The sequence below is a fragment of the Diadema antillarum genome, unplaced genomic scaffold (assembly GCF_040938485.1).
Source record: "Diadema antillarum isolate AM-2024a unplaced genomic scaffold, OU_Dant_1.0 seq00001794_RagTag, whole genome shotgun sequence".
NCBI classification, from domain to species: Eukaryota; Metazoa; Echinodermata; class Echinoidea; order Diadematoida; family Diadematidae; genus Diadema; species Diadema antillarum.
Window position 1 is genome coordinate 691,004 of NW_027272472.1, and position 51,659 is coordinate 742,662.

A 51,659-nucleotide genomic window follows, 5' to 3' on the forward strand; every position below is an offset into this window, starting at 1 on the left:
AATTTCTTCTGTTCGGTATAATCTCTATCCCCCCCCCCCCCCCGAACGCTCTTTAGTTGCCTTGTTTAGTATTATCCCCCTCCCCTCCCCTCATCCTCCCTCCTCCTCCTCAGTGCTTAAAATTGACCTCGACTCTGTGACATGCTTACGACTCCCCAAGTACTGTATCACCCCTCCCTTACCCCTATACACCTTGCCTCGTCCTAAGCTTACCCCCACCCTTACCCGGCCCGTACCCCCTCAAAGTAGCCACGGAATATTTCAACCTGTGGATTCTTCTCATCAGAATATAAAGAAAGAGCACACATATTGCTTTATTTCCCTTGTGGCTCATATATATGTAGGTCCTCTTCATATGTTCTTCAGTGTGTGGCTTCAATTTTCGTGTGCATTCCAGCAAAATAGGAGCGAGGGAGTCCACTGATTCTGCTTCTTATCTGTCTACAATTACAAGACGTTGGCGTGTTCACTTTGGGTTTGCCAGCCGCGGCCGTACCCACGCATCACAGCCTGCGCTGGTGCATGCACTACACTATCAATGCTGTGCATTTGGCATTCATAAACCGGGAATCCGTGAACGGCGATTTAGTACACATCGCACGAGTAGTCTACTTCCTGATTGAGCGTTGTCTTGTGTGCTGTGACGGTGGTTGAGCTACCTGGTAAGGGCGATAAGACCAGGGAAGTAGGGATATATTTCAGGAATATCCCAGTATTTTGTTCGCTGATGATCTATTCCAGCTTGTATTCTTTTCTCAGCTGTTCGTGGAGAGACTCCCCACATTAGTTTGCAATTTAATTGCAGAAGTCAGACCCGTTAACTGTTCGAAACAAGTGTCGGGGAGCGTCAAAATTTTTCAGCATGGCAACAGACGAGTTGGCACAGAAGTTAGCCCGCCGGGCGGACATCAACGAGGGGGAGGAAGTACCGAATGCCCACCGTGTTCAAGTTTTCAATCCATACACCGAATTCAAGGAATTCACGAGAAAACAGATCAAAGAATACGAGAAGAAATTCAAAACGTAAGTCATGCTCGAAGTGAGGAAAGGTTTTCATTTGAGTAAATGTTGTTTTTCAATTAAATGATCATCATTAGTCTCGAAGATGCAAGCTGCAGACTTGTGGTAAAATTTATTTCACGTAAGTTAATACACTTTCAGTCAAGTCACACACAGATAAAGTCACTTCTCAGTTGAGATCCTACCCTAGAAATTAATTACATGCATTGTTGTATGGAGTGGACGTGGCACAGGTTGGCCTGTTGTAGTATCAGTGTTGCAGATGGATTTGCTTGACTTCTTCTAACATCTAGAGGAAATCATTGACGAATGACCTGTGTGGTTTGAACCATCGTATGTCAGTTATTTTGAAATTTTTACATTCTTTCTCTTCCATATCTCCAGGCGTACCTTCTCCAAACTTTCCATGATATGCCCCCATTCATACATTTTTGTATGCTACAACACTTGTTAGAATTTCATGAGGACATTTCTTACTGAAATTTTTTATTGTAATGTAAACGAAAGAAAAAGTATAGCAACAGCTTGGATAAGCTACAGTAGTTTCGTACTGGTTTTGTTTTCATCATTATGCACCCGCCGTATAAAAGTTTCATTTAAAGTAATCAGGGATGCCAAGTTCAAAAAAAATTTATAAGTGAGATTTTCATGACCTTGGCATCTCGGCATGCGAATGTGTGCGCGAGGGAGGGTTTTTTCCCCCCTGTGGCCTCCCACGGTAGGGAGCTTTTTCAATTTTTAGCTCTTAATGGTGCGATCAGGTGCATACTTAAGTGACTATTTTTAACTTATTTTGAAAGACAAAAGGGAAATATACCTCCAATTGCAAGTATCACTTTAATCTTTTGAGCTATGCTCATTATTATAGGCCCAAGTTGCAGACTTCGCCCGATGCGTGAGGAAAATGGGTGTCATGCGTGAGATCGTGAGATGGCCCCTAAATGCTTGAGTCTCACGCAGAATGCGTGAGACTTGGTTGCTCTGAGTAATGCAAAATAAAAGATGATTGTCCTGCTATACAATCACAAAGATCCCAACTGTTAGGTTTTTCAATGTTTTGTACTTTTTTTTTCATAAAAATGCTACAGGTTTCATTGAAAATTTTGTTTTTCTACCAAAAATACACCTTTTTAATCCTCAGAATAATGCAGTGCTGTTTAAAACAAGAGTGATGTTATCCCTGCAAACACCCTCTTGCAGAAATAGAAACTCTGTGGGACATGCATTATTGAGACTGTGTATGATTTCATTGATCATAGTTTTACTGTCGCACAGGTCTGTACAATTTATCGCAGTGTTTTGCTTCTCAGCCCACACAGTCGTACTCGATGTGAACAGAGTCATTTTACTTCAAGGAAAGATAACCAGCAAAAATATGATACAGCAAGAGAGACTGTATCTTCTCGTACCAGCATAGATTTGCTTGCCGGATTTAGTAAACAAGATACGACTATACAGAGTACATGTAGTTCTAAGCAGTGAAAGAGAGAGAGACACACACATACTCACAGACGAACAGACAGACAGACAGACAGACAGAGTGAGAGAGGAAGTATTATGTTTGTTACACCACTTGAAAAGGCATAGAAAACTACCAAGAGGACAACATCCTTTTAAAAAGGCTAGAAGTAGAAATCTCTCAGGCAGCTATTTTACCATTAGGCCAAGAAAAACAGGAACTTGTAGAGCGACATTGTTTGTTTGAGTGGGTGGCTTTTGCAGGGTACGCTTCTGATTACAGCTTTGACTTTTGATGGTTATTTAGTTGATTGTTTCCAATGGTTGCCAGAGGTCTTAAATTGGCCTCGTGACCAAGATGCCTAGTATTTCAGACAAACTCCAGGGTACCAAAGTATCAGTTACCTTGTGGACCAGGGTAACAAAAAGGGAGTACCAAACTGTAACAAAAATTACAATGTAGTACTGTAAAGATTTTTGCAGCATGAAATTTTTGCAAATTGCACTAGCATTCGGTGTTGATGAGAACTTTTGGGTGCATTTTAGTTTCACGAATCTTTGCTGTCACGCAATTTGTGAAATTAAAATGCACATGACCACTTCTGGTTCTGCATATTTGTTTTATTCATACAGCTGTACTGGTAATATTTTAGATTTGCCCAATTAGTATAATAAACATTTTACTCATGTATGAAATCCAAAGATTGTTAATTACAAATTACATGTTATCACTTTCGACAAGCTATAGTTGTAGCTAGACTAGGATGTCTAAAGTTTCAAATTTTTTCCATGCTACCACAGAATGATAAAATGATGATCAGTACTAATCATTCTGTGGGGCAGCCATAGCATGGAATGTCATCAGTTTTTAATGGGGTACAGCTGTATCTCATTTCTATACCCTGTGAGAGATGTCTTTAGAAAAAACAATGCAGTTGTATTAGACTATGGATCTGTCTGAAAATGAAAACTATATTGACTCTTCTTGGGAGGAGGGGATAAGATATTGTTCCTATTACGAAGTGTGTTTATTCATTTGATTGCTAGATTTGAGGTTATTACGTTCTGTACATGATTAGGTATATTTGCTGTGCTCCATGAAAAGAGTACAAACAAAACAGTAATCAAATAGATTCAGTGCTCCAGTGACAAAAGGAATGTGTTTATACTGGCAATATTTAAACAAATAAAACTTCCATTTTTCCCCTTCTGAGTTGAATAAATTTACAATTTTAGAGTTGAAAAAAAAATTGACTAGTACATGCTATTTAGATTAGATGGACTAAATTCATTATGCTGTGCACTTTTGGAAAAGACATGCACCGTAGCAGTACAATTTCGATGAAAAGGTAGCATGAAGCAATAATAGTGCACATTGAATGGTCCAGGGAAAATCCCTGTCTCGTCACGCATGATTGCTTGGTACATACAGTGTAGACACGTTACCCTGACTATTACATTGTAGCTCAGTCACCATTGAAAGTGAAGAGTTCAGTACACTCAGATTGTTTGCTAAGTTTGTGTAAACCTAACCTGCTTCTCGTCGTCTGATGGGGAAATAAAGCGAAATATTTCCAACATGTTATTGTTTCTGTATGTGTGTGTGTGTGTGTGAGAGAGAGAGAGAGGGAGGGGGGGGGGGGGGGGGGAGAGGATGGTAGTTTCCCTAGCCTAAAATATGTTTGCTTCATGATTTTGTGAATGTTCATTTTATACTCCTTGTTTACTCAGTACTGGCTACTAGATTTTTTTTTTTAATCATTGCATTTTTATACATAGCTTGTACATACTGTGTACCACTGTGTACCGTTGTATGCCTTTATTTTCTGTCTAGCCTAGGCATTGTGCAGATGAGAGAGAAAAAAAGATCTATGTTAATGATGTGTATAGCACTCTAAGCAAATACTGTATTTTAGTCAAACCATAAACATCGCAGACCTTAGTATTGAACAACCTTAGGTCAGTATCATAAATTGTGTCTATTCTTTTTTTTTCCCCCAAATATATTCAGTTGGTTCTAGGAGAGTTGACTGACAAAATCCATGCACATATAGTGCAGCTCGTATCACCAGCCAAGTAGGATCTTATCAGTGTGCGGACAAGACTTTGCTCACATAACCAATGTCATGAACCAGAAATTTTACAAAGCTTGTCTGGCCTTTCCAATAGCAATGCATTGATCCATGCAGTTCATTACATGGAAGTTGCTATTTTACAGACTACACAAACCGAGATTTAGCAGTCCAGTTTTACCATTTGATGACACAATATTGCCAGAGCTGTTTTGAGACAGATATAGGCCTATTGTTTTCATTTTGTCCATGAATCACATGCCAAAATGAACTTAAATTATATGACTGCTGTTTAATAGCAAATGTGAATTTTTTTATTCAAGTCTGATGTAATGCATTTATATGCTGGTACATATGACTACATGTATCTGACAATTAAGGAAAATACCGTTTTTTAGTTTTAAACAAACATCACATATTTGCAATAAACCCTTTGTAGTGTGGTTTTTTTCTCAATTTACTGAGTGCAATGTGCAGTTCATGTAGACCTACATATTAGGCATACAACATTGCTCGACTGCATTTGTACAGTGTGTAAATTCTCATGTGTCTTTTAATGATATACTCTGGTATGGTTATTGTAATGGGGGGGGGGGGGGGGTGAGATTTTCACCCGGAAAACTGGTAGGGCTACCATTGTTGCTACTGTAATCTTTGGGGCCAAAAGCTGTTAAATTCAAGGAGAATGACTATACACTGTAGCTGATTAGGAAAGAGAACTCAATGCACAATGGAAGTTAGGTGAAGGCCTTCCTGGTTATTTTTTACCGTGCTCTTTTCCTTTTTTAACCCGTTGAGGACGGACAGATTTTGCTGTAACACGCATTTCCCATAGACACCTGCCCGAGTATGCTCGGGACTCGTCTTCAATGGGTTAAAAACAAGGTAGTGACTGGATTGATAATCTGCGTTTTCTTACTGCATCGAACAATGATATTCATACTACCCAAATATAGCCTACACTTACATGTATAATGAGTGGGCATTCTATTGTTGATGCTAGAAGAATGTGTAATCACCAAATTTTGTGAATTCATTAGCTGTATATTTCTGTAGTCAGTCATGAAGCATGTATCCTCTACATGTACATTGTATAGGCCTAGCCTATATAGTCAGGGTTCGAAATTGGCGATGGTCCGCTGGCCATTGGCCACCCAAAATCATGTCGGACTAGCTAAAAATCATAAAATTCTGAAGTAACTAGTCCGTCTGGCTAGCCAAAATATTGCTTCAATGTCAAAATTGATTCTAAGTAGTCCGCCTGGCTAGTTAAAAAAAAAAGTTAAGTGCGACCCCTGATAGTAAACATGACCATCTCTCTACTTTTTCATCAACTGCTCTAATTTGCCACATTTTAGAATAGTAAAGAGTAGGATTGCCCACTCCAGTATTAAAGGTGTCTGCACAGTGTTTTCCCAGGGTCTTAATAAATGATATTGCACATACTGTACGTACGCCATATACTATAATCGGGAGTCCAATTTATCAGGAATTGGGACTCTCAAAAAATATTGCGTGTGGTTAAATACCTGGATGGCAAGATATACACATCAATATGCACAACAGTTTGCATTCATGTCAGGATACTTTCATACGGTGATCCACTTATTTTAAAATGTGGAAATAGTTGACTTGCAAAATTTGTGAAGAACCCTGCGAAGTAGCATCCCAACAATAGGCAGCTAGTTACTGTAGCTCTAGGTGCAATCTAGAAAAAAGAAAAGAAAAGAAAATCCAGATGGACAACTTATAACTCAGACAACATTGTGTGTGCCTCACTGGTCCACAATAGGTAATTTCACAGATTTGCAAAGCTACATGTACATTTTACTTGAATGCTATGGAGGAAGTACACATACCTGACAAGGCTTTAAAGATGTATGCAATGCTGACACATCGTCCATCATATCAGTGAATAAACAGATGAAATCTTTCAAGTCATGTTTCAAGTAACAAGGAAGTTAGAAACATTTGGCTACATGGTATCAAGTGTGGATACTATTGTGGTCACTTATAATGAAAGTCTGAAGTCATGTAATCTGAACACTGTGTTCTGAAGGGCCTTCCTGCTGCACTTCATCTTTTGTAACCTAAAAGTTCTCTTTTCACAATGTGAGAGGAAGTGACTTGAAACTTTTGAGGCATTTTAAAACCAACATTTCCTCCCACTGTCCCCACAAAAAAAAAAAAATAAATAGATGAAATAAAATATAAAGAGAAAAAAAAAGAATGTGGGCACAATGTATCTTTGGATTCCCATCCTACAAAATTTGTAGCTAGGTTTAAATTGTCCTGGCTACGATGTAGACAGTCTGGTGCTGAGATTGAAATATATTATCGATGCAGTCACTTTATATAGTACTATCAATTTTCCTATCAGGGAATGCATTAACTCGTTGCTACCGAGATTACTTGAATTCCCATTGCTACAAAACAGGGGGCACCCGGTTCCCATAGACAACGGGTTAAAATATTATTGGGCAAGTCCAAGATAACACGCGCATTACGTATGGGACATTCAGAGACTTTTATGACCTGAAAAATTGTGTTAATGGCTTTTGATCATATTAAACTTTATCATGGTGATTGATATCTAGGAGAAGTATAATCATGCAAAAAATGGAGAAAAATTACCTTCACAATTATATTCTAGAAGAGAAAATATGTGCCGTTACGTATGGGACCAGAAAAATATTGTTTTTTTGAACATTTTTTTCAACCTCAAAACTCTCTGAAAGTATTTCATTCTACAACTTGTAACTCACTGTGATGAAAGTCACAACACTCAAGATTATCACAGGTAAGTTTCGTGTCATTAGGCAAAAAGCTCTAATTACAGGTTCTAATTAAAGACAGACATGACGTGTTACGTATGGGACAGTTACGTATGGGACAGTTTGTCCCCCATTCATTTAGTGTGTGAAGAACCATGTTTATGGGTATTTTGCATAATTATTGAAGTAAAATCAGTTGAAACTACTCAAATACTGATCCAGATTGTCAAGGAAACAATATTCCCCAAATATTCACCATCCTAATCATATTCAATCATATTTTTATATTTCTATGACCAACCTGAGTATGCATGCCCTTTGTCCCCCATTCGTTTAGTGTGTGGAGAGACATGTTTATGGGTATTTAGCAAAATAATTTTGCAAAATACCCATAAACAAATTTTTGCATAATTATTGAAATGGAATCAGTTGAAATTACTCAAGTACTGATCCAGATTGACAAGGGAACAATATTCCCCAAATATTTACCATCATAATCATATTTAATCATATTCTATATTTTTATGACCAACTTGAGTATGTATGCCCTATTTTTATCAGGATAGTTACTACTGAAAAATTGAATAGTTTAGAGTGTTTACTTCCATTGATGAAGGGCAGTTTGCCATTTCGTTTCAATAAAAAAACAACTTGACACAAGAAATATTAATTTTCATAAATAAGCAATACCTGCTGCTTGGAACCCCTGTGATCGAGTAGATATATGATGTCTGTCTAGCAATCAGGTCATTGATTCGAGTCACACCTCAGTATGTATACCCATGAATTTTGTCGTGGCTATTATTGAAACCTGAATATTAAAGGACAATTTGTGTATCACTTGCAATGAAAAAAAAAAATCATTTTACTTTATATTCTTTTTTAATATTTATATCACAACCATTTCAAATTGGATCTCCATCACTAAACTTTGAATTCCTCTAGTCTTAGGATTGTATGCTCTTTAGTAATTCATATAATTGGTTTCCAATCATCTCATTAAATGTTGAAAACTGAATCCCCATTTCTACAAAAAACTATACCATCCCTTTAATGCTGATTTTTCATTGTGTATTTTGCCATTTTCCCCTCCCCCCTTTCTGAAAATTGTTCAGTCAAATACATGTATTGTTTAAAGTGTCTATAACTCAAAAAGTAGCTACAATGTTGGGATGCTTTCTTCAGGATGATTTACCATTTGTGTACTGAGAGACCTTCACAGCTAGCTACATGCATTCACATGCATTATGTATGAGGATGTCCCATACGTAACGCATTTGTCCCATACGTAACATTATTTCAATGCCTAATAAAAAATATTCCTTTTACTGTTTTTTCTTTTTTCTATGGTAGTTAATTTCTCTAAACGATAAATTAGAACTTTCCAAAAGGGCATTAATATAACCTTAGCAATTTCAGAAAAAACCTAAAAAAATGACCTCAATTTGTTACGTATGGGACATCTCATGATAGGACACAAGCTAATTTGCATAATCATTTGCATAATCCCTAAATTTTCATACCAAGTTAAACTATTTGATGAACTTCTTTTGTCCACATATTAATCAAATATCATTTGCTTTCCTTTGAATTGATATGAATTTTTATAAATGTCCCATACGTAACGCTGTGTTTCACATTTATGCAAATGAAGCCCTTGAAATTTGCATAAATTTACATAATATAATTTTTTCCTCCATGGAAATCAAAACTTCAACTCCTAAGCTTCAAAATGATACCAAACATGTCAATATTGAGCAAAGATGAAATTTTGCCTTCTGGGGGGACCTTATCTTGGACTTGCCCTATTGTGTTGGTGAGCACTACGTCGACTGTCACACATGCTGTAGTATGCGCAATTGTATTAAACACAAAAACACCAAAAAATGCATTCTGTACAAAGGCTTTTCAAATCCCATTTCTCAAGTTGTTGCGTTTATCATATTTATCACGAGTCAAGAGGGAGGTCTTTTCAAAGCGCAGCTCCATTACGCAGTTTGACCCGACGAGCAAAGATTTGTAGTAGTTGGCAGTGGTTGGCGTGGGCAGGCCCAAGCTAAAAATGCATTTCAAAATAAGTTGCAAATAATCTCCACAGAAATGCATTTCTGGCTCATATTCATAGATCTGCTTTATGACAAACAACCAGCATGCAATTTTGCGGGTGATGTTTTTGGTGGGTTTGTACACGTTGTAGGCCTACACCTAGCACCCTGGATTCATGCATACCCCTGTAACTCTCATTAGAGGGTAAAGTCACCTTTATGAAATCTGAAATTTCTCGTAAAATTGAAATCACATTTTGCAAATTGCTCAAAATTATACTTCGATTTCTAGGTGTCTTGACTCCAGCAGCCTGTGATACCTAGCTGGAATTATTCTACAGTCTCTCTCTCGAAAAAAAAGGAAGAAAAAAAAAGAAAGAAAAAGAAGTGAGTGCAACATGTCTATTAAAGACATTAATGCCTGGAGAATTTCAGAAGGTCCCTTGTCTAAGAAGTTTTGGAGCCTGTACGCAGAGATTCCCTCTTCTGACTTCAGCTTGACATTTTTTTTTTTTAATCTTTGGGGAAACTCCCTAAATTTTCTGGATTTCAGGAGGGGACATTCAACCAATCTGTCCTTATTCTGAAAGTTTGACCAATTCCTGTAGTAGGAACACACTGTTACTGTGAGTGATATCCTGTGCTTGGAAGGAATTGATAATGCTGTCTTATCTTTCTGTACAAACACTGGTTGCATTTAATTGAGCAGAAATCAGAAAGAGGAAGTTGACAGGGCATAAATATTGAAAGCCCTTTTCCACAGTGAGGCTTTTTCTTTTGAAAGCTTTCTTCACCTCAGCAATGTACACACAGTGTACTTTCAACTCCAAACATGTAAAGTGGAATTATATCACAGATTCTGTGACCAGTGGTATTGTAGTTGTACACCCATTGTTGAGAGAAGTTGCTCCCATATGCCTGATTATCTTCTACATGTACTTCTTTTTCTTCTTCTGAGAGTCTTGTTGCTGAGAGTCAACCAACAGTTGTAAGCGTAGTGTTGGTGTACTCTTGGACTGTTGTCAGGCCGATCTCTGATATTCTTCAAATTCGAATAGCTTTCTGATGTGTTTATAGTCTGTTATCAGAGGCACTTTCCAATCAAAACTTCAATTCCTCTTCAGTCTATGTTATCTTTCCTCGCAACATTGTGATAAGGATATAGAAGAACTTTGGGAAAAAAACAGGAAACATGGCATCTAAATTCATCTGACTTTCCATGTCAATTTAGATTCAATTCTCCCTTCCAAAAGAACAAACTTAACTAACCAAAATGATGGTGCTTGATACTTTCGTTAAGCCCTCCAGTGCAAAACTCTGAAGTTCTGTGTCCAGTACCAAAATGATTTTCTACACAATAGTATTTAATTTGTATGACATCTACTTTTTTCCCTGCTCAGATGTGTTAAGAGAGGAAGTTTGCGAAGCTTTATATAAATTGCTGGTGCCCCGCTGAACGAAATTCAAACATCTACCAGCAAACAGCTGTAGTAAGATAAAAGAACTTTATGCCTTGTGGACCATGTTGTTATCTGACTATTCCTACCACATCATTTCCTTCTCCACCATGATCCGTCTTCCTCTTTACCTCAAATTACTTTTGACTTCTGGTATGACCAGATTATCCTCAGGGACAGAAAGTATCAATTTCTCTGTAGAGATTTGATAAGAGCAGGGAGGTGGAAAGAAAGATCTTTCTTTCCACCTCCATGATAAGAGTCACTTTTATGTCTGCACCCCTGTAGTGAGGTTTTGAATCTATTATTCTTCCTCATTCACTTTTCAGAGCTAAAGATAAAATAAAAATTACTATCTTAATTTTGTTTTGAATTGTTGGAAAAAAGATGCACAGAGCATTTTCTTCTTTTATCTATTTTTGGAGTTATGTACTTTCTTGATTTGTCTGTTGTTAGTAGGATAGGGAAATGAGGCTTATCTTTACAATTCCAGAAGGTCTATTTTCGTTTGTTTGTTGTCTTTCTTTTGAAATTCATCTGCATCTCTGTCAATTCTATTACTAGCATGACCTATGTAGATGAACATGAGGTAGATGGTTGAAGCAGGCAGGCTGTTGTGGAGAGAGATGTCTCTATCCCAGATGTTTTCCTCTCCCCCTCATCATCCAACCAGCCATCCGTACTCCCCCTCTCTCCTCTCTCTCCTTTCTCCTCCCCCCCCCCCCCCCCACTGACACACACTCCACACACACGCTCCATCCGATCAATTTTCTCCATCTAATTTTGTTTTTCTGTTCATCTCTTCCCCTCATCAACACACATCCAGGATATCTGCACATCTTTCATCTCTATTCCAACTGCTAATCGTTCCAGAGCCTCATTTTGTCTAGCCTGTGAAGCAGCAGCTGTGGGAGTGAGAATAGTATGGCAGTGTGGCGTGAGGACAGTGTATAGTAGGATACAGCCTTGTGGAAGGAGGACAAATGGGGATTGACACATTTGGTGTGAAAAGTCTGTTAGAATGTCAATAGATGTCTGTTTGTTATTGAACCCTTGTCACATCAATATTTTTAGAACTTGTCCCATTACTCTTATTTCTATCTCTCCAGTACATAAAGAAAAAGAAAAAATATTTTATTCTCCTGGACATACTGTAGGGTGTAATTTTGCAACAAGACATTGTAATGAGAAATTGATCTACAAGTGTAATGACATCGCAAGCTACACTGTATAATGTAAATATGAAAGATTATACTCAGTATGATATGGATAGTGATGTAGGTCATATGAGGTCAAAGTTCAGTGAACCTGACAGCATGGGGGCACAGCAGGTGTAGTCAGCCCCACCCTTCAGGGACCAGTGTGTTAGTATCTGGTGTGGGTGTGAGGGGCTGATGTTTGCCATAGGCTGACAGCTCTCAACAGTGGACATGAGAATAATATGGGGTGATCCAGTCTTGATGTGCTGGCTTACATTGTTTAAAGGCAAATTTTGAGAGGCATACATGTACTTGTGCATGATGTGTTATGGGAATATGTAGGCTATTATATCGTAATGGCATCCGCCTGCTTTCTATGAGGTGACATATGAAAGGAATTAAAGGACAAGTTCACCTTCATAAACATAAGGATTGAGAGAATGCAGCAATATTAGTGGAACACATCAGTGAAAGTTTGAGGAAAATTGGACAATCGATGCAAAAGTTATGAATTTTTCAAATTTTTGTGTTGGAACCGCTGGATGAGGAGACTACTATAGCTTATGAGTCATATGCGTACAACAGTATAAAGAAAATGTAAAGAAAATGTAACATATTTTCACTTTTTTCGCATAACAAAAGAACACTTGACTTGCCTCTTTCTAAGGGCAGGGGGAATAATATTACCCATAACATATGTCGGTAACGAGTCAAGGGAATGTGTACTTTTTTCAAAAGATGAAATTTTGTGAAAATCTCTTTATATTTTCCTTATATTGTTGTACGCATGTGACATCTAAGTTATTCATACACTGTAGTAGTCTTCTCATCCAGCGGTTACTGCACAAAAACTTTAAAAATTCATAAATTTGAACGGATTGTCCGATTTTCCTCAAACTTTCAATGATGTGTTCTACTAATATTGCTACATTCTCTCAATCCTTATGTTTATGAAGGTGGACTTGTCCTTTAACACATAAAATCATATCCACACATGTAATTTGTACAATGTACATCGCGTAGTAGTTTTGCCCCATCTATTAGACAGTGGTTTCACTTAAAAATATTATTCACAGAGATGCGCGCAAGTAGTAACTACATCTTATGAATCATTTGTCAATTTATCTGAGAACCAGATTTTGGTTTTACCAACTAAGATTGAAATTGATTGAGATTAATTAGGCTTTAATAGAAAGATTCTTGACAAAAAGCTAAAGATTATATTCATATTACAGTCGAGGAAATCACAAAATATGTGCTACAGTATTAAATACATGTATACATCAAAAAGAAAATTACAGATCATGAGCATCATTTGGCATATCAGCACAGAGTAGAGGTTGTTCTACAATTGTAATATATTCACTGGTGCCAACTGATAGATTTAACTGTCTATAAATAGTTGTGATTTATTCGAGTCCAATCATTTCCTGCACTTGCCAGTAACAGAGAAGAAAACCTGTTTTTAAAGCATCGTCTTTCATCTGCAAACTTTCAATGAGGGTTTTGGACTGAAGACTAATACTCTACATCCACCAGTGAGAATTCAATATTTGATACATCTCAATGGCTTTATAATGTGGAGAAAATGTAAATTTGGAATTCCATCTTAGGATAACATGTTTATACAGTGTAAGCATCTCTTACCTCATGGTATGCACAGTAGATAAAACTGTAGTGTTTGCCTTCCCACAGGTTCACTTTAAGATGTATCCATATTCCAAAAGAGTTAAACCTCAAAGCTATTGTAGGCCTACCTCTTTTGTATTTCTGCTTTTTATTTCTGATTGTCCGTATTGTTTTTCGTATATTTCATCAGTTTTTTCTATATCTTATTTCTTTCTTCATTTTGCAAATTTGTTTTGTTTGGCATGCATGTTCTTCTTTTGCATTCACCAAAATGTCAGTCAGATATCACTGACATCAAAGAATCGATTCATTTCATTGATTTTGAATCATCAGTGCCGATGACTCCAGCCTGATTTACTGGGACAACTACATAATCTTTTTATGATGGACAGTTTCAATCAATCGAGGCTCATAAACATTGTGTGCATTGTATTAAAGACAAGTATATGTTGTTTGCATTAAACTCACATTGAAACTGAATCTCCTTCATTTAAAAGCTAAAACATAGTTCTCAGAAGGGCTCAAAATTCATCTTCCACCATCTGGAATTTGCTTGCAATATATCGGAATGCTCTACCAAGAAACTTGTCTGGCTGACGCAATTCGCCAGGATAGCGAGTTGTGTTTGTCCATTTTGAGATCAAAAGTGTGATATGATAAAGGTCGGTATATCCAAGCGCCCTCCCCATTCAAAAGTGGGAAGGTACAAAGAATGTTACTAGTGATGATCAAATGTGCCCTTGCTGTACTTTTAAATCACATACAATTGTACAGGTATAAAAAAAACAAGCTGTGAGTGAGATTCACTCTCATGAGATGGATACTGCTATGGCCTGATACATGTATGTTGTAATCTACAGTATGTACATGTGTACAATGTAATAGATTATAAAACAGCCTGTACTACTGTAGCAACCACGATCGGGAATGCTCTTAGATTGTAATACTTCCAGTATACCTTTTTAGGCAATATTTCGCAGTCTCATCCTTATCCAGTTGAAATTGTGTTGTAATATAGAGATACAGTATTTCACATATTTCTTCGGAAATGCATGTTTGTTTTCATTTTAGAGTAAATATTGACAGTTTCTGCACCCATCATACATTTTACCTTCAATGCACAGTCAAGTTAATTCAATGATGCTACATGTATTTCTACTCCATCATTCTCTCTTCAGAAAGAATGTGAGAATAGATTGCTATCTTTCTGAAGTCTCCTGGTTCACCATCAGAGGTCATCCCATCAATCAGCTTTCTTTCAAACACACTCATTCCAGTCACACATTTCTCCATAGCTTGTCACTGGCCACCGGTGAACTTCCTTCATTCTGTCTGCCATCTCCTCCTCCTCCTCCTCTTTCTTCCTAGCCTTTTTACAAGGCCCTCTTGCTGTATGATGGCTATAATGGGTGAGAGAAGTGACCCCAGTCGAAGACCTTTTGAGATAGATATTCTTTGCAAATTATTATTCATAACTGCAGAAACTACTGACTAATCATATGGGTTCCAGTCGACCAGTGGAACTGCATGCCACCCACATCCTCCATCTTGGCATTGTCCAGCATGCCGATTGGTCAATAATTGTTACCAAACTTTGGTAGAAAAATTGGTAATTCAAAGGGCTATTCATAAGAATGTGAAGTAGACCTCAAAAGACCCTAGCGCTATAGCCCCTTGGCTGGGGCTCTCTTTGCTCGCCCTCATTTACTCGCCATCATACAATGGGAGGGTCTTGTCAAAAGACTATTTCCCTCCCTTTTCCCCTCCTTGGTCCCTTCTTGCAGTCGGTCTGATGAAATAACAGGGGTATTCACACACATGGAAAAACATGAGATTTGAAAATTAAATTTTTGCATCTCAATGGAAATTTCAATATTTTTCTGCTTGTGTGGACAGAAAATTTTCAAGAACTCTCGCGATCCAATTTGCAGTTCTTCTTGTGATTTTTCAGAACTGTCACGATAATATGCCGAGCGTTGCATGTGTGAATCTGTCGTGAATTGAAAATCAGTGGTGTCTATCCCACAATGCACCGTGCATAATGTAAATATCCAGTATTCGCTCTGTCAGCTGTTCGGGGTCCGAGGTTGGGGTCAATTTCCGTGTCATTCAGCGGGCATGCGCAGTGTCCTGCTTCATTCTCTGCAGGGGTGATTTTATTTCAGCGCACGTGGTATCTTTCGTGTGTATGAACGCTCACAAAAAAGATCAATTTTTGAATCGTGATCCACTTTTGAACAAATTCTCTTTTTGATCGTGTGTGTGAATGCCCCTATCACCTCAGTCTGGTCAGGACTGTACCCCCTTTCAGACCAGAAGTAAATTTCTTTGGTCTATAGAGTCTCTGTTATTTAGCGGTACCTCTTAAACTTTTGCAAAGACTAAATGAAACACTCATAAAGATTTCAGCAGGAGTCCCCTTCCTTTGCCTCGGCATAATTCTCAATTTTATAGATGCTTTGCTGCAGCCAGAAATGATCTTTGGATCCCATTAGAAAAAAATATCTAGGAATTAATTAGAGACCTGTCTTCATTTATGCCTGTGTTGAGTTATTGTGGCAGTGCGTGTGTTTACATGTGGTGAGCAGTTTGTGCAGTCTCAAACAGCTTTTATGGGGATGCCTGTAAAATTTGTTTATGACCATTGACAAAAAATGAAATCATAATTGTGTTGGTTCTCCCTAGTGAGTGAATGTTCACATGTCGAATTTGAAGGGATCTGGGAGTATTTTCACAGGGTTTACTGAATAACCTCCCTTTTGTCCCTCAACGGGTGTATTTTACAAAATTTCTGTACTGATTTTGTAAAGAAATTTGTATATCTTGTATACAACTTTGATAGATGAAAATGATCATTGTAGGGGAGAGCAACTATCCATACTAATCAAAAAGTGTTGTCATAAGGAATACATAAGAAATTTCCATTTCATGTTTACAGCAGTCTTTAATGAATGTAGCCCCACAGCTGTCATTCTGTGTAGGTATTTATTTTGTTGGTGTCTGATGTAAACAAGTACATGACAGCTATAAACAGCACCAAACCATTGAAGTTTCTTGTGATCTAGAGAGTGAGACAGATGATCAATAGAGATGTGTGAATGTGAAATATGTCAGGCAGGCAGTAGGGATGTTGGCTGGCAAAGTCATTGTAGTTCCCAGCCAGTCTGAACAGCTCTGAATCACTAGAAAATGTCGCTTTTTAGCGACCTGTGATACAGTTTTATGTGTGATAAGGAGCATACTTGTACCTTGACCAGTTCAGATCAATGAAATGTTGAGCTGGAATAGATATCTAGTTGTGATTCCTTTTCTGTTTTTAAAATGTTTAAATGCTTTTGAAAATATCTTTGGTCATGAAAGATATGGCATAACCTATACATAGTAATAATAACATTGACTATGATTTCATAAACTAGTTCATGGACCATTTGGGTGACGAAATCAAGGTTTGGATTGTGACTATTAATCGACCTCCTTCAAAATACAAGCTACCGAAAATTGTCTGAACATAGCCAGAATGGTGGTAGGGTAGTGAGGTATGAAGAGAAGACTTAATTAGGTTGATCCCTGTGTTTGATTGACAGCTGGGAATCATTATGCGACAGAGCAGCATCGTTGCATGTTATTCACACTTGAGGTATTGCACTTTATTAAAGCACCAGCAGTTTCATCATCTGTGCCTTGTATGATACAGTATTTTCAGACTTCTGGCTCGAAGTGTGCTTAGAGCCGTATGCTGTGGAGTTGCCCATTTTACCATCCAGCCATCTAGAAGTTCATTTTGCAAATTAAAGAACAACAAGATTTAATTTTTCTGGTGATGTTTCATGTGGCTTTTGGCGCACTTTTTGTAGCAACGCTGACTGTAATGTCATAAAATGGGTAAATATGTGACTTCTCTTTGTATACTATTGAATGACCCTATTGTCAAACCTGATTGGGGATGGTTAGGAGATTAGGCTCTTTTCTAGTACACTAGAATGAACAGGTTGAGAACATCTACTGTAAAAGTGGTTTCTTTCGCGGTGGTTTTATTTTCGCGCTTTTCGCGCTTTGAGGTTGAACCGCGAATCGCGAATTTAACATCACGCGAAAATGTTTTGAACTTGTCGCTTGTTACAACGCTATCATTACCGACCGCAAATTTAAACACACGCGAAAAAGTCGGGACCAATGGAAACCCCGAAAGTTTCTGTACGCGAAAGAAACCACTTTTACAGTAATGAGACAGTTACCCTAGGGATCACTACCAGTAGAGGGGGGAGTTTGATACGTTTTGCTAAATGCATCTTTGCCTATACTGTACAGCATATCACTGAGTCGATTGTACAGGTTAGTATATCAAGGATTCCTACAAACGTTACATGCTCAGATCTCATCCAGGCAGTTTGTTGCCATGGTTACACTGTGTACAGTAGCAACAAGCTGTTGGCCACTTATCCCAGACTAAGATTAGAGCAGTCTGCTAAAAAAAAAAAAAATTGTCAGCTTCGGGATAAATTTCCTCTCGCCCCTGGTTAACCTTGTCCGTCCTGAAAGAGGTGTTGATGAACCTCTTTGCCGACAAGTACTCATTGAATCGCCGAAAACAAGTGCGCTTTAATACTGTGTGAATCGTCAAGTTCTTGAGAGTTTTACGGGTAGCGTATAGAAGGACTATGTTTTGCACCAATGGAAGTCCTCTTATCGTATGATGCCGAGTACATTGCTACTCAGTGACCAAACTTACGCCATATGGGATATTTATAGACAGGCCATGAGTCATGATGTCAAATAGAGAAAGCTGGGGAAGTTGTACACTCATCTCTCCCACCTTGTCATCTTCTCTCTCCCTCCATCTCTCTCTCTCTCTCTCTCTCTCTTCATCTCTTTCTCTCTCTATCTATCTCTTTCTGTCTGTCTCTCCGTCTCTCTCTCATTCATTCTCCTTCCTCTCCTTCCTGTTGTCAGGTCTCTGTCTTTAGACACAGTCTGAAGACTGAAACTGACCTTAAACTGGGTCAGGGGCAACACAAAATCACTGGCCGTGTGGCGATAGTGTGTGTAGTATTGGTGTCCTTGTACATCAGCATATTCAAATTTAGCTTTATTGAAGTCAATATACATAATCTTCTTCAAATATTTTTGCTTTTTAAAGTATAAAAGAATAGATATTATCATTCCCTTCAAATATGTTTGATGCCATGTACAACCTGTTTAAAAATTGTGTGTTGACAATGATTTCTTTTTTCGTTGAATGCCTACAATCAGAAAAACAGAAAATATGATGTATTTTTCCTTCTTTCATGTTTCTTGGTTATGTTTCCATGGCAACATCATGTTCTCTCTCTCTCTCTCTCTCTGTCTGGATTTGAAGAAAACTGCGAATGAAATCACTTTGCAACCATAAACAATTGCTGTAAAGAAAAATTCTGGGTTTACAGTATGTGTGTGTGTGTGTGTGTATGCGTGTGTTCGCATTTGTGTGTCAATAGTATTTGTGCAAAGTGCTGGCACACAATATATACCAACAAACAGACGCTGACTATACTGTATGAGTCATCTTTTGAAGTAACTCCAAGCTTTAAGTTCTCTCTTCAAGTCTCTATTTGGCCTTCAATGTCAGGAGTGATTCTACCTGCCATCTTTCTGGTTTATCAGGTAGATACACATTTCTCTGTGGATACCTACAGTCTTGGCCTGGTACACAGCCTGTCCACATCATGAAGTGAGCCACTGATGAGTGTTTTATACTTGTATGCCGTGACTCAGACTACAGTAGCTGCAAAATGACTAAGATTCCGTTCAGAAATTATTCATACGCACACTTTAATTCCTGAAGGCCGCTGCAGTAAAATACTGTGCTTGTGATGATGCTCTCACACCACATGGCACTGTGTTTTTGTATTCGTGATCTGAATTGTTTGGATGTTTCATTGTCAGTGAATTTTAAGCAACAGAATTGTGAGTGTTTGATATGAGATCATTACTTGCGTGATATACATGTACCTATGTGTTTGCCTGTTTTCAAAGGTCAGTCATAAGCCTATCTAAATTCTCTGCATACCTGATGACATTTATCTTTATAAAGATGCTGATGTGACACATATTCACTGTGGACTCCATCTAGACTACACACTGGATTATCTCAAACATTTGGTGAAAACAAGGTTATGCTATCAAAAATAGTACAACCAAATACAGAACCTTTCTGATATTGAGCAGAACTATTTGGAGGCATGGCTGGCTCAATGGGTACAAAATGTAGGCCTATGCTAATAGGCTCATGCTTCTTGACCTTTTCAACTCAGGTTCCATGTGCAGTATGCCAGTACTAATTTGACTTTTCATGTGATCCTACATCATCATGACAAAATTTTTATAAAACTTCAAATGTCTGAGGACAAAATTTTAGGTTACATACAGTACGTGTGTAAATACTTCTTTACAGTAGAAAAGGAAATCATGTTTTTGTTCTTCTATTTGGAAATTCCATTATACTACTTAAAGTGTCATCATAAATGTAAATCATTGACTATTAAAAGATCTTGCTGTTTGAATAATGTATAATTGCAACACAATTATTGCAGCAGGCAAACTATTATGATGTACATGTAGGACCCATTAAATGACTTGCATTCATTTGGCTATCAAAATTAAGTTACAGATTTGTAGCAGTGGACACCAAAATTAATAGAAGACCACTGAGATTGCAAATCAGACAACTTTTTATTGCAACAAAGTTACATTTGAAATGAATAAATATAACATCAAAATTTGGTCTTGCTGCAACATCTGAGAATAAAAAATGTAAAGCGATCATTGGTCCCTGGATTTCCTCATAACATAAGAGACAACATCTCAGTTTCTATATGATGCAGACTTAGAGAAAATGGGGTAGGGGAGGAGCAGTAGCTACAGCTTGAGCATCAGCATAATGTGCTTACAGCTTTCTTCTTTTCACTGGATCCTTTCTTTGAGTGATTCCCAAAATGCTACCGGGAGAGTGGTGAACACTCATTGGCATTACGGGAGATGTCAGACGCTCTCTTCCTATCAGCTTTAGGATCAATATTTTGTCAGGAGAACGTCTTCGCATCATAAATCCTGCGTCAACATTGAGTGCCTGGTTAAGAAACACAACTGTGGACCAGTAATCTCAGGGGAATTTGTCTGCAAGGGCCTGGCAAATCCTCTGTTGACATGACTGAAGAGGATGCTGTCAGATTGAATGCATCCTTGGTATCGCCATGGCGATGATGGTGACCATATTGATGATGACAAGGATAATAGATGGTGGTAGCCCCATGTTGTGTGTGTGTGTGTGTGTGTGTGTGTGTGCTTATTCTGTCATTATCAGCAAGGCTTTCTTCTACACCTGTACACTTTTTTTTTTTGGGGGGGGGGAGGGGATTATGTCTGTATGAAAGTTTGCGATTGATGCTACCTCTCGTTTCCATGGTTACTAGGGAGGACTCGCCTCCCTGATGGTTAAGGACCTTTAGGGAAGAGGAGATGGCTGGAAATTGTGAAGTATAGTAGACATGGAAGTGAATATCATTTCTTTTAGGAGGATATTTAACTCTTTTATTCCCAATGTGATATCTTCATTGATTGTCATATAGCCATGTCTCATTTTATAAAGACCCAAAGTAAAATCTTGGTTGTGAAATCTAGAGTGCTCAGTTAAAACTGAGATTTTGAAAATTCTCGTTGATGGCAGGTGATAGTCACCTGGCCATGACGCCCTCATCCATTTCTAGCTTTTTTAATAACTGCTCGCAATGGCGGTCTCTTGTGTTTCATTAGCTCTCATAATTTACTGGAAAACTACCTACTATATAAAATCATATTCATCTTACATGATGTTAATTGCACAATACTATTGCTTAAAATAAAATTCTAACTATTTATGTAATGTTTTGTCATCGTTTCAATAGTCAATGTTGCATTTGTTATTCTTTGTGTCCTTGAAATTTGCGTTAAATTTGTATTTGATTGAATGCAGAAATGAATTAAACTAAATTAAACCAATAATCAGGCTTGTTTTCAGTGAGGTACATGTATAAGATGATCAAATTTGTATGAGATAATATCAATATTAAATGAAAATGTAGAGGGAGACGTACGTTGTAACAAAAGCTTGCAAAGAATCCACCATTAATATGAAGTGTATTACAACAGTCTCATAGAATAAATCACATGACACAATACACTGTATCAGAACTGTAATTAATTACGTAAATGTGAAAGTGCCGCATTGATTGCCATGCTTGATGATAAGCACTCGATGCTGAGCTGCAATTGGCGGCAATCCATCATGAGATAGTGCGACTTCGTCTCCGAGTAGGAGCAGCTAGGTAGAAACAGATGTTTGGAGGGTGGATGAAGGAACAATTCCAGCAGAGATGGATGAGGAAAACATGGCGATGCCCGTAGCTTTCACACGCACCAAGAATGCGTAAGAAACACTAGAATCGTGTATCAAATTTAAAGCATTCTTGCCATGTGAATGCAAACTGGAATCGCAGAGGATGATTTAAATCATGATTCTAGTCATATTTTAAATGATGGTCCAGAGGTGTTTTCCAATCTCATTTACCAGAATTAAGCAGCGAAATGACCGTGTGAATGTAATTGACCTCCAGTCATGTTTTTTTGGGTGGAGCTTAAGGTGACTTTTCAACCACTACCACAGAAAGACCGCACTCCTCTAATACTTGCAAAGCGCACACTATAATATAGCTAAAGAGTGATTGATCCGCGAATCCAGAATCCACAAAGCTTTCTAGGGTCGAGTGAACGAACGATGATTCAAATCGTAATTGCAATCATGTTTGTAATTCAGTGTTCAAATTAAGCTCTCTGTGTACACATACGTGTGAAAGCAAGGGCCCTTTCTATCAGGCAGAGAGAGTCTTTAGGCGTTTTCACATCAGCCCGATAATAATCCAAGCTCGAGATATTTTTTGCGATTGCGAATTAGCGCGCTATTTCATTTCTTATTCACATCAGCCCGATGAGAATTAACCCGAATTTTTTTCGAACTAATTCGACAGCTGAGCATGTGCAAACAGCATCAGTAATGTGTGCAATTTTAAAAATTCCTCATGATTTGTGTGCAGTTTGCCTCGATCGATCGGGTCACACACGCTAGGCATGATGGGATGCATCGCGCTAATTTCTCGAGTCGTTTTCACATTATCAAATAGCGCGCTCCTATCCCGCTATTTCAGAAATTTCCCAAGTTGGACTCAAGAAATTTTCTTGACCAGAGCGATACAATTAGTGCGCTAATTTGTGTTCACATTATCAAATAGCGCGCTATTCGTGATTGGGTTAATTTCCCAAGTCAGAAAATAGCGCGCTATTTCGAAACATCGTGCTGATGTGAAAACGCCTACTGAGATTCTTTGGTTGATATGGAAATAAGGTTGATGGATCCAGCTACTCATGGTAATGCTATGTCTCCCCACCCTGTTGAGTACTTGGTACTTGGTTGTGGCATGAAGCGATGACTTGTTCTCTATCCTTGGTATGCCTTCTAGGAACTGGGTCATGCTGTGTATTTACTTCTAGACTGTTTGTTTGTCTCTATGTATGTATAGGATGTATTAAAGGAGGGAGTTAGATTGATGGTAAATCATAAGACCCCACCAGTAAGTGTAGTAAAATATCTTGTTAAAGGGATGGTATAGTAATTAGTACAACCTGTATTGGTGGAAATGAGGATTGGGCTTTTTAACTTTTTGCAAGATATACATTATCAAGAAAACACTTGTGAAATACTACAGAGCATACCATCCTAAGAGGAATTCATCCTAAGAGGAAGTTTATTTGATAAAATTGGTTTTGGAATGGCTGAGATATCCAAAAACAAAGTAAAACAAAGCGATCGTAATAAAAGATGGGTCCCACCTTTTATTAGGATTGCTTTGTTTTGGGTACCTCAGCCATTTCAAAACCAATTTTCATCAAATAAATGTTGATTTACCTTTTGAATTACAAATGCTCTTTCATATTTCATGAGAGGTTTCTCATTATCTCACCCAAAAATGTTAAAAACATGAAGTTAAGTCTCAACCCAAACTGTATAATCCCTTTAGAAAGCATTAGAAAACAAGCTTGTGAAACAATTGACCAAATCATGCTCAGAAAACAAGCTTGTATTCATGATTCATGATTGACTAATAAAGCTCAGAAAACAAATTTCTGTGAGGATTAACCAAATCATATTGCTCAAACAGACAAGTTTGTAGTTTAGTATCATGTGGACATGATAATCAATAAACTGGAAAGTTATTGTGACCTTGTTGTATCAAACCCCATCCCCTCTCAGCTTCCAGTGTGTGTAGTGTTGTACACTACTGTATTGTCACACACACCCCTTGTTCAGACGCAAGCCAGTCTATACCAAAACTCGATAAAGAAACGACATATATAAAGAATCATTGTATAGCCGGCAGACTGTTCAGACGCTAATCCTGACCATTCTGGAAAACGTCGTATAGATGTGCGATTTCTCATGGCGCATGCTGTTACGGTCATTAGTGACAGGTATAGAGTCACCTTTCGTGCGCACTCCTATTAAGCCCCGCCCAGTTATACCATTCTATGGTCGCCATACGTTCAGATGCACAGTGGACACGATGGAATGCTGATTTGCTATCGACTTCTAGTTCGAAACGATGCTCTGACCATTGTTTTTGCTATACATCGTTCGTTAGTCAGCGTTCAGACGTATGAATTTATCGTATAGCTATACCGTTTTGGTATAGCTATATCGTTCTAGTACAAATTTTTTTTTGCGTCTGAACACCCTGACAGTCAAGTTTATCACCAGCTCTGTGTATCGTACCCAGTCTGTGTTTCTTCCGGTTCTGTGGTTTTTAATAGTCATTGAGTGGGGCTCTCCTTTATAAAGTTTAATCTTACAGATAAGGTGTTGTTTGGATGCACATTGTACTGTAGGTTGAAATTTCAAGCTTATCGTTAAAAGTTTAAAACTTTGAAGATTACACTGTACAAGTGTTGTGTGAACCTCAATTGATATACACAGAACCCCAATTATATATTTTTTTGTTTCAGTTTGGGTTTCAAGTCCATAGATAGTTTAAGCAATGTGTATAAATCAGAGAGAATGAGATGATTTTATGAATCTCCTCACAACTAGAACAGTTACAAATCATTGTGATTTTTATAATGCACAGCTAACTGGGTCAGTCTCAAGTTGACTGTTAACTCCTTCCCATGCATGTGTTGTCAATATTTCGGAAGTTTGTATCCTCTGTGAATAACAAGAAAGGATAAGAATGGAATTAAAGGGGTGAGGAGAAATGGGTAAAATTTTGCTGGTAGCCACTTCCAATACTTCCCAGAGGAGATTTTCGTACCCCAGTGTGATATTAGCTCTTTGTGATTGATGCTGGTTTGGACAAAACTGGGCTTTTACGATCCCTTGATAGGTTGGAGTGTCAACTGTTCTGTTGGTTTTGGACAAACACCAGTAGACACGTTTTAGTCTCAGTAGCTCAAACAATATTTGAGCCTTTTGTGTCTTTTTGTGGAGTGGCAGAGGCGAGACAGATTCAGTCAGTGCGTTAAAACTGTTGCAAAATGCAGCTATTCGGCAGGATTTCACTGGTGTAGTAGATTGAAATCGAACTCAGAACGTTGGAGTTTACTGCTCACAACTCCTGTGTCCTCACACCAGGCATGGGAAAGTGTATATATGTTTTCTTCTCCTTTTGCCATTTTTCTCCACCTCTTTCTATCATTCCTGTACCTGTCACCTTCATTACCACCACTATCATTTCATTTCTCTTTCATCACTCTACTTTCTTCCATCTCACGTTATCTCTTCCTCCTCCTGTTTCTCCTCTCTTTTCTCATCTCCAGTTTTTAGGCTTGTCTCTTTACTACTCCTCTTTCTACACCTTGTCATCTTTTGTCTTATGTCTCCATTTTTCTTTCTATACATGTACCTCTATTCTCTCTCCTCCCCCTCCCTCTACCCCTCCCACCTGTCTACCACACCCCTTACCTGTCTTTCATCTCATCTCATTTCTCCTTTCACCTGCTGCTCTCTCTTTCTCTCTCTATTCTTCTCTTCATTTTCCTCTCCATCTCTCCTCTCCATTTTCCTCCTTTTTTTTCTACACCTCTTGTGGAATACCTATATGTTTCCAACACCTGTAAAAGGGGCGGCGAATCTAGAAATTCCATAAAGGGGAGGCACCTTTACAAAATTAAATGGGGGCGCACGCACCCCCCTCCCATTTTTTTCTTTTTATTTCTCTTGTTTTACGAGAAAATAAAGAGGGGGCACGTGCCCGGTGCACCTCCCTCTGGACCCGCCACTGTGTAACACACTTTAGGTCGATACCCTTTTCAAATTTCCTACCCCATAGTCCTTCATCTCTGTCCTCCCATTCTAATTTTCTGTTTTTCATTCCTCATCCCATGCTTCGTTCACGGGATCTCTCCTCATTTCTTTTTGTTTTACAATCTTAATTCTCTTCTTTCCCTTGTTTATTTTGTCTCTATGATCTTGTGTTCCCTCCTTATCTTATTGTAGCAAAATCAATCTCCTTGAATCCATTAAACTTCAACTGACAAACATAATCTAGGTTATGTAATAATTGCTGATACCAGTAAGATATAAAGCTGAGTCACTGTTCATACACCTCTAGTGATTTCATTTATCTGTCACAATCACAGATGTTTTGGTTCTTACTCACTCCTACCAAGCAGATTATATACTAGCATCTATCTTATATTGATAACTTCTATGCAGTGTGCTGTATGGTGTAGTCTGAGTTCACATGTCTATGCTGGTTTCATCATAGAATCAAACCAATGTGTGACAAATGAAATTGCAACCTGTATAAGTCATTATGATGCCAATTGGTATACCAGAGTGACTCATCATTAAGCAAGCACATGTTAGTGATACACTGTACTTGGGCTTTTGGTTGTGTTCCAGGTGCACTTGGGTCCAAGCACTGTATATTGTGCCCAGTCTTTCATGGGTCCCCAGCTATTGAGGTCATGTAATGAAATGCCTCTTGTGGCATTCCCAATTCCATATATTCCTTTATAAAGTATGTAGGACAGTGTCATCTTGATTGCTTTACACAGATGTTGTTCCACCTATTGCCTTGTCTAGCTGCCTTTGTACTATTGGATCTGGCAACCCCCCCCCCTTCCCCCCCCCCCCCCCCCCAAAAAAAAAAAAGCCTGTAGGTCTGGGCCTGGACAACTTGTGTCATTGTGCGGGAATTATCTGTGTTGTAGTCTTTGAGTGCGTATCAATGATTATGATTATAAATATTGAGTGCATAAAGAGATCCATTGTGTGATACATTGTATGTTGTAGGAGCCTACTATAAAACATGCACTGATGCATGTGACCATGACTAGATTGTATTGACGAGCAACATAAAAGTGAAAGTGATAAAAAAGAAAGCTTCCAAAGATCATTGCCTTCTAAAAATAGACCAGTTTGTGGAATGAGGTTTCACTTAGTAACTATATATTTTTATTTACTAATACCACAATTTCTATTTCTGTAAGAATATTCTAGGCAAGTAGGCAAGAACTTTTGCATGCATTTTAAATTTGCAAATCTTGGCTCTTGTGAAATTCATGAAATTGAAATGCATATAAACATTCCATATTCCCTTTCCAATTCCTGTAACAAGGTGCATGTAATGGGGGGGGGGGGTATGGTATGTCAAAACCAAATATAGACGTCTCATTTGCATTGTACACAGCTTTATGAGGAAGATTTTTAGCGCACTATTTTGCAAATTAGCTGGCTATTCTGCAAATAAGTCCAAGATTTCTTTGGCTTATTTTCCGATCGGAATAGCGCACTATTTCGGTCTTTATTGCAAAATTAGCGTGCTATTTTCTGATCGGGCTAATTCTTTGGATCAGAAATAGCGGGCTATTCTTCAAGCTCGAGCTGATGAAGACCCACCTTCCTTGTTATATCATGAGCTGTTAAGAGATGAGCTGAGGCAGGTGTAGAGAGATTGATATGTCCCAGTCTAGTGGCTTGATGTTTGCAACCAAATGGAATGATGAGACCAAGTGATGAGAGAGAGTTCTCTTCTCCTTCATCCATCGCTGAGACGGTGGAATCTTCGGAATATGTGCATCTGTCGTCCCTCGATACTGGCATTTGTGTGTGTGTTGTGTGTGTGTGTGTGTGTGTTTGTCGTCTGCTATCTTCTTTTCTTTAAAGTTCCTGTTTACCTTTGGGAGAGTGATTTAAACAATGTTCAAGATATCACATTTGATGCATATGTGTAGGTCTGTTGTATCACAAAACACCATACCAGATAAGATTTTCACAATAAAGCTTAAAATATAAGGAGATACATAGTATCTGCATTTTTCTCATTAAACCATAACTGTAGACGGTTTAGTCTGGAAACATTTGTATTATGACTATTGTTCACATTTTGTGTATTTCAAAATACTTAACATCGATTATATGGATTCAAATTTTTACAGTGGTTGTTCCTATCCCTAACTCACATTTTAGAATTATTTTAAAGTGCTAATGTTGGATTTTTGTTTCATCTGCAAATGGTAACTTATGCCTTTAAGGGAAGTATCATTAAAATTCCACACTGTATAGAGAAGAGAAAAAAAAAAGACCCAGTATCAGTCAACTATGTTCTTGCCATCATTGGTATGTGGAAGACATTCAAACAATAAACAACATTTACTGTAAGTAGTTGTCTTGCCCTATCCCTACCACTGTTATTACAGCAACAAAATTGTGAATCAATTGTTATCAAAGAGCATGTTCTTCCTTTGCTTATTGTCATTACTGAAAGAAATGAAATAAAATGAAAAATGATTTATAAAATGAGTAGGAAATTAAAAAGCTTGCCACAAGCTAGTACAGATTTCTACTTTAACTGTGACTACAGTTTATGCATGATATTAACATGAAGTAAATTCTAAAGCACTGTGTATTTAACAGAGTCTCTGTCTATGCATGCTTTTGTAATGTACATGATTATTACCTCTGCCAAGGGAGGAGGTTATGTTTTCATTACCGTTTGTTTGTTTGTCCGCGTGCAAAATAAGTCCAAAACTTGTGAACGGATTTGGATGAAACTTGCAGGAAAGGTTGAGAATGACAAAAGGAACAGATGATTAAATTATTGTAGTGATTTGAACATTTTTTTCATGGATTTTTGAAGGATTTCCAATATCTTGGCAGGTAGGGTCAGTGATCTTGGGAGTTCAAGCTGCGCATTTTTGAGGTTTTCATACGCTTATTAAAGTGCGTGCACCAGTTTCTGCAAGGACAAGGCGCGCGGCGCAGCGGAGGATATGATGACATACAAAGATTTTTTTTTATAATTCAGGCGATTTTCATCATGCACATATGCAATTTACTGATCTCTCTGGATGAACAAGATCATTGGTGGAAAGCAGCTGCTTGGCGGAGGTCTGCACTCTCAGAGTGCTTCTCTAGTTGATTTTGTGTTTAGTTATCATTATTACTACAACTGCTGCTACTACTAGTACAACTACTACAATTATCATCATCATTGTCATCATCATTTTTATCAGTGTTAAAGGGATCATATAGTTTTGGTTGAGACCTAATTTCAGGTTTCTAACATTTTTTGGTGAGATAATGAGAAACCTTTTATGAAATATGAAAGAACATGTAATTCTATGAGGAATTCAACATTTATTTGATGAAAATTGGTTTTGAAATGGCTGAGATATCCAAAAAAGAGCGAATCTAATAAAGTGTGGGACCCACACTTAATTACGATTGCTTTGTTTTACTTTGTTTTTGGATGTTTCAGTCATTCCAAACCCGATTTTCATCAAATAAACTTTGAATTCCTCTTAAAATGGTATTCTCTGTACTATATCATAAGTGTTTTCGTGGTATCTCGCAAAAAGTTAAAAGCCCAATTCTCATCTCCACCAATACTGTACCATCCCTTTAAAATGATTTTTGCCAATCTCCTCTCTCCATGCCCTCTGTAGATATGACATTGATGGAGACAACCACATAAACATGATGGAACTAAAGAACATGATGGAGAAACTTGGGGCACCACAGACCCACTTAGGACTGAAAGCTATGATGAAGGACGCTGATGAGGACCTGGATAACATGATCAACTTCAGAGAGGTGAGTAACCATGGCAACGAGAGATCGAACATTCTGGAGAGGGATAAGTACATGGATATACTGATAGGATGGGCAGTTTGATTTCACAAAACTATGTACTCATAACTCATCATCAGTGTGATTAACATTACAAGCCATCCAAATATTTAAATGTGGATTGGGTGAAAGCAGTTTATAGTAGAACACATTGATCAGCAAAGTTGAGGAAAATCAGACAATCTGTTGAAAAGTACTTTAAAAAATGTTTCAGTTCTCCAATGGCTGGGTTAGGAGACTACTATAATGATAATAATAATGATAATGATAATGGCAATGATGATGATAATGATGCAATATTGATATTAATATTGATAACGGTATAAAGGAAGTCAAACTACCTTTGCCTGAGCTGCAAAGCTGTGTAAGTTTAACATGGAGCAGGCATACTAGGCACAAATTTGCTTTAACCATGCAGTTTGGCAATGAGAAGATCTTACACTTAACATGTTGATAAGGAGCTGATTTTGCTACAACATGCATTTCTCATAGACTCCTGCTGAAGTATATTTGGGACAAGTCTTCAACAGGTTAAAAGATTTTCCCTGAAGTACCATTAAGAAAATATATCCTCCATTAATACAAAGTGACAACAAACAAGATGTTACATTTTCACCAGCTCCAATGTTACATAAAGCCTTGGGTCCCCAACACTTGGTTAATTAAATTTTTACTGTTACTGTCAACAGAAAAGTCTGTTATATTATCAGTAGGCAGGTCAGTTTTAATCTTAAAGCCTGAACCAATGTCAGGTTGAAGAAAGCCATTAGAATCCCACAGGCTCAGCTTTACGGCGGTTACCATGGCAATGACATTTGTGAAAATTCATGTCATCATCGGGTAGCTTACACTGGATGACTGGACTCCAGGAGAGATGTGTGCCGCTTGGCAGGGATGGAGGAATCTTTGGAATGATTTAGTCAGTGTTCTTCTGGAATGATTTAATCAATGTTCTTGTGTAATGATTTTAATCAATGTATAAATTCTGTAAGATATTCCATGTTGTATGCTGATAGTCCTGACGAAGTTTGTATAAAAGTCTGTAAGATATTCCATGTTGTATGCTGATAGTCTTGACAATTGGAACTTTAAGTTGTGCCATATCTTCTAGAAACTCTGAGCACTCTGCGTATCCATGTCAGGTTGTCAATTCTTGTTCATTTAAGTTTATTATACTCTTTTTCAATATACTGGCCCAACGTGCAATCTTGCTCATCCGAATGTAAGGGGGGAAAAGCAAAATCAAAAAAGATTTATAAAAAGCAAAAACTTGCTCCAAGGTTCGTAGGGAAACCTTGGTACAATAAGATGAAAGTGAACTATGATGCAGATATCTTTTTACCTGAGGATTCTTTGTTCAAGAATGATTTTCACAGATTCCCCAAATGTTGGCTAGTCACAGTTAAGCTAGTTAGCTAATGTTTCTGATCAAGTTATCTGTTCCATTTCTTTCCATTATGCCCGGGCAGTTCCTGCTAATATTCCGCAAGGCGGAGACCGGTGAGCTAGAACAGGACAGTGGCCTGAGCCAGCTAGCACAGCTTAGTGAGATCAACGTAGATGAGGAAGGCGTCGGGGGAGCCAAGAACTTCTTCGAAGCAAAGGTTTCCGTGCTCTTATTTACTTTATTTTTTCAAAAAATCAGCTTGTTCTTTTAGTCATGATGTGTCTTTCATACCTAGATGTAGTCTTTAAAGGGATTGTATAGTTTTAGTTGAGACCTAACTTTCTAACATTTTTGGTGAGATAATGAGAGAGTTCTTTTGAAATGTGAAAGAGCATCTAATTCCAAGAGGAATTCAACATTTATTTGATGAAAATTGGTTTTGGAATGGCTGAGATATCCAAAATTTTATTTTTGCGTACAGATATTTTTGCGAATGAAGAAGTCATGCTTATTTTCACGAGATGTTGTTTTCGCAACTTGATGCCGACGCAAACATAAATGCCATATCATCCAAGTGCAGCGAGGCATTTTCATGTGCTGTTAAATTCGCGATCCAACTGTGATTTGTGAAAATATAACCCTCACAAAAATAACAGCTTTAAAAGTAAAAGGTGGGACCCACCTTTTATTATGATTACTTTGTTTTACTCTGTTTTTGGATGTCTTGGCCATTCCCAAACCTATTTTCATCAATATATTTTGATTTCCTCTTAGAATGGTATGCTTTGTACTGTTTCAGAAGTGGTTTCTTAGTATCTCGCAAAAAGTTAAAAGCCCTATTTTTATCTCCACCAATACTATACCATCCCTTTAATCCAAAGTTTTGACAGGCGGAAAAGAATGTGTTGTTGTATAGGACACTGCACAAGTTTAAAATCCATCATGGATCAGCATTCTTCACTAAGATTCAAGCTTGAAATAACCACTTGTCAAATTGAATAGGAAACACTGTATCTAATATACACAGTCTACATTGTATTCAGACAGTAGAAGTTTCTACCATTCTTAACCCGTTGAGGATGGGCTGATTTTGCTTCAACACACGTTTCCCATAGACACCTGCCCGAGTATACTTGGGACTCGTCTTCAACGGGTTAAGGGCATCACAAAATTGTTCAGATTTCTTATAATCAAAAAGAGTCCTCTTTACCAAGTTCATGTAGTCCATTTGTCTTTTGATTATTTTTCTATGGCTGTAATTGACTCCAACCCTCTGTCTCTTTCGTCATACAATTTTCTCCTGGTTTTATTATTTTTTCTCTTTTTTTTTAAATTCATTTAATACTCATTAATTAATTGTGTGTGTGTGTGTTTTTTTCATTTCATCAAACCAGGAATTTGTCAGTATTTTTTCTTCACTGTATCCATCTGATCATAATCTACCCACATCTACCTATCTCTCTCTCACCATCATTTGTTCTCTTTATCTCTCTCAATCCACCTGTTGTCTGACATTATTCCTCTCCTCATTTCTTGCCCAGATCCAGCAACAAACCCAGGAGAATAAGTTCATGCAGGAGATCCTTGATGAGCAGGAGCAGAAGAAACGGGAGGCAGAGGAAGCCAAGATCAGGAGACAACAATTTAAAGAAAAGGCTGCTGTCTTCAAACAGTGACGACCAACGAGGTGTCTGGGCTCGTAACTCGTTCAGAGCAGAGCAGCGAACAACGCTGTCCTGCCTAGGAGAGAAAGGAAGAGAGAAAGAGAAGAGAGAGAGAGAGAGGGAGAGAGGAAGAGAGAGAGGATGAGATGGTGTGAGATTTTGGTTCCTTGGTCAGTTGGCACACCTCATTTACTACCAAATACAGACATGCCAAGTTCAACCTTCCGCCAGTAATAGTATGACTGTGAAAACAGTTCTGTGACCACATTCTTTTATCTTCCACGGGTGGTCGCAAATATAAAGATTGCACCAGTTATGTGTGATGACAATCGCAAGCTGTATTTACTACTCCGATATCACAAATGTCACTTGCAATATAAAAGTAAAATCTCAAATTTTGTAGTCAAAGTTTCGGCAAATCTTGAACAGATGCATCATTTGATTCCAAGTCAAAATACATCTTGAATCCCTGAGGAAGTGACTCGATATAATCCTTTGAAGCTTTCAAAGAAAGTCAGATTGAATTTCAAAGTGGTAATTGATTGATTTAGTGCAAGCAATCAAAATGACCACAGCAAATCATTGATTATAAATATTAATGAATTAACAATCGCTTACAAAGTATGGCTGCTGCCTCAAATAGACAAAAACCTTGAGCATAGGTCTCAAGACGAAGAAATAGGTTTAATGTAACAAAAGGGAGCCAAGTTGATTTTGTATGTTTCTGCTTTGTATGGTTTTGAAAGTGTCATATTTTCTAACTATCTCATACACATGAATAACTGTTTGTGAAAGTTTTTGAGACAAGATCATGCAGAATTACAAATTGATTGAACTTTAATAATCGAGTTGACTAGTGCATAAATGATATGAGTAAGGTGTTTGATTTCACTCTACCATTCCTTGCAAGGTATAATTCTCTGTTACAGTTTGGAGAACTTGAAATACATGTAGCTTGATAGATTGACAAATTTAAAAAAAATAAAAAAAGCAATATCAAAATCTGATGGGTATTGCTTACAGCCTTGAAAAAGTTATTTGCAAGAAAACTCTGGGGCCAAATGTAAACTTTTCTATCCCTGCTGAACCTGTACATCTGTAGCTGCCACAGTTCTGGTAGATAATTCCCAGTGACGGTGTGACCAATGCTGCTTTGTAGCAGGTAAGAAAAGTTAATGATAGAAGTGTTGACACTTGTTATGGTTGTACAAATTTGTTGAAAATCAGTAGAAAAAAAGAAGAAGAAAACTTGCTATGTGTAAATTTACTATACTGCTTGGTAGTAAATGTATAGGAAATGAGATATAGATATGTAGTTAATAGATACACTTTTATATACACCTGTGAAGTGAATACTCAACATGTGCAGTTTAGGGAGAGTAATACATTTCCTTTTTTTTTTCACAAAAATTTACTGATAGTAAACAAAGAATATGTATGTGTCATTCATTACATTTCTTTCTATTGATAAAGTTGGAGTTCAATATACTTTTTTATATACAGATATGTATATGTGTATCATACAAATATGCACATATGCCAGTTTTTATACTTTTTTGAAAATATTTTTCCAGTTCCTAAACAACCAATTTATGTTTATTTTTAAATTGTTTTGTTGACTATTTATATCAATTATATTCACATTATCAACAATTTTATGTGATGTGTAGTCATGTCATCATTGTTGATTTTAGATGCATATACAATTGTACATGTATCACAATTTGTGTCATGATTATAGGCAACAATTGATTTATCAATTCATTTTTCATAATGAAAACATTAACCACCTTCAGACTTCGATTATTTTGTGATTGAATGGGTAACTTCATACAACATTCATAACTCTTTTCAATTTTCTACTGATACAATGTTAAGTTTGAAATCATCCTGTCTTCTACCTTGTGTTGCTAAACCTTCCAGTTTGGATGAATTGAAACAAGAAACTCATGACCATTTGTTAGAAGATTTCTTCAACATTCCTGTTTTGAGACCAAGAACCTGTCTGTTGTTTTGTTATGCTTTCAAACACCAATCATTTGACCAAACTTGGTAGAAAGCAATGACCATTCAGAATGGGCTTTCACAGTACATATTAAACAATGTGACTGTTCATTACATTGTTGTGACACTGTTTAAAGGGACATATTAGCCATCACACGCATGATTTCCTAGCAAAGTTCGACCCTGGGACAGTGATGCCAGCAACAATGCTCTTAAGACAAGTTTGTGTGTTTTTTCTACTTATGTCGGAACACTCTGTACTAATGGTTTATATGGCATGTGAATCAATCAATACTGCAAATGAAGAATTTGAATCATGAGTTATTGATACAATGCATAATTCAGGCATTCTTCATTTGATGATATCAGGTCAGAGTAGACTGAAATCAGTAGTTCTATATTAATTTTCTCAGTCTTGTATCTTTCATTCATACAAACACGGCCAAAATATGAGAACTTTTGTTTGATTTCACAGAAAACTGGAAGGAGATATCAGACACAAATGTGAGGTTAACATGTCCTCAAATGAGAAGCTTCAAATTATAAACCAAGAATAATATGCAGTGGAATATTTGTATTGACTTAAGTGGGGATACTACCTTACATTGCCCCACACACTCATATATATGTCAGTATTTTTCACATGTGGTCATAGCAGGCATATGTTTGGTAAAAGTGTTATCTCATTTGCAATGACTTACATGGCTTTCATTCTTCGTGGAAATATTTGAACTTTTTGTATTTCCTCTTTTTATGGAAATAAATTGTACAGCACGATTTAAAACAAAAAGTTATTTCTGCGTCAATATTTTGTTATGACAGCCTTTGTTACGCCCTTAGTCTGGGGAGATGGGCACCTCCCTGGTTAGTTTGTATCATTTAGGTTGAAATTGAGCAAGTTAGATTTAGTCTTTGTTACACAAGGAAATTATAAATAGCTTGAAAGCCCAATCATTTTTGATACTCTAAAGACTGGCACGTTGCCCTTAATTCAAATCATATCTTGGCAACTTAAAATTTGATTATGTATGCTCCTGTGACAAAATAGTGTGACAAGAGAAACATTTATTATTCTGACGTGGTCAAATTTTCCTCATAGTGTCATGTCTTACTAAGACAAGTTTCCATAATGTCTTGCCGTTTTGTTATTTCTTTTCTAATTGTGTGTTATTTTATTCATTGGAATCGCTCTTTTCTGCAGACAGGATAAGAGGCTGTGCTAGTCACATATACATGCATCTGTATGACAAACTTTCTAGTTCTGGGAAACTGTGAAACTTAGCCAGCATTGAATTTTCACTTTCATTTCATGGGAAAGGAATTCATTTTAGGGAAAAGATGAAGATAATTTAAGATGACACCGATAATCATAGCATTGTTGAAGTTGACTAGTCTGCTCAGCCACTCAATGCAAGGCCAAATTCTTCAGCATCTATTGTTATATAGTACAGTCCCACAATGCAAATCCTCCCTTCCCCACCCCTTCCTCCCCACCCCTTCCTCCCCCTTTCCCTTGTTGGAACATTAGAAGAGGCATCTTTCATCCACTGCTTGTTTATATATATATATATTGATAGTCATTGTATGTATGTATCTGTGTAAAGTTTGAAGAATGCATGGCATTTTTGTAGTAAAATGCTTAAATGAAATACACAAAAAAAAGAAAAAAAATTGATAGGAATGATGATTGGGTTGATGTTTGAAAAAAAAGAAAAAAGAATGCAAATACGAATGAAATCCATAACAGCCCAATCATCAGTCAGGGAAGTTCTGGTAAGGACTGTTATTTCAGTGTGCTGAGTACCAATTGAGGGGAAAAAAAGAAGAAAAAAAAGTGTTGCAGCCACTGATCCTTGTGAAAGTTATGTCAACAGTAGGTGGCGCTGTTCATGACAGAGTCAGAACCAACTTCAACACATTCAACCTACATGTACTGTAGGTCCTATTATAAATTTTGTGGGAAACGGGCTCTCATGCTTCATACATGTACATTTTTGTGCATGGCAATGTTGACAGTGTGTTCTTTTTGAATCACAGCTTTATGACATGGGATCTAAAAAAAGAAATTATTACAATGACTGTTACTAGAGGAGACAATATTGTATTGCATTGTATTGTATGTGGAAAGGTTGAAGGCACTTTCAGGTCAAGTATTGTCAAATGTTCTGTGATTGAGAAATATGTGATGCTTGTGTAATGATCTTATTTTCATTTACATAATTTTTCTAATGAATTGAGACAATGAATGAGACTGATTTAAGTTTTAAAAAAATTAAAAGTTGCAGGAAATCAACATTTTTAAGAACCTGGCAGCATTTTGAAGTGTATTACACCATTTATTTTGCTGTGAGAAGTGCAAGTGCACGTGTACAAGAATTTCTTTTATTGTCATTTACTGTGCGTGTAACACTGGTGTATGTGAATGACAATGTCTGTTTAAAAAAGGTGTTAAGTAGTATCTCCAATACACGATTCCCTGGTGTGGAAAGAGATCTATTTTTCTTAATAGGAAGGGGCCACTTCCTTCTTACCCCTCTCAATTATTGGGAATCTTGAATAAGCAAATTGCAAACACAGTACTCTGAAGAAAAAGGGTACAATGAAATACAAGGTCATATACATTTGTATCGGTTTGTGGCTTTTATCACACTAAAAAGAAAATCACAAAATTGATCCTGTCTCTGTCTGCAGTATTTATTTATGAGTGATGGCACAGGTTGGAGGGGAGGGAGAATCAGGAATGGGAGAGATGTGGTGGTGGTGGTAATGGTTGCTATGGTGATGATGATGTTGGTGGCAGTTATAGTGTTGATTATGGTGGTAGTAATAAATGTGATGGTGGATATGATTGTGATGATGGCGATAATGTTGATTATGGTGGTGGTGATGATGTTGATGGTCATGATATTGATGATTGGTTGTAATGATGAATAGTAATGATGGGGATGGTGATGGTGATGATGGTGGTAATGACAGTGGCAATAATGATGGTGATAATGATAATAGTGATAATTGGTGGCGTAGTGATGGTGCTAATGATTATAGTAGAAATGTTGATGGTGATGATGGTTGGTAATGATGATGGTGGTGGTAATGATAATAATGACTGGTAATTATGATCATGGTGGTCATGATGATTGTGACTACAAGGAGGAGGAGGGATGATGGCGGTTAAGAAAGGAAAATTATGGATTACTGTCACTGGAATAATAATAGACAAGAAAGTACAGCTTATGATGAGGATGAGCTGAGGAAGAGTTTAGGAGGATGGTGATGAGAATGATGAAGATGTTGGAATATTTCACTTATATCGGTGAGAAATACTTTGGTATAATTATCGTAGAGATGATGTAGAGGGGCTTGTTAATGGACCACTGGAAATTACAGAAAAGAGGATTGTAAGAGTGCACAGGACAGGTAAGAAAAAGGAGGATATTTTTTTATTGAAAGTACATAGCAACAGTGGATTATGAGGAGAGAGAGAGATAAGGAAGGAGAATAGCCTTTCGAAAAGAATTGTGTAGGTTGAACAGAACTTCAAACTTTTGGGTGATCTGCATCACCACTGTACGCTGCTGCAGAATGACGTCATCAAAAGGGTGGGATTTGAAGTAATCAGCAGTGATGATTGTAATGAAGATGATCAAAGACCAAGTAATAAAATGACTGTACTAATGTTGATCGTGATCCCTACCTTGCTCATAATGGTTGTCAATGTCATGGTAGGTAGCAGTTGCAGCATTGTTTAACAACATCACTATTCCCGTGTCACGCACACTATTCCCGTGTCACGCACACAGATATACGATGTACCAAGAAATAACTTTACACTATGAGCGTGCTTAGACGATAGATGGCGACAAACAGCTCTGGTGGACTCTTCATTGTTGGGCGGCGTGTACCAACTGCCATCGATGAAAGAAAGTTGTTGCTTGTTTCTTCGCGAAGCAAAGCAGTTTCCTCTTGTTGAACCACAAGTCCACCTGCCACTTGCACTGGACAAGTGGAACTTACTGTCGGACAAGTGAGGTAAATGGACTCTAGCGAATCAAAAGGATAAACCCTTGCCCTCATGCCAACTCGGGCTTGTGAGAGAAATACTGTTTGTAGTTCTGTCATGCTTGAATGAGAGAGGGAAGGAGAGGGAGGGGGAGAGAGAGGGAGGGAGGGAGGGGGGAAGGAGGGAGGATCGAAAGTTTACCGTTCTTATGCCAACTGAATTGGGCTTTTTTTTTCAGGTATAAATGACTCCCTTGAGGACGAGTGCTTTCATATTACAAATGACTTCTTCGCAATTTGAAACGAATCATCATTAATTCTTCGCTGTTCAATCTTTCTATATCTCATTTTTATCTCTTCTCTATGCATTTTTATCACCTTAAATTGTCTTTTCTGCTGTTAAGTATTTCTACATCTCTTTTTTGTCTCTTCCTCATGGTGTTTTCCTCATTTTTTTCTTTTGATATGATTTAATCTTAAAACGAAATTTTCACCTTTCTATTTTTGTCTTCTTCTCCTCGGACCCCCTGCCGTCACCCTGTTCTCCATTCACTCTCAACCGGGGTTCTATCACTCACCAATACTAGTGATGTACGGGCAAAGATGGAGCTAGAATCACCTTCAATCGATCAACAATGACCTAATGACAAGCCAAGGATAGTGTCAGACAGCTCGTGGAGCGATCCAAACAACACCAAGTATTCTTTGCACAAGGCATTTATCTAACTTCAATCGTCCGCGATCGCGATAGTGGTTGCGATCGCTGCACACGATAGACTCTCTGGCGCGAACCGAGACACGGATGACTTTTCTCCGAACGCAATGCCCCTGACGTCACAACGCCTGTCTGAAGCATGGTACGCATCCTCCAACGTGTCGATTCGTCTCTTTTTGTGCAGAACTCGTATTTTGTCAACACTTTCTTTCGCTTAATAAACTTCCCATGTAAAGACATTTGTCACACTTCATCCTCTGCGCCCTGTTAATCAACATTGCGTTCCATCGGAAAACAAACGTGAGTTTTGCCACGGAAATATTTTGTATTTTGTAGTTGTGTGGGTGTTGATGTTTTGAAAACGACTCGAAAGAAAAGTTAATGTCTAATTTTCACTTTCCTATACAGTGCCTTTCTCTTCCGTTCAGTAATCATCTCATGTTAATGAATGAAATTAATGATAGAAATTAGTGTATGTTCCGCTGTGAAGACATTGTAAATATTAGTGCTAACTTTTTTCCAATTCACGACCTTTCGACCAATCTTCATGAAGTGGCGCCTTTGCATCCAAATCTATGCACTAGCGTTTATACCTAAGCCATGCTCATACTGTTTTGAAATTCAAAACAATATTAACGTGACACTGCAATCGATGCAATAGCTAGAGGCAAATCTTTGGGAAGTTTAAGACAAAGATGAAGTATTTTGTAGACAACTTCCATCTTATTTTTCTTCTGAATATTTTATATTTTCTTTATCGTTGTTGTAAATTTGTCACAAATAAATGTATAATGAACACTCTAAATAGAGCAACTATTATGACTATCTTGTTATACGCATACGTCTCCCTGATACCATGGCGGTTAATAATGATAATCATACCAGATAAATCCTCCCTGATTTGAATTACGAAGCACCTAAGAGGCATTTTGCCAAAGCTTTCGCACACAATACTCATTCTATTTCACCATTCTCCTGATAATGAATATTATTAATGGAATTTCCATATTATGGGAGCTAACGATTGCTGAAAGCGATGAAATTGAAAGATACATCACTCAACAGGTGCACTATTGTTTAAGAATGGGACATAGGTTGAGTTCATGCGAACAAATCCTTCCTAAGTCACTGTGGTTAGTGTATTTTAATTTGTATTTTCTTGATTTGATTTTCACCTATAGAGGATACCTATAAAAACATTTAATTTCCAGATTTATGATATGGCTTACATTACTCCTTTAGATTAAATATTCGAGTTGATTGTCAACTTATCGCAAAGTATCTTGTCTTGGTCTATGAACTATATTACAGCACCGATCAGCAACGGTCAGTTTAGTCGTTTATGTGATAGGTCAGAATATCGACACTTCTAATGTAATAATTCATTTTTCTATGGATTAACCTCCCTTATTCCTCTTCTTCTCTCTCACTCTCCAGTGTGTGATATGGAAAGTTACTATCATCGAATTCACGGCGCTTTCCAGCCGATCGCTCCGGGTACCAGCTCTCAACATCCGATCGGAGAAGGCTACGGGAGCTTGAGTAAAGCTGATGCGACGGAAGCAGTGGACGTCCACGGATCGGGTCTTCTTATCGCCTGCCACGTCCCGTCCGAAGTCCCGCCGCCTGCCTCTACCAGCGAGTTGAATTTCTCGTCAATGGTCCACGAGAAGGCTGACTATTTTTCAGGCCGAGATGACAGTAAACACTACGCTTTGCACCTCCAACAAGACGGCCCTTCCCCTAGAACCACACAACAATGTCAGCTAACTGGTCTTTCGTCTGTTGGCCAGAGAATGGCGGGAGGTGATGCCGTGATCATATCGTCAACCAGGCCGACGGAATCCGGCTCCCCCATTCTTAGCAACCGCAGCGTACAGACGGAGGACACGGCAGACAATAATAAGGGGGTGGACAAGAAAGAGACAGATAAAGACGCAGACGACGACAAACCAGATCCCGCCCAAAAGCCGCCATATTCTTACGTGGCTCTTATTGCCATGGCAATAAAGGATTCGCCTGACCGAAAACTTACCTTAAGTCAGATCTACCAGTACATCATCAACAAATTCTCCTATTACGAGAAGAACAAGAAAGGTTGGCAAAATTCCATTCGTCACAACTTGAGCCTGAACGAGTGCTTCATCAAGATCGCACGGGAAGGTGGTGGGGAGAAAAAGGGAAACTACTGGACGCTTGACCCTGCCTACGACGACATGTTTGAGAAGGGGAACTACCGACGACGAAGAAGACTTCGCCGTCCTCATCGTCCAATCGCGATCATCGATCGTTCATACATGACTGAGGGGGGCTACTCGCCCTATTCTCGCTGTCTGCAGTACGGTAGCAGCTGGAGTATGTGTCCACCACCGCCACCCCCACCCGTGCCGTCTCCTCACCAACCACCCCAGCCGTCCTCCTACGGGCAGATGACGGCCTCGCCTCCCCCGGCGACCTCCCGGGCCTTGATGCCAACCGTGCCGTCCCAGTACTCACCCACCTACTCTCAGTTTCAGCCCAGTTCTCACAACTCTGGCTTTATCTCGTCTGTCGGCGTCGGGTTGGCCCAGAGCTCCTCGTTGTCGATCTCCAGTTCGACCTCGAGCTACGAGGAGAACGATCTCGCCGGTGTCTACTCCAGCGGCTTACTGAGCGGATACTCGAGTATGAGACGCAACGACGGTCTTCCTCTCGGTGGAGTCTACTTAGGAAGTCAGTAAATAGCCGCCTTTCTTCTCTTTTTCTTTCATCAAGATTACCAACATCGTAACTCTTAGTATCTTATTTCTTCCTAGTATTTCCACAAATTGGTGAAAAGCAATAGTTACCTTCTCACTTTATCCAGAAATTACAATGATATTGTTAGCTGCGGCGCTGATAATCACATTCATACTTAACTTATCTCCCCAAGCATATCATTACACTGCAAGGGTGTTCATGAAACATTAATAATGAAATGTATGTTTCAAGTGGAAAGCATCTCACAAAATATCCAATACTTTCACAAAAACACAAGCATCAATATTTTCTCTGTTTCGTCTAAACTGAAGTACGCCATGTATAACCTTACACCTCGTCAGTCTTGTCTTTTTTATCATTCTTATTTTCTTGACAGCACGTCTTAAATCGACTACCCATTTCAAAGTGGTCCATGTCATTAGTATAGTCAAATTCCAATTTGCCCTCTCACCATACTTATGCAAGGTGAAAACAAGTACACGCATAATGTTGCAAATGAATGATAATGGATCATCCCTTAAGTCTGATATCACGAATGCTGTGATACTCTGATATCATCTTCTTTGACCAGAAATAGTGCACTAAAAAGTGCCTAAAAAATAACACACCCCCTGAAAATCTGCACCAAGATACTAAGTCCTTGTCATTTACCCCCTATTTTTGAATAAGGTTATGTATCATGTAATATTTGAACCTGTATATTTTCTCTCCATATTTCTTTTTGCTATCTTCGTTAAAGTGAAACAATGATAGTTCTTAAAGGGAAGATAAACCCCAAGAGCAATGTGGATTGAGTGAAAGCAGCAGCATTAGTAGAACACATCAGTGAAAGTTTGAACAAAATCGGACAATCGATGCAAAAGTTATGAATTTTTAAAGTTTTGGTGTTGGAACCGCTGGATGAGGAGACTACTAGAGGTTATGACGTATGAGTGGACAACAATACCAAGAAAATATAAAGAAAATACTACAAAAATCCATTTTTCATGAAAATTACAAATTCCATCAACTTGATATTTACATATGTTAAGGTAGCAATTATTCCCCCTGCTTTCTGGAAGCCGTTGGTCCATTGCTCTTTCATAATTCTAGAAAAGTGAATTTTTGTTGAATTTCCTTTATATTTTCTTTGTATTGTTGTCCACTCATACGTCATATCCTCTAGTAGTCTCCTCATCTAGCGGTTCCAACACCAAAACTTAAAAAATTAATAACTTTTTTATCAATTGTCCGATTTTCCTCAAACTTTCACGGATGTGTTCTACTAATTTTGCTGCTTTCACTCAATCCACATTGCTCTTTGGGTTTATCTTCCCTTTAAGTTCATAAATGCATCATAAAAAATTATGTTCATGAATTTAAAACATCTGAAGAATTATGACCGACGTGTAACTTCAAGTATTATTGCTGTAATGTGATACTGTATGCCTACTTACAAACAGGGACACAATTTGCGAAGTCAATGATTCTGTTTGAACCGTCCCGCGAAAATGAAAAGAAAACTTGCTGGACATAATAATACCAAAGTTGATCCCGGATCATTCCAATCTACCAAATTCCAGAGCTCCATACTGTTACACTCAACTCAACAAAATGACTTGATAATTCGCCTCTACCAGAACTAGAATGATGCGTTATACTCCATATATCACAGATAGCGTATATTACTTTGGATGTAGATAGGTAGAATCTATGTAGATTATTCCTTCTTCATGTTCTTTGTTCATATGTTCATATTGTTCATATGAGTTTTGCTTCGTAACATGGTGTGACTTGCTACAAATTATACGCGTTCTATTCATCCCACACGTTTGCAAAATGTCAGCATATGTGTATGTTTGTGCTTTCTTGCTTTCATTTATAGTTTTGCATCAGCTACTTTGAGATGTTGAAATAAAAAAAGAGATATATAACATAATTATTATGCTTTATTACGTATAGATTCCATACATGCCAATTAATCTCAGCAGCTTGTTATCTTTGATTGGTATGAGGACTACCAACTCACTAATGGTGTGGCCTTTCGTTTCTTGTAGGCCTACATTAATGAAGAAAATGTGAGAATCTCATCGAAGATTTAGTCGACATTCAAATAATTATTCTATCATGATGTCAACAACCGACAGATTACTGGATAAGTTTGCGACTAAATTCCATTATAGTCAAACAAGGCTGTATATGCAAAATATCACACATGCGTTTACAATGTAAATGAAGCCGATTTCGAAACCCCCGTCTGAAATTTCAAAACCTTTCTGTGGTCAATAAAATTAGGTAAAAGGAGGACATAATATTATTTTTAATTCTTTATATCAAATCATTTTGAAGATCAATTCAGTAGCTAGTTATTTATGATTTTGTTTAGTCCGAATGACATTACTTCCATCACACATTTCGTGGCTTTTTTTAGTGCAATATGCCTAAATTTATTCCAACTTGGATAAGTATAACTTGGATAAGTCGTAAACAGAAAGGACCATATTTACAGGTAAATTAGATTCATTGTATTTCAAAATTGGTATTCAGGTATATCTGTAACGTTTTTATAGCAGTGTTTATATAGTTTTTATCTACTTTTTTCTGCCGAATATCCGCGATTTGACGTCAAAAACGTCAGTCATTTCTGCTCATGTTAAACCTGTTGTACGACTTCCAGTGTTTACAGGAGAAACCCATGATTATATCATATTGCTTTGTATAAAAACAGACTAAACAGAGAGTAGATCAATGAAAATTTGGGGAGAAGTGGACATATATAAAAAGTTTAAATTGTGCAAGATACAAGAGTAGGCCCTATAAGACAATTTAGCAACTCTATTTTCTCAAATACATGGGCACAGACAGAATTTATCCGCTCAGGAAGACACATATAAACGTATCACTACTTTTTGTTATGTTAGAAGAAGACAATATTTCTCTTTTTTAAAAAAAATGAAATTGTTGGATTTCTGGGGGGGGGGGGGAGGGGACCCCACCCAAACTCATAAGAGAGCTGCTCAATTCTTATCTCATGCAGATTTGCCATTTTGTCTTAGGCCTACTCTCTAAACTTGAACATTTCACAACTTATTATATATGTTCGATTTTTCTCCAAGTTTTAACTGATCTGCATGCTTCACTGATTAACCTGTTTTCATACAAAGTAACATCATATCAGGACGGAATTTCCCTTTAATATTTGTTTTCCAAAGTTTATGCGGCATTCCAAGTATAGCTGCTTCTAAGTTATCAAAAGTGGTGATGATGATGTTCATTACCAATAGTGATCATTATCATCATTATTGTTATTCAAATATTATTTTAGTTGTCACATTAATTGTTATTATCAGTAGTAGTGTATAGTATTATTATCATTGGCAGTATTGATGTTATTGCTATCGATATCATCACTATCGTTGTATCGTGGACACTAATTTAAGGAGGCAACATTGCCTTCCGAAGAACCATGTTTCTTGCCAAAGGCAAAGGGTGCTGTATGGTAACTCACATAGGAATCAAACACGAGACCTAACGATTGAGAGTCTGCGATCTTATTACTCTGATCTAAGCCTGAACAGTTGTCATTGTTGTGGTAATTGTTGTTGTTATCTATCATTTCAGTTCTTTTTCACTGTGTTTATCATCACCATTTTATCGCACGATCTTTCCAGTAAATACCTTTATGAAACACTCTTGTTCCCAATTTCCCGAAAGAACAGAGAAAATAAAAAAGAAGCCACAAAATGGTACATTCATGTGAACATAATGATAAATTACTCACAGAAATAAAGGCGATACCAAAACCTAATCAGGTCATGAGGTGAGATCATTATTGTCGTTGTCATCATTACTACTTAGCATCATTTGCCTTCTCGTCACCACAGCCGTTATACCTTTCATTTCATTTATCATTATCAATTCAATCATCAGTTTAAACATTGCTCTCTATGGATTCAAGAACTACTACAACAACAAATCCTGTCTTTTCACGTCATGGATCGTAACATTTTTTTTCAACAAGCCAAGCCTTTTGATTCCTCCCTCTTCGGGAAATTTCGTTAGGGTTTGAATTGCGCACAGAAAATTGTAGCGCGATAATTTAGAGTTTCAAGTCAGATAAGACACTTTCTACAAAATATCTCGAAAACAACGGGATGTTGGTGATTATACATGTGTCCATGATTGATTATGATACTACATTATATATATCTATATATATATATATATATATATATATATATATATATATACATATATATATATATATATATATATATATATATATATATATATATATACATGTGTGTGTGTGTGTGTGTGTGTGCGTGTGTGTGAGTGCGTGTATCTATATTTTTTCGCATATGGCTCTATATTCTGCTGGAGTCTAGTCTTGACATTAACTATCAAGAGACAAGAATCGCGTATGATTTTGATGAGAAAATCTTCATGACAGGAGTAATTTTTGAGAATGGTCAACAGGTCAAGAAGTGGTGGAAGGGAGAGAGAGAGTTACGGTCATCGTGCAAAACTCGGCCTTTAACTACTGCGATGATAAGAAAGAATTATATATACCAGGATATAATTTGTATGTTATCAAAATCAGCATTCCCTTTCAATTATTTGCTTACCGTATGCAAAGTCAAATAAAAGCTGTTTCCCTGATTATCAAGTTTGTATCCACAATTTCCCTCTTTTGCCTCTCTGTCCGTCGAGACCTATTAATTGCTAGCTGTTCAGATCAAAAGATCATTCAACCTTTCTATTCATCTTGCGAAACAAATTAATCAAATACATGTGAAACACAACTTGCGTAAATGTACAAAACAAAATATCTAACATGTATTCGTTATAGCCAAACGTGCTATGTCAAATTACACACAATACTTGTTGACATCGTTACATGTGACTCGTGTTCTAGGCAAAACGAGCAGTGACCACTCGGACAAAAACAAAACGCCTCATCATTGCTGTCCATCAAATGACCGCTTATCTTGTCCGAAGTTTTTATTATGAGATAAGTGGCCGAATAAAGAAAGGATAGACGCTACCGCCCGCTCGCCGTCTTCAATGAGATGGACGGACTTTAAAGATGGAAGTAGGGTTGTTTGGCAGGAAGGCACGGTAGAGTGGACACGTATTGAAGTAAAAATGTGAACGCGATAATCATTATTGGTAAACAAAACAACAGAGTTAATGGAAACATGGCCATCGATACCGGAAGTCTGAATACCCGCGGTTATCCAACAACCGATCTTTCCGACAGCCAACCTCCGGCTCTCGGCAGCCGGCGGCCGGGTGGTGACTTCGAATGGCAGGGCCGCCAGCGGCGAGCCTTTGCGGAGCTGTGGTGTTGAAACTTCCCGAAAATTCCGACAGCTTGCTATGCAGACGACAAATGGTAGAATGACAATCGCACACCTCAACAATCGACGAAAATTCCAGTAAATTGTTTTGTGTGTGTCTTCATTGTTATCGGGTTGTTACTGCATCCTATTTGTGAAGATGAACACTGAATCATCATTTCATTTTCTGAGCAAAAATGCAACATTTGTAGACGCGAGGCTCGTATACATGTATTAGAATAAATATGAATGTTAGAAGACGCGTAGAAGATTCCTGCTTCACACCTTACTGCTCTGATTAAAAAAAAAAAGGCTAATGTGGAGTAATATTCCTGGAGGAAATTTCAGCTATCTCCGTAAATAATGAGAAAGAAAACAATTCTTTTTATTTCGTAGTTGGCAGTATACGATCGAAACCAGAAAGTTGGTAACTTTACAAACTGTGGAATTAGATAATTTGTTTCGGAGCAAATAACTGATTATGATTTGACTGAGGGAAAATGAGATAATCCCATAAAGAACGCAAAATACTGAGGTCCGAGGGGATGGTGTGATCGAATCACACGTCTCTTTTTGATCTCCACTCAAATTTTGACCAAAATTCCATTTGATATTCTTTGAACACAAAGAAATAATATCCTTCGCATCAATAATTCTACATGGGAAGTGTTTTTTTTTTTTTCAATCCTGGTTTGTTCACAGGATAATTTGTAATTGCTATATTATTGGTAATTATGACATTTTATTTCTTTATTTTCTATTTGTTTACAACAGTAGGGAAAGCTGTGATTTGTCATAATACTTTTTAATGCTAGGTCCGATTTTCGTGAGGCTTTCACTGCTCTTTTTCATACTTTTTTTTTGTCTTCTGCTTTGTACATTGCATATCACACCATCTACTTTTTTGTGAAATACTAAAATATACCTCCGGCAGACTGACAAAGCTACGGTTTTTTTCATGAAAATTGAAATAGTTTTGTCTTTGCGATGCGACCTCTATCCTAAAATAACTTTTAAAAACACAATAATTATCTGTTTCTATTGTTCTTCTGAAGGATGCGTCTCGTTTTTCTTGTCTTATTTTCGTTGATATTATCTCATTCTATCATTTATATGTATGTAGGCCTATATATACAAATCTATAATTTTAATCATCGTCGTCATCACTGTAATCCACGGTCTCATCACCACTGTCGTCATTATCATCGACATCATATCATTATCATACATAGTAAATGGGCCAAACTACAACCATGTGTACACGGTGTGTGTGTGTGTGTGCGTGTGTGTGTGTGTGTGTGTGTGTGTGTGTGTGTGGTCGTGTGAGCGTGTCTGTCCGTGTGTCTGTCTATGCGTCAAAGTGTGTTAAAACGGACGGAGATTTCTGCAGGATTTTGGCCGCCAATATATAACAATGGGGGGGGGGGTATGTCAACAATAACCGACTTCTCTTCCTCCCCCCCCCCCCCCCCCTCCCCCCTTCCTCACAAAATCCCAAGCAAAATCATTGCGGGCAAGCCATTCATCTACCTTCAGACTTCTTCGAGAACCAGTCCACGAAACCTTATCGAAAGAAGCCCGAATTTCACACCTGCAACGCGGAACGATGTTTGGAAAACAGGACGGGAAATCTTCAAAACACGACTCACAACATGGCCCAAAAGAAAATCCCGCCGACGAGAGAAAATAAAAAGGGAATTTGAGACTTCTAGCAAGACGTGCACTTTACCGTCACCAGTTATTTTCTTTACATCTTTATCAGTGTGGATTCCTTCTTTTTTCCCTCTGACTAGGAATGTCCATTTTTCACGCTGACACGTGACTTTCGAGCCGTCTTTTTGTCTTGGAAACGCTAAATCTCGACAGGTGATTGAAGATGGCGAACGCATTGCTTCATCGTATCAAGCTGTATTTGACTGAGGTGTGTTGAAACAATACCATAGAGTGCATAGAACTTCAATTTACAGTGTTACACCAATACTATAATGTAAATTTCCCTGTGGACCCCCCCCCCCAAAAAAAAGGGAAAACAACAAAACAAACAAACAAACAAATAAAAAAACTACACGCACCTACATTTGTGTTACCTACAACAAAGCACAAACAGCAAACAACAAAAACGCCTTCAAACAAACCCAGAATTTGTCTTCATTAGTTTTTGCTCTGAACTATTCCATACCAGTCTAATGAGACTAAAATTTCATGTTCTCAGTGTTGGAAAAACTCCCAACTTTATGTGGCCGAAGTTACAGAGCTCGGTCTGGTTTCTAATGCTGTCAAAACACCTTGACCAATATGTAAGAATTTGTCATACACTACATCCCCAAACTTAGCTTGAAAAGGAATTACTTTTATTTTGTTATTGAGTTATTGCAATGATTTGAAAGATTAAAATTTTGACAAATGTACATTTTAAGTCATAGGCATCCAGATGCAGGCCCACATCACCCAAACATTTTTCCTCTTGGAACTTTGAAATCTTAGCATTTCATCACATATTACTCAAGTTTATTTTCTTTCTGAACTTTTACGATCACCACAAACAACTCCCTTTAATACAACCAACTTGACCATAAACAGCATACAGTGCAGATTTTCCTTATATGGAAAATCAAATCCAACCAAACACATGACAGAATCATCTCTATTCTTATCATGATCACCTGATCATATCACCATCAAATGCAATCATTATCTCAATTAACCCTTTCCGTGCTTCGAGTCCTGATTAGCACAGAAGACCTCATAGCATTGTACACACTGTCCAAAGTCCCGGTGTAGGGAGGGTTAATCTGATTACCATTATCAAGTTTGTCATCATGTTCAGTGTCAGTACCCTCATCAGCATCATCTACCAAATCATTAAAGGACAAGTTTACCTTCATAGACATGTGGGTTGAGTGAATGCAGCAATATTAGTAGAACACATCCGTGAGAGTTTGAGCAAAATCGGACAATCCGTTAAAAAGTTATGAATTTTTGAAATTTCTGCTCAGTCACGGCTGATGAAAAGACTACTATAGCTTGTGATGTCACATGAGTACAACGATATAAAGAAAGAATAAAGAAAATTCACATATTTCCATTTTTCTCGCATAACAAAAGAACACTTGATTTCTCTCTTTCAGAAGGCAGGGGGAATAATATTACCCTTAACATATGTCAGTAGCAAGTCGAAGAACTGTGCACTTTATTAAAAAAGTAAAGTTTTGTGAAATTCTCTTTATATTTTCCTTATATAGTTGTACGCGTGTGACATCATACACTGTAGTAGTCTTCTCTTCCAGCAGTGACTGTGCAGATATTCAAAATATTCATAACTTTTGAACGGATTGTCCAATTTTCCTCAAACTTTCACTGATGTGTTCTACTAATATTGCTGCATTCTCTCAATCCTTATGTATATGAAGGTGGATTTGTCCTTTAACATTATCAACAAAATCAGCATCACTCTCTTCCACCTATCTCTCCTCCTCCTCCTCCTCCGCCTCCTCCTCCTCCTCCTTCTCCTTCTCCTCCTTCTTCTCCTCCTCCTTCTCCTCCTCCTCCTCCTTCTCCTCCTACTCCTCCTCCTCCTCCTCCTCCTCCTTCTCCTCCTCCTCCTCCTCCTCTCCTCCTTCTTCTCCTCCTCCTTCTCCTCCTCCTCCTCCTTCTCCTCCTACTCCTCCTCCTCCTCCTCCTCCTCCTCCTCCTCCTCCTTCTCCCCCTCCTCCTCCTCCTCCTTCTCCCCCTCCTCCTCCTCCTTCTCCCCCTCCTCCTCCTCCATCCACCTCCCAGCATCTCCACATCAGTCATTGTCACCGCCATGTTTGCTTTCATCACACCCATCCAATCACAGATACACGTACTACTTTTTTTTTGTCATCATGTTTGGAAACAAACAGGTATTATTTACACTTGAAAATGAGCAAAGAAAATGGGACTCCATGGGGTTGAATCCTCATGGAATCTTATTTTCTTTGCTCATTTTCATTCAGATTT

General features: G+C 37.9%; 2 protein-coding genes across 2 annotated transcripts; both read left to right on the forward strand.

The window, feature by feature from the left end:
• The first annotated feature begins 593 nt into the window (after window positions 1-593).
• LOC139712359 (EF-hand domain-containing protein D2-like) lies at window positions 594-34,400 on the forward strand. The gene is made up of 4 exons (XM_071624188.1): window positions 594-1,023; window positions 29,666-29,813; window positions 31,319-31,453; window positions 32,778-34,400. The coding sequence occupies exons 1-4, from the start codon at window positions 863-865 to the stop codon at window positions 32,910-32,912; spliced, it is 579 nt and encodes a 192-aa protein (XP_071480289.1). The 5' UTR covers window positions 594-862; the 3' UTR covers window positions 32,913-34,400.
• Window positions 34,401-41,063: 6,663 nt separating this feature from the next.
• On the forward strand, window positions 41,064-42,338 carry LOC139712346 (uncharacterized). The gene has a single exon (XM_071624178.1). The coding sequence runs from the start codon at window positions 41,064-41,066 to the stop codon at window positions 42,336-42,338; it is 1,275 nt and encodes a 424-aa protein (XP_071480279.1).
• Window positions 42,339-51,659: the final 9,321 nt, after the last annotated feature.

Excerpts from the sequence above, each read along its gene's own strand:
- LOC139712346 (XM_071624178.1), top strand. The coding sequence starts at position 41,064 with ATGGAAAGTTACTATCATCGAATTCACGGCGCTTTCCAGCCGATCGCT.
- LOC139712359 (XM_071624188.1), top strand. The coding sequence starts at position 863 with ATGGCAACAGACGAGTTGGCACAGAAGTTAGCCCGCCGGGCGGACATC. Across the intron at positions 29,814-31,318 it reads ACATGATCAACTTCAGAGAG|TTCCTGCTAATATTCCGCAA; the intron begins GTGAGTAACCAT and ends ATGCCCGGGCAG. Across the intron at positions 31,454-32,777 it reads AGAACTTCTTCGAAGCAAAG|ATCCAGCAACAAACCCAGGA; the intron begins GTTTCCGTGCTC and ends TTTCTTGCCCAG.